The sequence below is a fragment of the Nerophis lumbriciformis genome, linkage group LG03 (assembly GCF_033978685.3).
Source record: "Nerophis lumbriciformis linkage group LG03, RoL_Nlum_v2.1, whole genome shotgun sequence".
NCBI lineage: Eukaryota > Metazoa > Chordata > Actinopteri > Syngnathiformes > Syngnathidae > Nerophis > Nerophis lumbriciformis.
In genome coordinates this window covers 11,687,813-11,759,901 of record NC_084550.2, presented here as the reverse complement: position 1 = coordinate 11,759,901, position 72,089 = coordinate 11,687,813, and the positions used below count along the sequence as shown (strand labels likewise).

The 72,089-nt window shown below is 39.8% G+C and overlaps 1 protein-coding gene across 2 annotated transcripts; it reads left to right on the top strand.

The window, feature by feature from the left end:
* The first annotated feature begins 25,076 nt into the window (after positions 1-25,076).
* Positions 25,077-70,078, top strand: opn4xb (opsin 4xb). Of its 2 annotated transcripts, none has more exons than XM_061933496.1 (9): positions 25,077-25,387; positions 49,024-49,157; positions 49,228-49,431; positions 54,327-54,498; positions 54,589-54,750; positions 58,062-58,169; positions 62,163-62,334; positions 67,600-67,725; positions 67,870-70,078. In XM_061933496.1, the coding sequence occupies exons 1-9, from the start codon at positions 25,221-25,223 to the stop codon at positions 68,242-68,244; spliced, it is 1,620 nt and encodes a 539-aa protein (XP_061789480.1). In that variant the 5' UTR covers positions 25,077-25,220; the 3' UTR covers positions 68,245-70,078. The 2 variants fall into 2 exon arrangements, with proteins under 2 accessions (XP_061789480.1, XP_061789487.1); XM_061933503.1 differs by having other exon boundaries at positions 67,958-68,128.
* The last annotated feature ends 2,011 nt before the right edge of the window (positions 70,079-72,089 follow it).

Sequence of the window (72,089 nt, the reverse complement as noted above, 5' to 3'; positions counted from 1 at the left end):
TTTAGTGTCAAGGGACATCTGGAATCTGTCCTTTAAGGGGGGGGGTACTGTTACGATCCGCTGCCCGGATCATAGTTTGTTTATGTTTGAGTCACGTGTTTTCAGCACCTTGATTTTGTTTGTTTTCAGTTGCCATGTCAACCGATTACATGCACCTGCCTCTGGTTAGTGTTCGGGACGCGCACCTGTTGCCCGGGCACTAATCAGAGGGCTATTTAGTCTTTGCCCTGGCTTCACTCGGTCTGGCTTCCTAGTTTGTTCCCATACAACTGTTAACGATGACTTAGATTTCATGCTATGCTATTTTTTCCTGCTAGCTCCCACGCTAGTCCTTTTGTTTTGCCTTTTGTGCTACATGCGTGTCTTTTGTTTATTCATCATATGATTTATATTTAAAATAAATCATTTTTCCTACCTGCAAGCTGTGTCCGAAGCCGTCTGCATCCTTGGGAGAACCACACCCGCATCACTATGCGACCACGTCGTTTCAAGTTTGTCCTTAAATAAAATAGTCATACTTGCCAACCCTCCCGAATTTTCCCGGAGACTCCCGAAATTCAGCGCCTCACCCGAAAACCTCCCGGGACAAATATTCTCCCGAAAATCTCCTGATTTTCAGCCGGAGCTGGAGGCCACGCCCCCTCCAGCTCCGTGTGGACCTGAGTGAGGACAGCCTTTTTTCATGACGGGATATTTAAAAATAAATATATTTATTAATTAAAAAAATTAAAAAATAAATACATTTTTACTATATTTTGCTAAAAACATCAAAATTAATTGTATTTTTATTTGTATTTTTTCTGACTCCTTATTACATCCAGCCATAGAATTATACATTAAAATAAACATTTTTGAAATAATTAATTTTAAATTATCATAATAATTCATTTAAAAATGACCATATTTAATTACCAATATGATTGCTTGTTTATCAACAACTTCAGCATTTTATTCATTACATTTTGAAGCTCTCAGAAGCCAAGTTATGTTATATTCCTTAATATTTATTTATGCAAGTTTGAAGTATCAATTATCTAAACACAGTTTTGTTTGCATATTTTCAGGATATATATGTATATATGTATGTATTTGAGTCTTTCTTATTTCTACAATGAATGGTGGTGTTTATCGTCAATGACTGGCGGGAGAAGTGATTATACTAATTCAATGAATTGCATGGTGCATGAGTGAGCGTAGCATGGGTATTTTGACTTTTTAGCGAATTATTTTGAACATTTCCATTTATTTCCTATTATTATACAAGGTGGTGACTATCATTACTAACTGGCGGGAGGAGTGTGCACAATTGATATGACACATACATACGTTGCACTTATGAGTAACCATGCTATGGCATTTGACTTTGATTGTTTTGAGTCTTTCTTATTTCTACAATGCATGGTGGTGCTTATCATCAATGACTGGCGGGAGAAGCGATTATACTAATTCAATGAATTGCATGGTGCATGAGTGAGCGTAGCATGGGTATTTTCACTTTTGCGAATTATTTTGAAAGTTTCTATTTCTTTCCTAGTACACAAGGTGGTGACTATCATTACAAACTGGCGGCAGGAATGTTGGCACAATTGACACGACACATTCGTACGTTGCACTTATGCCTGTGCTCGTGTATGAGTAACCATGCTATGGCATTTGACTTTGTTGATTGTTTTGAGTCTTTCTTATTTCTACCATGCACGGTGGTGCTTATCATTAACTACTGGCGGGACAAGCAGTCATACTAATTGTATGATGCATACTGTACATACTTTGTGTGCATGTGTAAGCCTTCACATTCATTCGTAGCTGCAATTTAATCTGTATCTCAGTGGAATATTTTATTGAGTCATGTTCGATTCTGATCGAGGCGGACACACACACACACACACACACACACACACACACACACACACACACACACACACACACACACACACACACACACACACTACACCCATTAAATGAGAAGGACAGGTTTATTATACATGAAATTCCATACCATGCAAGAGTGGCACGTATTTACCCTCAAAGTGCTTCTTGCATTTAATATTTTTTGTTTATCTCAAATAAGAGATTAGGGTTTTTTTTAGGGCACAATGTAAAAAAATAAAAAATAAAATACTTAAGTCGGCTTTACAATTGTGACGCTAATCCATTATGCACAAAGATTAGAACACTCTGAACTTCCAAGAAAACATTTTCCTCATGGAAATAGAAGATTAGACACAGAGGAGGGATTTTTTTTTTCTTTTTTTTTTGGTGGTGCGGGAGAGGGGCTGTAAAGCTTTTTTGAGAACATTCTGTCACTTAATATTTGATGTTATTATTTTGTTTAGTCGGGGGGAGATTATTTTAATAGGATATGCATCACTTTACCTTTATTTTTTATTTTATATTAACATATTTCAAGCGCCTAACTTGAACTACATAGAGTTTGTAAGTACTTTACATCAATATTACATTTTGATAGATGATTAGGTGAGCGAGAATGAGGACTTTTATGGAGGCAAAATACCCAAACATTTATAATCCAAAATGTGTACATATTACAATAACCCCACACATTTCACAAATTAATTTTCTCATTTAAAATGTCATATTTATGTTACAAAATGTACTCATGTCATATTTTCCCCTAAATATTTATTATTCAACACATTTCATTTTATTTTTATTTGGCATTTCACATTTATAATCCAAAATGTGATAGTATCTAATTGCACCCCAAATATTTATTTTACAAATTTTTTGATTTGATATTTCACATTTTTAATCCAAAACGTGCGCTTATCACATTTACTGCCAAAATATTTATTATTTTACAATTTGCAATTTATTTTTTCAAATTTGATATTGTACATTTATAAGCCAAATATATACTGGCAACTGATGCAAGTGTCGGTTTAGCTGATGGCAGACATCCAGTTGTCTATGCTGCTCATTCTGCACGCATTACACCGAACACTAACACACTAAGCTTCACTTCACATTAACACATTCATTGACTTTCTACAGCAACATGTCAATGATTGAAGGGCCAAAAAAGACCAAATAAATAAATTAATTAATACATCTTTAAATACTTATTTAAATGTGTCATTAATGTATTGTAATTGGAATTAAATGTACATGTTTTTATCAAATATGTCATTCATTTATTTAATGTAAATAACATTTAATTACCGTATTTTCCATACCATAGGGCACTGCAGATGAGCGGGTTTAGTCAGGTCTATTTTCATACAAAACGTGCATAGGGCGCATTAAAGGGGTCATATTATTATTCTTTTTTTTTTTTTTTAAACCTTGTGGTCTACATAACATGTAATGGTGGTTCTTTGGTCAAAATGTTGCATGGATTATTTTTTACAGATCATCTTAAAGTCGCTGTCTGACAGTCGCCTCAGGATGCGCTGTTTTGTGGGCGGTCTTATTTACGTGGCTCACCTTCGGCAGCGTCTTCTCCCCGTCATCTTTGTTGTAGCGGTGTAGCGTGCAAGGACGGGGGTGGAAGAAGTGTCAAAAGATGGAGCTAACTGTTTTAATGACATTCAGACTTCACTTAAATCAATAACCATCTCCTCATCCGGAAACAACAACACAGGAAATGTGTCCCGTGAAAAACCGTCCGACCGGAACTCTCTATTAACTAAAGTTCCTTGAGTGAATAATGTAAACTCACGACACCGGTATGTTTTAGCGCTTTCATGGCGAGTTTACTGACAGATATATAAGTAAGAACTTTACACTACTTTATATTAGAAATGGCAACAGCGGAGGATGAATGTCCCATAACAAGAAGATAATGAAAAAGAAGAAGCTTATCGATAATGATGTTGGCACAGACTACAAGGGCAGACGCGCGCGCATTTTCAGGACTAATGCAGATCCCAAATACACATCAACAGGTAACAGAAGGTAATAAAAGTTGCTTTTGCATAATATTGCGAAACGAAACGCCAGATAATATGTCTTACATTAGACACACACCATAATAATACTCGTATGTTGACACAGTACAATCCATCAAGCGGTGCGGCTTGTCGGAGGCAGATATTTACATATATCCGTATTTAAGTGTTACTTCTTTAATTTCATAATCATATTACAAAACAGCTAGTGTTCTTCTTCCAATTGTGGTCTTTTGGTTGTCTGCAAATACTGTGTGCTAACCTTGAGTGTGGAATGTAAGAAAGAGAGATACTCCTTCCTCTTATCTATTCTTATGTCCAGGTGCGGAGGACAATGGGCATGTGTTTGGGCTGGAGGGACAAGACTGCGACGGTGGGAGGGAGAGAGACTTGATAGAGGAGAGGGTTTTTCATTGGAGGGGGGGCAGACCATTTTAGCTGCGCGATTGAATGTTCTATGCTGGACTGGTCTCATTTATATTTACAAAATTTTGCAAATATATTACAAAATACCTATTCTGTCTCTGGTGGTTCTTTTACTCAGCTTTAAGTGTCGTAAAGAGCTTGGGAGCGACGGCCAGGAACTTGAATTCCCTGGGAGGAACAACTGGTCCAAACGCAACAGGCTTCAAAGCTTACCAAAGTCGTACTAAAATATTTTGATCGATTTTTGAGCGCCGTGTGTAATGTTCTATATTTTCAATGGAACATATAACATTTTGGTATTGTTTACTTGAGTGATATTGCAGTCTACACGTATCTCTTATGTGTGACTGCCATCTACTGGTCACACTTGTAATTTCATCATGTACCAAATAAAATTGCTTCGAGGTCGGTAAGCACAACCAAAATCATCCCGTACATTAGGCGCACTGTCGAGTTTTGAAAAAATGAAAGGATTTTAAGTGGGCCTTATAGTCCAAAAAATACGGTATTGATTTCTTTCTTCATGGTTTGATAATTATTTTATGATTTAATTTAGTATAGATTTCATTATTCATGATTTAATTAATTAAGAATACATTTAAGAAATTATTTAGAAATATATGTTTTTATTTAATCGGTCCCATCTGGCACTTGTCAGCACTTTATGAATTATTTGAAATGAAACAAAAGAGGAGGCGTACAATCTTTCGCCAGAGCGTGCTGGGAGACTGTACAAGAGTACAGTCCAGGCGTCTCTCCTCAATTGAGCCAAATTTAATTCTGTCTCTGTCTAGTTCTTTGCTTCTTGTCTTGTTTAATAGATGTCATCAGTGTTTGAACCTGACGCTATTAATCAAAACAACATTTTTTTACCTGTTGGTACATTTTTTTGTGTATTTGGGATCTGCATAAGTCCCCCCCAAAAACTGAAATAAAACCATGGAGGCATTGCAGAGATATTTATAAAACAATCTTGCCTTCCTTCATACTTCCTCCAAACGAGCCGTTTGGAAATTTCCCCAATGGTGACATCAGCAGATTATCCATATATGGTAAAAATTTACCCGAAGTGCTTTGCACGAGTCCGCTATTATAGTCCGACGCTGGAGTCAATAAGCTCCTTTTTTTCTCTCTCTGTCCTCTTGCTGTGGGGTAGGCTGGCTCGTACATGCACATGCATCCTCCCCTGTTACCATTTCTAATACGGGGTGAAGACGCAGTCGAAGTGGAGGCACGTTAATAAGACCGCCCACAAAACGTCACAACCCGAAGAGACGGCCAGAAAGCGGCTTTACGATGATCCGTAAACCATAATCTATGCAACATTTTGACCAAAGAAGCACCATTACATGTTATGTAGACCACAAGGAAGTGTTTAAATGTAGACAAAAACCTTATATAATGACTCATTTAACAAAAGTCATGATTACACCTTTATTCTATGATTATTCATGTGACAACAAGTCTGATATTGCGCTTGCTGTCATGATCCGTGGTCCGGATCATGTTTTTGTTATGTTCTGTTAGTTTTGGACTCCAGTAGTTCCTGTTTTTTGTGCACTCTAGTTTGTTTTGGTTGCCGTGATTGCGTATTAGTTTCACCTGCCTCTTGTGTTCGGGACGCTCTCCTAGCTCTAATCATGACACATTATTTAAGCCTGCCTTTGCGAGTTAGTCGGCCTGGCGTCATGCCATAGTTTATGTGTTATGTTAAGTGTTTACCTCATGCCTTGCCAAGTAAGTCGCGTTTGTTTCATGCCACAGTTTCGTGTTTGTTTTGCGCCATAGTTTAGGCTGTTTGTTTCATGCCACAGTTTCGTGTTTGTTCCACGCCATAGTTTAGGCTGTTTGTTTCATGCCACAGTTTCGTGTTTGTTCCACGCCATAGTTTAGGCTGTTTGTTTCATGCCACAGTTTCGTGTTTGTTCCGCGCCATAGTTTATGCTGTTTGTTTACCTCATGCCTTGCCAAGTAAGTCGCGTTTGTTTCATGCCACAGTTTTGTGTTTGTTCCGCGCCATAGTTTAGGCTGTTTGTTTCATGCCACAGTTTCGTGTTTGTTCCGCGCCATAGTTTATGCTGTTTGTTTCATGCCACAGTTTCGTGTTTGTTCCACGCCATAGTTTAGGCTGTTTGTTTCATGCCACAGTTTCGTGTTTGTTCCGCGCCATAGTTTATGCTGTTTGTTTCATGCCACAGTTTCGTGTTTGTTCCGCGCCATAGTTTATGCTGTTTGTTTCATGCCACAGTTTCGTGTTTGTTCCACGCCATAGTTTAGGCTGTTTGTTTCATGCCACAGTTTCGTGTTTGTTCCGCGCCATAGTTTATGCTGTTTGTTTCATGCCACAGTTTCGTGTTTGTTCCGCGCCATAGTTTATGCTGTTTGTTTCATGCCACAGTTTCGTGTTTGTTCCACGCCATAGTTTAGGCTGTTTGTTTCATGCCACAGTTTCGTGTTTGTTCCGCGACATAGTTTATGCTGTTTGTTTCATGCCACAGTTTCGTGTTTGTTCCGCGCCATAGTTTATGCTGTTTGTTTCATGCCACAGTTTCGTGTTTGTTCCACGCCATAGTTTAGGCTGTTTGTTTCATGCCACAGTTTCGTGTTTGTTCCGCGCCATAGTTTATGCTGTTTGTTTCATGCCACAGTTTCGTGTTTGTTCCGCGCCATAGTTTATGCTGTTTGTTTCATGCCACAGTTTCGTGTTTGTTCCACGCCATAGTTTAGGCTGTTTGTTTCATGCCACAGTTTCGTGTTTGTTCCGTGCCATAGTTTATGCTGTTTGTTTCATGCCACAGTTTCGTGTTTGTTCCGCGCCATAGTTTATGCTGTTTGTTTCATGCCACAGTTTCGTGTTTGTTCCACGCCATAGTTTAGGCTGTTTGTTTCATGCCACAGTTTCGTGTTTGTTCCGCGACATAGTTTGTTTACCTCATGCCCTGCCAAGATTTCTTGAGAAGATTAAAATATGTTCCTACCTGCAAGTCCTGTCCGGAGTGATCCGTTTGCATCGCGGGGAAACGTTGTGACACTTGCAGTGCAAAAAAAAAAAAGTTTCTCACATCTGATCTCTTTTGAATGTGAATTACAACAATGCCTTTCAGACGACATTTGTAAGGTTACGAAGGACTTAAAGTTGGTTTTATTTGCAGACGACACAACTGCTTTCTGTTCAGGAGAGAGCACACAGAAGATAATACAAATAATAACAGAAGAAATGAACAAATTAAAAAGATGGTTTGACAAAAACAGACTTTGAATCTCAGTAAAACTAAAATAATGCTATTTGGTAATAGTAGAAAAGAGCATCATACACAAATACAAATAGACGAAGTAGACATAGAAAGGGTAAAAGAAACTAGATTTTTGGGAGTATTAATAGATGATCAAATGAACTGGAAATCTCATATACAAAACATACAACAAGGTGGCAAAAAACATTTCAATAATGAATAAAGCAAAATATGTCCTGGGCCAAAAATCACTACATATTCTCTACTGCTCGCTAGTGTTACCATATCTGAGTTATTGTGCAGAAATATGGGGAAATAACTACAAATGTGCGCTACATTCGCTAACCGTGTTAGAATAATACATAATGTTGGATATAGAGAACACACAAACCCTTTATTTATTAAGTCAGAAATATTAAAGTTTGGTGATTTGGTAAAATTGCAAACAGCTAAAATGATGTACAAAGCAAACTATAACCTGCTACCAAAGAATGTACAACAATTCTTCTCAACTAAAGAGGAGAAATATAACCTTAGAGGAAAAAATAATTTAAAACATTTATATGCACGTACAACACTTAGAACTTTTAGCATATCAGTATGTGGAATTAAATTATGGAATGGATTAAGTAAAGAAGTAAAAAATTGTACTGATATGATCCAGTTTAAGAGGTTGTTCAAAATAATAGTGCTTACAGAGTACAAAAAAGAAGAATTATGAGAAATACTTTCAACCTTATTGAAAATAAGGTTGAAAGTATCTCAGTATGTTAATAATGACTGAATTAATTAATTAATTACATATTACAAAACTGTTGTATACTAATTCATAGATGTTATTTTATTATATAAAAAGGTCAGTAAATGATTCTATATATTTGTAAACGCTTGAAGTGAGAAAGGGGTAGGATTAAATAAGCTTTGCTTCTTCCTACTCCTTTTCGGGCATGATGTAAAATGAAATGATATGAAATTGTGTGATGTATTATGATGTAAGTGTGTTCATGTTCGAAATAAACTAAAGAAAGAAAGAAAAGTGATAAAGCACATTTAATTTTTTATTTGGACTGTTTTGCTTTCATTCTCGCATTCTCAAGCGTGAATAATGGAATGCTATAAGAGCTGAGGCAGTGTGTGTGTGTGTGTGTGTGTGTGTGTGTGTGTGTGTGTGTGTGTGTGTGTGTGTGTGTGTGTGTGTGTGTGTGTGTGTGTGTGTGTGTGTGTGTGTCAGGGCGTTCTGCCCTGGCGTGGTGTTCTGCTATTGACTGAAAATCCTTCCATTTATCAAAGAGAGTATGCTTTGACCTGCATTTTCCAAAACTGTGGTTCTATAACCTACATTCTCTCTGCGTTGGATAACACAACATCAACAATAACACAGCAATAACAACTCAACAGACTCAAGACTCAGTGTACGTTTGCATGCTGAGCGCTAAAGCGCCACGCAATTGATCATTTCCGGTTTGACTACAACCTATAGATAGATAGATAGTACTTTATTGATTCCTTCAGGAGAGTTCCCTCAGGAAAATTACAATTCTAGCAGCAGTGTACAGAATTGAGATCGAATTTAATAAGTAAAACGTAAATAATGGGGGTATAAATGGAAAAATATTACAATAAGAATACAAATAAAAAGCAATAATAAGAATAACAATATGACAGTGAAAATAAGAATATAAGAAGAGAAACTAGGCAGTAGTAACCATGTTATGAACATGTATTGCACTAAACCACAACAATATAGTTTAACATCCAACAATACAATTTGTAACAAATACTGCTTATTAGACAACAATAATAAAGCTTACAGTACCGATGGGAAAAGTTGTTTTTTTTTTGTTTTTTTTTAACAGATGTGCTTGTATATTTATGCATAAAGTGCTTTGAAAGAAAGGAAGCCAGGGGTGTCCAACTCATTTTTAGCTCAGGGGCCGCGTGGAGGAAAATCTGTGCACACGCGGGCCGGACTATGAAAATCATGGCATTAAAACTAAAAAAATAAAGATAACTTCAGATTGTTTTCTTTGTCTTACTTTGGCCAAAAATAGAGCAAACACATTCTGAAAATATTGCAATAAAAATATATTAAAAAAAAGAAGAAAGAGAATGAATTTTTATAACTAAATACATTTACATATGCATAAAAAAGTGTTTTCTTTTGTATAATTTTTATTTATAAATTAATTAGGTAATGTTTATGACAACCTTTTTTCAAAACACAATATAGAATGTGAGATATAATGTTATGTACCGTATTTTCCGCACTATAAGGCGCACCGGATTGTAAGGCGCACCTTCAATGAATGGCCTATTTTAAAACATAGTTCATATATAAGGCGCACCGCATTATAAGGCGCATAGAATAGACGCTACAGTAGAGGCTGGGGTTGCGAGACCTGTTGTGGCTCAATATTGGTCCATATATAAGGCGCACCGGATTATAAGGCGCACTGTCAGCTTTTGAGAAAATTGGAGGTTTTTAGGTGCGCTTTATAGTGCGGAAAATACGGTACGTGAGGGGTGGAAGGAGACGACACCACGAAGAAACTCAGGTTACCAGGTTTATTGTGTGGGTTTATACGTGTTGGTTGCAGGACTAAGTGTGGAATTAACCGTGTAAATAATACCAGAGGATGTTGTACGTGCGTGATGGATGAATTCTTCGTCAGTCCAAGAGGGCGAGGCGCAAAGGAAGTCCGGGGACAGGCGGGAGGTCGAGGGCAGGAGAGAAGCGACAAGGTCCGTGTCCAGGTAAGGGTCGTAGATCGAGGGAGGCAGTCCAAAATCTGGATGGAGGTCGAGGCACAGAGCTCGAGCACACGGAACAAGGCGTGTTCTGCGAGGGAGACAAGGGGCATAAGTCAAAAAGACAAAAGGACACGGAGAACAAGGGCAAGGACAACAAGAGGGAAGCAAGAGACGTAATGCTTACTACTGAGAGTTAACGACGTTCCGGCGTAGGTTCCGAGGAGTGACTGGTCTTTATGCTGTCCTCCTGATTGCTGCCAGGTGCGCATATTGCTAACAGTCTGCAGCTGCGGCGAAGCGTGGGCCTGAAAGGGGGCGTGTCCTGGCATGCTGCCAGACAGAGTGTTGGATCTTGCTGCGGGAGAATTGTGGGTTCGAGACCGCGCCGTGACATATAACAGGATAATGCATACATTTGTCATTTGTTTTCAAAATGGTTACAAAAAAGTAACCATTTGGTTGAATAATTTAATTTGATCAAGCCTCTTCTTGTGTTCCACTCTACAAAAATAATACCGCTATGTATGATTCGTGCTGATATCGAATTGCCTCAAAATCAGCATTGGCCAATATTCAAGGCTGCAATTCCGGTATCATATCAGAAGTGGAAAGCTAGTATCGGGACACTCCTTGTTACAACTTTGTGCAGTTTAGCACAGTATTGGCAGATTAGCATGAAAAAAAGAGCTCAGAACATTTAGAGAGAAATTCTGCCATTGCACATTGTTATAGCCTATGTATTTTGGTATTGTTACAGGTGGTATGTATATAAGTAGTTCTCAATGACAACAAAACAACATACATAACATAACAAAAACAAAAATATATATATATATATATATATATATATATATATATATATATATATATATATATATATATATATATATATATATATACCGGTATATATATATATATATATTTATATATATATATATATATATATATATATATATATATATATAATGTGTGTGTGTGTGTATGTGCGTATATTTCCAGATTTCCAGTACTACTGCAACTACTACTATTAATATTAATAAAGAAATATAAAACATATTTAAATAAAACATTTAAATTAAATAAGTGAAACATTTTATCATTAAAAAATATTTATAAATAAAGCAATCTATTTATAACAATTATCGTTGTTTGTATTTTTTTGTATTATTGTGGCAGTGGAGTTATCTATTACTGTAAACTGAAGCTAAAATAATATATTTATAGATCAATTCAAAATATCATATAATACTACTAATAAGAATACTACTAATACAAATACAAATATCATATAATATTACTAATAAGAATACTATTAATACAAATACAAATATCATATAATATTACTAATAAGCATACTACTAATACAAATACAAATATCATATAATATTACTAATAAGAATACTACTAATACAAATCCAAATATCATACAATATTACTAATAAGAATACTACTAATACAAATACAAACATCATATAATATTACTAATAAGAATACTACTAATACAAATACAAATATCATACAATATTACTCATAAGAATACTACTAATACAAATCTGTCAGGTTCAAACACTGATGACATCTATTAAACAAGACAAGAGGCAAAGAACTAAACAGAGACAGAATTCAATTTGGACTCAATATATTGAGGAGAGTCGCCCGGACATTGTATCCTTCTAAAATCTCCAGCACGCTCTGCCACAAGATTGCACTCCTCATCCTTTATTTGACTTTCTCCCCCCACCTGACCACAGCTGCTTCCAGAGGGAAGTGGGTCGTAAACAGCCTTGCCTTAGGTTACCAAACAGTTCAAAAGGAGAGGTCGTAAAATAGTTCAAAAAGAGTTCCATAAAATAGTTCAAAAAGAGTTCGTAAAATACTTCAGAAAGAGTTCGTCTGGAAATTGGGCAGATCCTGTCATCTCTCCGCTTTGAAGTCCTTGGGCCAGAACAACATCCTTCTGTTGATTACCATATGTGAAAGAACACAGGAACAACCCCCCCCTCCCCCCCCACCCACCTCCCCAGTGGAGTTTTACGAGCCTTACTCTTGGTAGGTTTCAAAAGACAGCCTTTTGTCTCCTTGTCAGGAACACAATGTAACACAACGTTTTTGTGATAATTTAGGAACAATTATTCTAACAAAATCCTAATATCATATAATATTACTAATAAGAATACTACTAATACAAATAATGATGTGTGCTTTGTCTTATTTTCTAAACATTATTTTGTACGTTTCTATAGCTACTGTATGTCTTAAGTTTATAGGATTAAGGAATTCTTGAATTTAGATGTATGTATTTGTCTTTTGTATACAAACCCCGTTTCCATATGAGTTGGGAAATTGTGTTAGATGTAAATATAAACGGAATACAATGATTTGCAAATCCTTTTCAACCCATATTCAATTGAATGCACTACAAAGACAAGATATTTGATGTTCAAAATCATAAACTTTATTTTTTTTTGCAAATAATAATTAACTTAGAATTTCATGGCTGCAACACGTGCCAAAGTAGTTGGGAAAGGGCATGTTCACCACTGTGTTACATGGCCTTTCCTTTTAACAACACTCAGTAAACGTTTGGGAACTGAGGAGACACATTTTTTAAGCTTCTCAGCTTGAATTCTTTCCCATTCTTGCTTGATGTACAGCTTAAGTTGTTCAACAGTCCGGGGGTCTCCGTTGTGGTATTTTAGGCTTCATAATGCGCCACACATTTTCAATGGGAGACAGGTCTGGACTACGGACAGGCCAGTCTAGTACCCGCACTCTTTTACTATGAAGCCACGTTGATGTAACACGTGGCTTGGCATTGTCTTGCTGAAATAAGCAGGGGCGTCCATGGTAACGTTGCTTGGATGGCTACATATGTTGCTCCAAAACCTGTATGTACTTTTCAGCATTAATGGCGCCTTCACAGATGTGTAAGTTACCCATGTCTTGGGCACTAATACACCCCCATACCATCACAGATGCTGGCTTTTCAACTTTGCGCCTATAACAATCCGGATGGTTCTTTTCCTCTTTGGTCCGGAGGACACGACGTCCACAGTTTCCAAAAACAATTTGAAATGTGGACTCATCAGACCACAGAACACTTTTCCACTTTGTATCAGTCCATCTTAGATGAGCTCAGGCCCAGCGAAGCCGACGGCGTTTCTGGGTGTTGTTGATAAACGGTTTTCGCCTTGCATTGGAGAGTTTTAACTTGCACTTACAGATGTAGCGACCAACTGTAGTTACTGACAGTGGGTTTCTGAAGTGTTCCTGAGCCCATGTGGTGATATCCTTTACACACTGATGTCGCTTGTTGATGCAGTACAGCCTGAGGGATCGAAGGTCACGGGCTTAGCTGCTTACGTGCAGTGATTTCTCCAGATTCTCTGAACCCTTTGATGATATTACAGACCGTAGATGGTGAAATCCCTAAATTCCTTGCAATAGCTGGTTGAGAAAGGTTGTTCCTAAACTGTTCAACAATTTGCTCACGCATGTGTTGACAAAATGGTGACCCTCGCCCCATCCTTGTTTGTGAATGACTGAGCATTTCATGGAATCTACTTTTATACCCAATCATGGCACCCACCTGTTCCCAATGTGCCTGTTCACCTGTGGGATGTTCCAAATAAGTGTTTGATGAGCATTCCTCAACTTTATCAGTATTTATTGCCACCTTTCCCAACTTCTTTGTCACGTGTTGCTGGCATCAAATTCTAAAGTTAAATGATTATTTGCAAAAAAAAAAAGAAGAAGTTTATCAGTTTGAACATCAAATATGTTGTCTTTGTAGCATATTCAACTGAATATGGGTTGAAAATGATTTGCAAATCATTGTATTCCGTTTATATTTACATCTAACACAATTTCCCAACTCATATGGAAATCTTCGGAATTTCTCCACATTATGAAAAGAAAAGAGATTTAAAAAAAAAAAAAAAGGTTTTCCCATGCAATCAAATATGTTGACGTTTCCAAACATGTGACGTGACTGCAGCTCCTCTCTGGTGAAGTATTGATCGTGTAAGGGTGGTGTGATGGTGGTGGAGCGCTCAATAGTAATTAGTGTCCTGTCAGGGTGGGACAGGAGGGCAGCTGTGTGTGTGTGTACACCAGAGAGTGACACCAGCAGACATGTTGAAATTTTGTTCTCATCCTAATTGACTCATTGACAAGTGCAATCCTGACCTCTATTGTCCACACTTTGACACCATTGATGATTTAGTCTTTCCATTGACACACACAAAGGTCATGGAGGAGTCAGGTGATCAAAGCGGTCCGTTCCCATATGGTGATGTAAGCCGACTTTTTTATAGCTCGTCATATCTTATGCCGACAATGTTCTTTAACTAACTCCTACGTCAACACATGAGGGATATTTAAAATACACATATAAAAGGATTACATGCAAGAAATGGCATTGAGTGTTGATCTTTATGTGTATGGTGTGCCACGATCATGTCGGCGCTGCACACCCCACACTGCAAAAAGTCAGTGTTCAAAAACAAGAAAAAAAAAAAAAAAAAATGAGGGGTATTTTATTTGAACTCAGCAAAATTATCTGCCAATAGAACAAGAAAATTTGGCTTGTCAAGACTTTCCAAAACAAGTAAAATGAGCTAACCTCAATGAACCCAAAAATACCTTAAAATAAGTATATTCTCACTAATAACAAGTGCACTTTTCTTGGTAGAAAAAAAAAAAAGAGACCTTTTTTCTCAATATGTTGAAACATATTAAACAGAGAAAATGCTCGGCAAAACAAATGAAGAACAAATGGACGTAAACCGGAGTTACCGTCTGTGACCGAACTGGAACAAAGCACCTGAAGGGAAAAATTGAAGATCACTGAGCTAGATCACTAGGAAGTGTGTTAAATGTAGATGGGAATCATCATTTAAATACAAAATATGAAATACTGTCTAACCCAGGCCTGGGCAGTTATTTTGCCCCGGGGGCCAAATTTAGAGGGGGCCGGTATATCTATTTTTAGGAACACTAATACAAAACCGCACAATAATGTCTGATTGAATGCTAAAAACGTTGTGACAGACCACCTTATAAAACACAATAGAATTTTACCATTTTTACTGAGTTATACACCCAGAATGTATATGAAAATAAAGAATGTGGGATTTACAATATTAACTATGATCGATAAAACACTGAATATTAACAACATATGAACATCACACCCCCTCTCCATCGACAGATCTTACAATCAAGCGAAACGCAACAAAAATGCAACAAACACAGCAAAATATGAACGCGAAGGGTAAAAAAAAACTCACCTACAATCTGATATATCTGATACATCACTAAGCTTTAGAACATAGGTGTCAAACTCTGGCCCGCGGGCCAAATTTGGCCCGCCGTGTAATCTCACGTGGCCTGTGAGGTGATATCAAATTAACACTAGAGCTGGCCCGCTGATCATATACAGCGGCGGTGCCGCGGTACACCGCTAATTCTCATACTTGCCAACCCTCCCGGGACTAATAAGAAGCCAAAAGTGCAAAAACAATAATGTTTGTGTTGGAGGAGTTGTGAATGAATGAAATATGAAATCCGTGCTGCAGTCTGCAGGTGTACCTAATGTTGTGGCCCAGCAGCAACTGCAGCACAGATTTCATATTTCATTCATTCACAACTCCTCCAACACGAACATTATTGTTTTTGCACTTTTGGCTTCTTATTAAATAACTTTTTCAAATAGATTCAATCTTGCACGTGGAAACTTTAAGTGTGGGCTTTAGTCGATACAACACTCCCGTCAGGGGGTGCATTCTACCCCGGGGTGCATTATCCGGCACAACACCTAGTGCTGCAAAGGGTTCTGGGTATTTGTTCTGTTGTGTTTATGTTGTGTTACTGTGCGGATGTTCTCCCGAAATGTGTTTGTCATTCTTGTTTGGTGTGGATTCACAGTGTGGTGTATATTTCTAACAGTGTTAAAGTTGCTTATAGGGTCACTCTCAGTGTAAACTGTATCGCTGTTGATGAATTATGCGTTGCATTCACGTGTGGGTGCGTACAGAAGCCGCTCATATCTTGTAACTAGGCGGGCACAATGTTAGAAAGGATGAAAAGCGGACGGGACGTCAGCTCGTAGAGGACGTCAAAAGCAGTGCCTGTAAGGCACGCCCCCAAGACTGTGGAATACGAGATATAATGACTGATAAACCCCTTCGTTCGATAATGAGGGTTGCCTCAGCTCAAAGCCTGAGCCCCGACATGAATGAACTAGCATCCAACAAAAGATGGCAGGTATCTGGCTTGGGTACATCAGATTAGATCAGTGTGTTGCAAACTGAGCAGTTTAAAATCCTGAATGGTTGGTTTATTAATTATTTTATTTTCAAATGTATTAGCCTGTGGAAAAAGTTAATGTTGATATTTACCTCAGAAGGCTGCAAATAGAAAAAAGGCATTCAAATTTTATTTAAATAGTATTTGATATGCCATTGATATTTTTGAACTATTATTATTCTTATTTGAAACTCGATTTTGCATGTCACTATAAAGTTATATAAGCCTTGCTTGTTCAATATTCAATGCAAAACTTGTTTGGGTCCCTATTAAAAGGTTAATTTGTTCAACCTTGGCCCGCGGCTTTGTTCAGTTTTACATTTTGGCCCACTCTGTATTTGAGTTTGACACCCCTGCTTTAAAACTTTGTTGTAAAAATCTCCTCCCGCGTCTGTCCCGGACACCCGCATTTCAGGCTGGCCTCTGTGGAAACGCTCCCCACCCACTCCGCTTAGTGCCTCGTCTGAGCTGCTGTGATTTAGATTACCATTGTAACTAATTAGATTACCATAGTAACTAGTATATCATGCAAAAGCGCAGATTCCAACCATTGAAATACTTTGTATAGTTCAAGACTTACGGTCATTAGAAATCATCACTGCACATCATAATGGCAGCTACACTTTCCATTTTAAAGATCTAAAAAAATGATTTGGGAATGTCCGGCTGGCCAGATTGAAGAGCTTAACAGGTCGCATGTGGCCCCCGGGCCTTAATATGCCCGGGTCTGGTCTAACCCCTAAATGAAATAAAATCCAATCATACAAACAGTTTGAACCAGATTTTCTCAATTGGTCTCACTCACATTTTCCGATCATCATAAAGTCATAACCAACAAACTTTGCAAAGGAGCTGTATAATTAACTCCACACATTTTACAACAGGGGTCTCAAACATGCAACCCGCGGGCCAATTGCCGCCCGTGAAACGTTATTTTGCGGCCCCCACCTTAATAAGAAAGTTTAATGTTGGTGCGGCTAACGAGTTTTAAATGATTGGCGCTTGACAGCGTTTTGTGCGGAGCTGAAGGAATCTACCAATCACAGTGTGGTATAAGGCTCTCAACAATATCGAGGGCATCTGTGACAAACACATTTCGGGAGAACATCAGCACCGTAACACAACATAAACACAACAGAACAAATACCCAGAAACCTTTGCAGCCCTAACTCTTCCGGGCTACAAAAACATATAAGAAGGAGCAGGATGAAGAAAAATCTTATATTTTCCTGCCCCCTTCAACATAATACGTAGTCTTACTTAATGATATCATATAAACCAATAATTACATCCAAATATAACGAAAACAAACAAAAAAAACACACAAAAAAACACAAGAAGTGCAAACCGAACAAAAAAAACAAAAGAAGTAATATACACCTCACGGGATGATACAAAACAAATACAAAACCAGGCAAAAAATAAGTAAAATAATAAATATAAAGCAAAATCGAAACACTTATGGCTGTCCATATGATCTTATTGTTCTGTCCTTATATATATTTTTTTCAATTGGAATATATTTTTACAATCTTTTATCTCATTGTAAAGAGAATTCCATAGTTTAACCCCCACCACTGATATGCACATTTGTTTTCTTTCTTTCTTTCTTTCTTTAGTTTATTTCGAACATGAACACACTTACATCATAATACATCACACAATTTCATATAATTTCATTTTACATCATGCCCGAAAAGGAGTAGGAAGAAGCAAAGCTTATTTAATCCTACCCCTTTCCCACTTCAAGCGTTTACAAATATATAGAATCATTTACTGACCTTTTTATATAATAAAATAACATATATGAATTAGTATACAACAGTTTTGTAATATGTAATTAATTAATTAATTCAGTCATTATTAACATACTGAGATGAAGAATATCTTATTTTCAATAAGGTTGAAAGTATTTCTCATAATTCTTCTTTTTTGTACTCTGTAAGCACTATTAACTACTTTTAAAGTTGTCCTTGAATACTGATGTTGGAAATGACCTTTTCTTCTATGCTCTTCATTCTCAGAAGTGATGACAAACATTTTTTGTAAATTTGCTGGTAATGTTTTACTTTTAGCCTTAAACATGACACATAATGTCTGTAACTTTACTAGCTCCTGTAATTTCAATAAACCCGAATTAATAAATAATATGTTAGTGTGTTCTAAGTAATCTACTTTATGAATAATCCTTATAGCCCTTTTTGTAGTTGATACAGAGAAAGTTACGGTGCACAAGGAATACAATTTGAAACGTCATTATACAACTAACATGCTGAGGAGTATGCAAAATACCAGGGAGATGAGAGAGTGAACCGGGTTGCAAATTTTAAAACCAGTCTACTGAGGCAACAAGTTTCGTCAAGAAAGCAAGCGAAAAGAGTGATGCAGCAGTCAAAGCTAGCTACATGGTGAGTGAGATGGTTGCTAGGGCAGGAAAGCCATTCAAAGAAGGTGAATTCATTAAAAAGTACATTTTTTTAAAGAAATCTTTTCTTGCGGCCCAGCCTCACCCAGTTTCTGCATCCAGTGGCCCCCAGGTAAATTGAGTTTGAGATCCCTGTTTTACAACAACACACATTTTTATGCCAATGCCTTGGAGCTTTAAATGACTCGATGCTTTTACCTGGATGTAATCCCTCGTAGACTGTCAACATGACATCACTCATTGACAGACTCCTCATTCTCTCGTATTTTTACCAGATTTTTCAAAGAATCATAATTTTACTGGCATTCAGGGTCCAGTTTGAACAAGCACACATGTAACTAAATATGGTTCCTGGGCCTAAATGGACTATTATTGCACATGCTATCATCTGAACCAGTGCAGGGACATTAATCTTATAGTTCGTAGCAATAGATTGTCAAATATGTGTAATGTAAACATCAATATAAGAAGGTTATCAAGGCCTGCAGAAAATAATCTCTGGAAACATCTGTCAAGTGTAGAGTGTTGTAGTGCATACATGAACGTGTAGACTGATGTGTGTGTGTTTGTTTGTGTGTGTGTGTGTTTGCACATGTAAAGAGTGATGTCATCTTCTTATTGCAGCAGTGCATGCTCAGTGTTGCAGATTAAGGCTATCCCTGACTGCACAGGCTTAGTTTACATGTCTGTCACTCTTAAGCTCTGCATTCTGCGCCCCCCTTCTTCTCCCCTTCATCCTCTTTATCAACGTTTCCAGCACCATAAAAAGCAAAGACCTGTCAGTGCGGCATGTTGGACTCCTCCAAAACGCTTGCGGAACATTTTAGTGCCTTCTGGAACACGCCAGCCACCAGTGGTTGGTGAGGCATAAACATGCCCTCATGCTGATAATTATGCATTGTTGTGAAAACAACCTGTGTGAATGTTTTCATGCTGTCAAAAATATCTTTAAGGGGAGCTATATAGATATATAAAGTCAAACATATACAAACCCCGTTTCCATATGAGTTGGGAAATTGTGTTAGATGTAAATATAAACGTAATACAATGATTTGCAAATCCTTTTCAACCCATATTCAATTGAATGCACTACAAAGACAAGATATTTGATGTTCAAACTCATAAACTTTATTTTTTTTTTGCAAATAATAATTCACTTGGAATTTCATGGCTGTAACACGTGCCAAAGTAGTTGGGAAAGGGCATTTTCACCACTGTGTTATATCACCTTTTCTTTTAACAACACTCAGTAAACGATTGGGAACTGAGGAGACACATTGTTTAAGCTTCTAAGGTGGAATTCTTTCCCATTCTTGCTTGATGTACAGCTTAAGTTGTTCAACAGTCCGGGGGTCTCCGTTGTGGTATTTTAGGCTTCATAATGCACCACACATTTTCAATGGGAGACAGGTCTGGACTACAGGCAGGCCAGTCTAGTACCCGCACTCTTTTACTATGAAGCCACGTTGATGTAACACGTGGTTTGGCATTGTCTTGCTGAAATAAGCAGGGGCGTCCATGGTAACGTTGCTTGGATGGCAACATATGTTGCTCCAAAACCTGTATGTACCTTTCAGCATTAATGGCGCCTTCACAGATGTGTAAGTTACCCATGTCTTGGCCACTAATACACCCCCATACAATCACAGATGCTGGCTTTTCAACTTTGCGCCTATAACAATCCGGATGGTTCTTTTCCTCTTTGGTCCGGAGGACACGACGTCCACAGTTTCCAAAAACAATTTGAAATGTGGACTCGTCAGACCACAGAACACTTTTCCACTTTGTATCAGTCCATCTTAGATGAGCTCAGGCCCAGTGAAGCCGACGGCGTTTCTGGGTGTTGTTGATAAACGGTTTTCGCCTTGCATAGGAGAGTTTTAACTTGCACTTACAGATGTAGCGACCAACTGTAGTTACTGACAGTGGGTTTCTGAAGTGTTCCTGAGCCCATGTGGTGATATCCTTTACACACTGATGTCGCTTGTTGATGCAGTACAGCCTGAGGGATCGAAGGTCACGGGCTTAGCTGCTTACGTGCAGTGATTTCTCCAGATTCTCTGAACCCTTTGATGATTTTACGGACCGTAGATGGTGAAATCCCTAAATTCCTTGCAATAGTTGGTTGAGAAAGGTTGTTCTTAAACTGTTCAACAATTTGCTCACGCATTTGTTGACAAAGTGGTGACCCTCGCCCCATCCTTGTTTGTGAATGACTGAGCATTTCATGGAATCTACTTTTATACCCAATAATGGCACCCACCTGTTCCCAATTTGCCTGTTCACCTGTGGTATGTTCCAAATAAGTGTTTGATGAGCATTCCTCAACTTTGTCAGTATTTATTGCCACCTTTCCCAACTTCTTTGTCACGTGTTGCTGGCATCAAATTCTAAAATTAATGATTATTTGCAACAACAACAAAAAAGTTTATCAGTTTGAGCATCAAATATGTTGTCTTTGTAGCATATTCAACTGAATATGGGTTGAAAATGATTTGCAAATCATTGTATTCCGTTTATATTTACATCTCACACAATTTCCCAACTCATATGGAAACGGGGTTTGTATATACATATATATATATATATATATATATATATATATATATTAATATATATATATATATTAATAATAATAATTAATTGCATTTATAACGCACTTTTATAAAAAATAAAAATAGAAAGTAATAATATATAATAACAAATTTAAATAGAAATGAAATCATGACACAGAAACAGAAACATAGATAAAATAGAAATAAAAAGCATGAAAGCACTGGATAAAACAGATAAGCAAGCAGTGCATTTAAAAGCAAGAAGGCAGAGAAATGAGGTAAAAGCTGTGCTAAAAAGGTGGGTTTTTAGTCCCTTCTTAAAACGGTCGACCGACTGTGGTGCTCTAAGATGGTCGGGGAGAGCGTTCCAAAGTTCGGGAGCGGTCGAGCAGAAAGCCCGGCGGCCCATAGATTGTAGCTTTGTCCTGATGGGTTTGAGCAGGTTAGTGTTTGAGGAGCGGAGGTTGCGGGCAGGAGGTTGAGGGGAAACTAGGTCCCTGAGGTAGGAGGGGGCGTTGCCGGGCGTACAAGGTACTGGCACTGTGCGTTGCACCACGGGTTTCCTTAGGCCGCCATTCTTGGTCTGATGTATCTTCAGGGTTTTTCGTAGCGTTGTATGGGTGCTCCCTTGCGAGAGCTTCAGCTTGGGCAGCTGTCTCTCCAGTTGTCACCACACTTTCGGGGTTGTCATCCAGCCTCTTCCTGCAAGTCAATGGCGATGCCATACTAGATTAGTTCTACAATACGCCTCATGGTGCAACCTGGACACATCATCTGTGATTCTCCCGAGGTCATAGGGTGTTTCGGGTCTTAATCAAACACCCTCACCCGGGCGACCCACCTGAGGGTGATCAGTCCCTCGACTTGTGTCCAAATAGCGCTCTACGCCACGCGTCCCCCCTCTGACGGTCTGCTTTGGGGTTGCGCCTTAATATAATGAAAATAGTATAGCATATACAGGAAATATGTATATATATATATATATATATATATATATATATATATATATTTACTGTATATATATATATATATATATACATATATATATGTCATATAAATATATATATATATATATATATATATATATATATATGTATGTGTGGGAAAAAAAAATCACAAGACTACTTCATCTCTACAGGCCTGTTTCATGAGGGGGTTCCCTCAATCATCAGGAGATTTTAATGGGAGCATTCACATACCATAGTTTGTATAGGGCACAGAGTGGGTGGGTACAGGCTGGCGTAGGGGCGTGGTGATTGGCTCATGTGTTACCATGATTAACACAATCACACTCATGTGATTGAGGGAACCCCTCATGAAACAGGCCTGTAGAGATGAAGTAGTCTTGTGATTTCTTTTTCCCACACATACATATATTGCGCTCTACTACGGTATCGAGCACTATTTTTTGGATAACCTTATTAAGACATATATATATATATATGTCATATAAATATATATATATATATATATATATATATATATATATATATATATATATATATATATATATATATATATATATATATATATATATATATATATATATATATATATATATATATGTCATATAAATATATATATTTATATATATATATATATATATATATATATATATATATATATATATATATATATATATATATATATATATATATATTTACTGTGTATGCTATACTATTTTCATTATATTAAATTAATTATATTAAATATATGTATATATTGTGTGTTGTGTGCGTGTGCGTGTGTGTGTGAACACAGAGACTATATCATCCCTACAAGCCTGTTTCGCAGGTTTCCCCTGCCCTTCAGGGGATTTTATTCTATTTTATCCTATTATTATTATATAAAATCCCCTGAAGAGCAGGCTATATATATATATATATATATATATATATATATATATATATATGTATATATATATATATATATATATATATATATATATATATATATATATATATATATATATATATATATATATTAACTGTATATATATATATATATATATATATATATATATATATATATATATATATATATATATATATATATATATATATATATATATTAACTGTATATATATATATATATATATATATATATATATATATATATATATAAATATATATGTCATATAAATAAATATATATATACATATATATATATATATATATATATATATATATTTATATATATATATATATATATATATATATATATATATATATATATACATATATATATTTACTGTATATGCTATACTCTTTTCATTATATTAAATTGATTATATTAAATATATGTATATATTGTGTGTGTTGTGTGCGGGTGCGTGTGTGTGTGAACACAGAGACTATATCATCCCTACAAGCCTGTTTCACCGGTTTCCCCTCATTTTATTCTATTTTATCCTATTATTATTATATAAAATCCCCTGAAGAGCAGGCTATAAATATATATATATATATATATATATATATATATATATATATATATATATATATATATATATATATATATATATATATATATATATACGTCCATCTTACGTCAAACATACATCGATCTTACGTCCATCTTACGGCAAACATTAAGCAAAGAAATCAAACAATGTACTAATATGATCCACTTCAAGAACCTCTGCAAACCAAAAGTGTTTACAAAGTACAAAGAAGAAGAACCATGATAAACAATCTGAATTTATTTCATCCATCCATTCATTTTCAATATAGTCTCACTCATCTCGCCATATGAAATATAACTTACTTCACTAATTATTATTTATTTATTTGTTATTGTTATTACCTATGGAGTATATTGTGAACAATTTGAGAACAGGAAGCGAACACAAGTTTTAGCAACTGTTATGTAAAAGAAAAGGGGTAGGATCAAATAAGCTCTGCTTCTTCCTACTCCTTTTCGAACATGTTGAATAGAGGAACTGGAACTTGTGTTGTATCATGTTGTATGCTTGCATGTTCCAAATAAACTCAAACTCAACTCAACGTTGCCATAAAATCACATTCCGCAACATCCCGTCGGATTTCGCGTATGTCACCCACAAATGCAACTCACGGCCACCAGGGGGCACACGCGGTGACATTTCTCTTTGACGCTTGTGTTCCTTGTGTTCGCGTTACAAGCGCGGGAAGTAGTGAGGCTGAATAATTGGGCGCCAATTACCCGTGGCTGATGTTTGCATGCCGTGATGTCACCGAGCGTGCACGCCACACGACTCTGGAGTGGAAGCCATGCCCGGCGTCTTGCACGCTGATATTAATCGCGACGCTGCGTTATGTAAGCATCTGCTAAGAGAAGAGCTCAGAGCTGGGCCTGCTGACATGGAGGCGAGGAGGGCAGAGAGAGAGAGAGAGAGAGAGAGAGAGAGAGATGATGGGAGAGGAGGGAGGAGGAGAGATGATCAGTGTGATGCACAGCTGCTGTGAGAAGCTGCTTCCAAAGAGTGTTTGCCGCTGCTGTGTTATCCTCCTCCATCTTCCTTTGGGGTCTGCTGAAGTTCCCCCCACACACAACTAGTCTGGACAAAGTATGGAGGCCAAACCCCAGGAGGTGGGACCCCTGAGCCTGCTGCCCCCGGCCGTCCGCCCGCATGCGGTCCACTGAGAGCATGGAGCCCGAGAAAGCTCACACCCAGAGCAGCTTCTTCAACAAGGTGGACGTACCCGACCACGCTCACTACATCGTGGCCGCGTGCATCCTGGTGATCGGCACGCTGGGCGTTGCGGGCAACGCGTTGGTGATGTTCGCGTTCTACAGGTGAGGTGGGACTTTTTGTGCCGAAAGATTTTCGGTTTTGAATTTTGAATGTTTTTTTTGTGTTTTGTTTTTGTTTTTTTGCTGTTGTTTTTCTGTTTAGTTGCTATTTAATTGCAAACCAGTCGTGACCCCCAGGCCACACTTTGGACACCCTTTAGTGTCAAATGTTCTCCTAAGAACCAGCGTCCTCTGCGATGGACATTTGTGTTCTGCAAACAAGGCTATTATTTTGCTGTTGTTTTGTGTTTAATTGCTATTTAATTGTGGACCAGTTGTGACCCCCAGGCCGCACTTTGGACACCCTTTAGTGTCAAATATTCTCCTGAGAACCAGCGTCCTCTGCAATGGACATCTGTGTTCTGCAAACTGGGCTATTTTTTTGCTGTTTTTTGTTGTGTTTAATTGCTATTTTTTGGAAATGGCGGTCCAGTCGTGACCCCCAGGCCGCACTTTGGACACCCTTTAGTGTCAAATATTCTCCTGAGAACCAGCGTCCTCTGCAATGGACATTTGTGTTCTGCAAACGGGACTATTTTTTTGCTGTTTTTTTTGTGTTTAATTGCTATTTTTGTTTAAATTGCGGACCACTCGTGACACACAGGCCGCACTTTGGACACCCTTTAGTGTCAAATATTCTCCTGAGAACCAGCGTCCTCTGCAATGGACATTTGTGTTCTGCAAACTGGGCTTTTTTTTTGCTGGCTTTTTTGTGTTTAATTGCTATTTTTTGGAAATGGTGGACCAGTCGTGACCCCCAGGCCGCACTTTGGACACCCTTTAGTGTCAAATATTCTCCTGAGAACCAGCGTCCTCTGCAATGGACATTTGTGTTCTGCAAACGGAGCTATTTTTTGCTGTTGTTTTGTGTTTAATTGCTATTTAATTGTGGACCACTCGTGACCCCCAGGCCGCACTTTGGACACCTTTCAGTGTCAAATATTCTCCTGAGAACCAGCGTCCTCTGCAATGGACATTTGGGTTCTGCAAATGGGGCTATTTTTTTGCTGTTGTTTTTGTGTTTAATTGCTTTTTTTTTTTTTTGTTGTGGACCAGTCGTGACCCCCAGGCCACACTTTGGACACCCTTTAGTGTCAAATATTCTCCTGAGAACCAGCGTCCTCTGCAATGAAAATTTGTGTTTTGCAAACTGGGCTATTTTTTTGCTGTTGTTTTTGTGTTTAATTGCTATTTTTTGGAAATTGCGGACCACTCGTGACCCCCAGGCCGCACTTTGGACACCATTTAGTGTCAAATGTTCTCCTAAGAACCAGCGTCCTCTGCGATGGACATTTGTGTTCTGCAAACAAGGCTATTATTTTGCTGTTGTTTTGTGTTTAATTGCTATTTAATTGTGGACCAGTTGTGACCCCCAGGCCGCACTTTGGACATCATTTAGTGTCAAATATTCTCCTGAGAACCAGCGTCCTCTGCAATGGACATTTGTGTTCTGCAAACAAGGCTATTTTTTTGCTGTTTTTTTTATTTTAATTGCTATCTAATTGTGGACCACTCGTAACCCCCAGGCCGCACTTTGGACATCCTTTAGTGTAAAATATTCTCCTGAGAACCAGCGTCCTCTGCAATGGACATTTGTGTTCTGCAAACGGGGCTATTTTTTTGCTGTTGTTTTTGTGTTTAATTGCTATTTTTGTTTAAAATGCAGACCACTCGTAACCCCCAGGTCGCACTTTGGACACCCTTTAGTGTCAAATATTGTCCTAAGAACCAGCGTCCTCTGCAATGGACATTTGTGTTCTGCAAACGGGGCTATTTTTTTGCTGTTTTTTTTTTTTGTATTTAATTGCTATTTTTTGGAAATGGCGGACCAGTCGTGACCCCCAGGCCGCATTTTGGACACCCTTTAGTCTCTAATATTCTCCTGAGAACCAGCGTCCTCTGCAATGGACATTTGTGTTCTGCAAACGGGACTATTTTTTTGCTGTTTTTTTTGTGTTTAATTGCTATTTTTGTTTAAATTGCGGACCACTCGTGACACACAGGCCGCACTTTGGACACCCTTTAGTGTCAAATATTCTCCTGAGAACCAGCGTCCTCTGCAATGGACATTTGTGTTCTGCAAACTGGGCTATTTTTTTGCTGTTTTTTTTGTGTTTAATTGCTATTTTTTGGAAATGGTGGACCAGTCGTGACCCCCAGGCCACACTTTGGACACCCTTTAGTGTCAAATATTCTCCTGAGAACCAGCGTCCTCTGCAATGGACATTTGTGTTCTGCAAACGGGGCTATTTTTTTGCTGTTGTTTTTGTGTTTAATTGCTATTTAATTGTGGACCACTCGTGACCCCCAGGCCGCACTTTGGACACCCTTTGGTGTCAAATATTCTCCTGAGAATCAGCGTCCTGTGCAATGGACATTTGTGCTCTGCAAACTGGGCTATTTTTTTGCTGTTTTTTTGTGTTCAATTGCTATTTTTTTGGAAATGGCGGACCAGTCGTGACCCCCAGGCCGCATTTTGGACACCCTTTAGTGTCAAATATTCTCCTGAGAACCAGCGTCCTCTGCAATGGACATTTGTGTTCTGCAAACAGGGCTATTTTTTTGCAGTTTTTTTGTGTTTCATTTCTTTTTTTTCTTTTTTTTATTGCGGACCAGTCGTGACCCCCAGGCCGCACTTTGGACACCCTTTAGTGTCAAATATTCTCCTGAGAACCAGAATAATATTTGGACAATAATGGACTTTTGTGTTCTGCAAACAAGGCTATTTTTTTGCTGTTGTTTTTGTGTTGAATTTATTTTTCTTTTTTTTAATTGCGGTTAAGTTGTGACCCCCAGGCCGCACTTTGGACACCCTTTAGTCTCAAATATTCTCCTGACAACCAGCGTCCTCTGCAATGGACATTTGTGTTCTGCAAACGGGGCTATTTTTTGGCAGTTTTTTTTGTGTTTAATTGCTATTTAATTGTGGACCACTCGTGACCCCAGGCCGCACTTTGGACACCCTTTAATGTCAAATATTCCCCTGAGAACCAGAATAATATTTGGACAATAATGGACTTTTGTGTTCTGCAAACAAGGCTATTTTTTTGCTGTTGTTTTTGTGTTGAATTTATTTTAATTTTTTTTATTGCGGGCCAGTCGTGACCCCCAGGCCGCACTTTGGACACCCTTTAGTCTCTAATATTCTCCCAAGAATCAGCGTCCTCTGCAATGGACATTTGTGTTCTGCAAACTGGGCTATTTGTTGGCAGTTTTTTTTGTGTTTAATTGCTATTTAATTGTGGACCACTCGTGACCCCCAGGCCGCACTTTGGACACCCTTTAAATGATAAATGATAAATGGGTTGTACTTGTATAGCGCTTTTCTACCTTCAAGGTACTCAAAGCGCTTTGACACTACTTCCACATTTACCCATTCACACACACATTCACACACTGATGGAGGGAGCTGCCATGCAAGGCGCTAACCAGCACCCATCAGGAGCAAGGGTGAAGTGTCTTGCTCAGGACACAACGGACATGACGAGGTTGGTACTAGGTGGGGATTGAACCAGGGACCCTCGGGTCGCGCACGGCCATTCTTCCACTGCGCCACGCCGTCCCTTTAGTGTCAAATATTTTCCTGAGAACCAGGAGAATATTTGGACAATAATGGACTATTGTTTTCTGCAAACAAGGCTATTTTTTTGCTGTTGTTTTTGTGTTGAATTTATTTTTCTTTTTTTTAATTGCGGTTAAGTCGTGACCCCCAGGCCACACTTTGGACACCCTTTAGTCTCTAATATTCTCCTGAGAACCAGCGTCCTCTGCAATGGACATTTGTGTTCTGCAAACAGGGCTTTTTTGCTGTTGTTTTTGTGTTTAATTGCTATTTAATTGCAAACCAGTGGTGACCCCCCAGACCGCACTTTGGACACCCTTTAGTCTCTAATATTCTCCTGAGAACCAGCGTCCTCTGCAATGGACATGTGTGTTCTGCAAACAGGGCTATTTTGTTGCTGTTGTTTTTGTGTTTAATTGCAATTTTTTTTTAAATTGCGGACAACCTGTGACCCCCAGGCCGCACTTTGGACACCCTTTAGTGTCAAATATTCTCCTGAGAACCAGAATAATATTTGGACAATAATGGACGTTTGTGTTCTGCAAACAAGGCTATTTTTTTGCAGTTCTTTTGTGTTTAATTTTTGTTTTTCTTTTTTTTTATTGTGGACCACTCGTGACCCTCAGGCCGCACTTTGGACACCATTTAGTGTCAAATATTCTTCTGAGAACCAGCGTCCTCTGCAATGGACATTTGTGTTCTGCAAACGGGGCTATTTTTTTGCTGTTGTTTTGTGTTTAATTGCTATTTAATTGCAAACCAGTTGTGACCCCCAGGCTGCACTTTGGACACCCTTTAGTGTCAAATATTCTCCTGAGAACCAGCGTCCTCTGCAATGGACATTTATGTTCTGCAAACAGGGCTATTTTTTGCTGTTGTTTTTGTGTTTAATTGCTATTTTTTGGAAATTGCGGACCACTCGTGACATATGTTGCCATCCAAGCAACGTTACCATGGACGCCCCTTCTTATTTCAGCAAGACAATGCCTAGCCACGTGTTACAACAGCGTGCCTTCATAGTAAAAGAGTGCAGGTACTAGACTGGCCTGCCTGTAGTCCAGACCTGTCTCCCATTGAAAATGTGTGGCGCATTATGAAGCCTAAAATAGCACAACGGAGACCCCCGGACTGTTGAACAACTTAAGCTGTACATCAAGCAAGAATGGGAAAGAATTCCACCTGAGAAGCTTAAAAAATGTGTCTCCTCGGTTCCCAAACTGAGTGTTGTTAAAAGGAAAGGCCATGTAACACAGTGGTAAAAATGCCCCTGTGCCAACTTTTTTGCAATGTGTTGCTGCCATTAAATTCTAAGTTAATGATTATTTGCAAAAAAAAAAAAATTCTCAGTTCGAACAAAACATATCTTGTCTTTGCAGTCTATTCAATTGAATATAAGTTGAAAAGGATTTGCAAATCATTGTATTCTGTTTTTATTTACCATTTACAGAATGTGCCAACTTCACTGGTTTGGGGTTTTGTACGATATAAAGTGTGACTCATTCGATGGACAGTTGTCTGTTTGGTCCAGCTGGCCGGAGATATTGTTTCCAACGTGTTTTGGGTAATCACGCCTCCTCCCCTTTCAGGCGGTATGGCGTAGTGGGTAGAGCGGCCGTGCCAGAAACCTGAGGGTTGCAGGTTCACTCCCCGCCTCTTACCATCTAAATCGCTGCCGTTGTGTCATTGGGCAGGACACTTCACCCTTGCCGCTCACACCGGTGAATGAATGAGTTGTAAAAATGAAGTGAAGCACTTTGAGTGCCTAGAAAAGCGCTATATAAATCTAATCCATTATTATTATTATTATTATTGATGTCAAAATAACTCGGCTTCAAATTCCACATTTACAGTGTCAAAGTCACGCCGACCTCACTCTATCGGCTTCCGTCTGCTCCAACGTCTCACCCTTCCTTCGTGCTCGCTTCTGAGAGCAGTAGTTCATTGTGGAAGTCGTTTCCTAGCAGTTTCACTGAAGACACGGCAAACATTATCATTAAAAACAAGGTTTTTTAATGATAATGTTTTTTCAATAATCAGTTTCTGTCCCAGAACATGACTTTTCAGTCATGTCCGTATCCTCCTCCCTACTGTTAAAGACAGCAGATGATTAGATTAACACGTACCGCCTGTGAAATCGAATCACCTGCCAGCTGTGTCTCGCCGTCAGCACATGCCCCGCCCCTGCCCGATGGTGCTCGTCCTCAGTACCATGGACAGCGGCGGTGACTTTTCCTCCTGCAAGCAGCGCTGATCACCCCCCCCCCCCTCGCCCCCCCCCCCCCCAACATGCATCCTCAGTATGTTCAGCTTCAAAAAGATAAGGTTGTGAATCCTCATTTGTCCAAAAATAGTCGTCTTTGTTGTCTGTTACCTAGTCTGTCATTATTAGAAAACGCTCGTGTTTACGGAAGTCTGACACACGTTGTTGCCAGAAGTGGGAAGTGCGTCGGTACGGAAACGGTAATAAATGAGCCGAAGAACTAGTTCAAGAAATTATTAAAATGACCAAAATATTGTCAATATTGTACACATAATATATTGTTATGAACATAGCTGTTACTACATGAGGAGATGCTGCTCCGTTATTGATTTAAGTAAAAGTCTGAATTAGAGATGTCCGATAATATCGGCCGATAAATGCTTTAAAATGTAATATCGGAAATTATCGGTATCGGTTTCAAAAAGTTAAATTTATGACTTTTTAAAACGCCGCTGTGTACACGGACGTAGGAAGAAGTACGGAGCGCCAATAAACCTTCAAGGCACTGCCTTTGCGTGCCGGCCCAATCACATAATATCTACGGCTTTTCTTACACACAAGTGAATGCAATGCATACTTGGTCAACAGCCATACAGGTCACACTGAGGGTGGCCGTACAAACAACTTTAACACTGTTACAAATATGCGCCACACTGTGAACCCACACCAAACAAGAATGACAAACACATTTCAGGAGAACATCCGCACCGTAACACAACATAAACACAACAGAACAAATACCCAGAACCCCTTGCAGCACTAACTCTTCCGGGACGCTACAATATACACCACCCGCTACCCCCTACCCCCAACCCCGCCCACCTCAACCTCCTCATGCTCTCTCAGGGAGAGCATGTCCCAAATTCTAAGCTGCTGTTTTGAGGCATGTTAAAAAAAAATAATGCACTTTATGATTTTAATAATAAATATGGCAGTGCCATGTTGGCATTTTTTTCCATAACTTGAGTTGATTTATTTTGGAAAACCTTTTTACATTGTTTAATGCATCCAGCGGGGCATCACAACAAAATTAGGCATAATAATGTGTTAATTCCACGACTGTATATATCGGTATCGGTTGATATCGGAATCGGTAATTAAGAGTTGGACAATATCAGAATATTGGATATCGGCAAAAAAGCCGTTATCGGACATCTCTAGTTCTTACTTATATCTGTCAGTAAACTCGCCATGACAGCGCTAAAACATACCGGTGTAGTGAGTTTACATTATTCACCCAAGGAACTTTAGTTACATTTCCGGCGTTGTTGTTGCACTAGTGAGCCACGGATGAGGAGATGCTGCTCCGTTATTGATTTAAGTAAAAGTCTGAATGTCATTAAAACAGCTAGCTCCATCTTTTCACACTTCTTCCACTCCCGTCCTGTCGAAGGTGAGCCCATATTTGCCAAACTTGAGACCTCCGAATTCGGGAGATTGGGGGTGGGCGGGGTCGGGTGGCGGGGTGGACCGGGTGGCGTGGCTAAGGGGGCAGGAGTATATTTATAGCTAGAATTCACTGAATTTCAAGTATTTTATATATATATATATATATATATATATATATATATATATATATATATATATATATATATATATATATATATATAAAATAAATACTTGAATTTCAGTGTTCATTTATTTACACCTATACACACACATAACACTCCTCTACTCATTGTTGTATTTGAAAGTGCAATGCTTTGCTGCCAGTAGCACAGCCTTTGAAGGAGCATAGGTATGGGCAGCATCTGTGAAATGTAATTTGCATGAAAGGAGTGAGTTTAGGGTTGAATTGTCCACCCTCGTTCTATTCTCTCTCACTATCTTTCTAACCATGCTGAACACCCTCTCTGATGATGCATTGCTGTGTGGCACGCACAAAAGTGCCTTCATCAAATGCACCAGAGTCTGGAATCTTCCATCTCTCCCTAGCATACCCCGTCCCCTTCGAGCTGTCCTGGATGAACTGAAATTCTTGTTTCCAATCATTTTGGAACTTGCAAGCGTACTTCTTCCTCTTACTCGTCGTCGCCATGACTGTCTCTTCTTCGTTCTTCCGCTTCGTCTCTGTTATGTTTTTTGGACATTACTACTTGCTGTAGTTTTGAAGCAATGCATGATGGGAATCCGGATGTTGTGTGTCAGTGTATTAACGTGCCAGCTGGAATAAACACACGCTGAGAAATAGCTCCGTGCCTGCCTACTTTAAAGGGGAACATTATCACCAGACCTATGTAAGCGTCAATATATACCTTGATGTTGCAGAAAAAAGACCATATATTTTTTTAACCGATTTCCGAACTCTAAATGGGTGAATTTTGGCAAATTAAACGCCTTTCTATTATTCGCTCTCGGAGCGATGACGTCCCAACGCAGGCCCGGCCCTAACCAATCTGGCGCCCTAGGCAAGATTTTAGGTGGCGCCCCCCCCACATCGGCAGTGAAGTGTATATGTAACCGGTGATTTTTTTCCTCTCTGCGTTGTGTGGCTTTTGTGAAAAACGACCGACACCATGGATTGCTCAGCTGCACTTTACTGATAAAACAGAACACAATTGTTGTCAATAAGTTTTTGACGTCGTCAAGTCCCTCTCCCGTTATGGTGGACAAAAGGGATACAACAGTGAAATAAACATACCTGATAAAACAGAACACAATTGTTGTCAATAAGTTTTTGACGTCGTCGAGTCCCTACACAAAATACAATACAGAACAAGAAAATGAACAGAAGTTCTTAACATGACATTATCTGTCGTCGCATGGACGCCTACCTCTCCCGTTATGGTGGACAAAAGGGAAGTTGGAAGGCGTGTCCAACGCATATATAAAGACAGGTGTCACCGTAATTATTGCAGTAGGAGGGACAACGAGACAATGGTTCCACATTGACAAAACATCAAACAATATTCAGGTATTTACATGTAACTTACACATTTTGTGTAATTATAACAATAATAAAGCATTATAAAATACATTATTTACAAGACATAATGGACCCTGTTACATATATACTCACAAGAAACCGAATAGCTTTGTCTTTGACCTTTTTTTTTTTACTTACAACTATACCTAATATATAAAGGGGTGGAAAAGTGACTATTACCGTATTTTCCGCACTATAAGGCGCACCTAAAAACCACAATTTTTCTCAAAAGCTGACAGTGCGCCTAATAACCCGGTGCGCTTTATTACGATTCATTTTCATAAAGTTTCGGTCTCGCAACTTCGGTAAACAGCCGCCATCTTTTTTCCCGGTAGAACAGGAAGCGCTTCTTCTTCTACGCAAGCAACCGCCAAGGAAAGCACTCGCCCCCATAGAACAGGAAGCGCTTCACCCGCCCCCATAGAACAGGAAGCGCTTCACCCGCCCCCGGAAGAAGAAGAAAAAACGCGCGGATATCACCGTACGTTTCATTTCCTGTTTACATCTGTAAAGACCACAAAATGGCTCCTACAAAACGATCCGGTTCATAAAAAGACGCAATCTCTCCATCCGCACACGGATTACTACCGTATTTCACAGCAACTGAACCGCACTGTGGAACGGGAGCACGTACGGTGAATATTCGCTCCACAGGGAATGAGAAGTCATCCTTCACTGTGGTTCTAGCTTGCCATGCTAACTTCCACCCATCCAAAAGAGACCTTTCCAGCCGGCGTCATCATAAAAGCTAACTCGAAGGGATGGATGGATGAAGAAAAGATGAGCGAGTGGTTAAGGGAAGTTTACGCGAAGAGGCCGGGTGGCTTTTTTCACACAGCTCCGAAGGCGAACACACCTTCACTAAGACGGGCAGATAGCGCCGGTCGACATACGCCAACATCTGCCAGTGGATCGTAAATGCCTGGGCAGATAGTTTCGGTCACAACTGTGGTCCGACCTTTCCGGAAAGCAGGATTCACAGAACTGCTGGACAACAGTGACACTGACTCCGGTGACTTCGACGAGACGGAACCGGCCATTTTGGATCCCGTATTCGCCCAACTTTTCAATTCGGACACCGAAGACGAAGAATTCGAAGGATTTACGAATGAAGAATAACTTCAGAAGGTGAGCGCTATGTTTATTTTGTGTGTTGTGACATTAACGTTCGAGCAACATTATGTTGCTATTGTTCTACACCATTTTGAATTTTACTATGTTTGTGATTGCACATTTGCGTACATTTTGGGACAGAGTTGTTAGAACGCTGGTTTTCAATATATTATTAAAGTTTGACTGAACTATCTGACTGTTTTTTTGACATTCACTTTAGCGCAGCGTTTTTTTGACATTCACTTTAGCGCAGCGTAGGCGCGGCTTTTAGTCCGGGGCGGCTTATTGGTGGACAAAATTATGAAATATGTAATTCATAGAAGGTGCGGCTAATAATCCGGTGCGCCTTATAGTGCGGAAAATACGGTACCTGCAGGGCAAACATTAGCAATAACAATGTAAACAAAAAACACCTGCTTAAAATATCTAATACAAATGTCCCTGAGGAATGTAAGGTGGGAGTACAGTAATTACCTAACGTTACATTATTATTTTCCATAACAATTTAGCCCCCCCCACAATATTAACCCGACGTTAAAACAGAACTCGCTATTTATTGATTAGCAATCGCCGAATCATGTAACATTAGCTTAATGCTAAAAAGCCAGGTTACTATCACATTCTGTAACAGACAAATAATTTCATGTAGGCTAACGTTACCTACCTGCTACCTCTGTCTTTTCTCGTTTCTCCTCCTTTTCTTTTCTCTTTTTTCTTCCCTGGGCACCTGATAGTTTTGGTCGTTTTGACATCTTGTGTTGATTTTTTGATGTGGTGACGTCCAAAAAGAGTCATGATACAGGAAGGGAGGGGGCGCACCGTGCGGGGGGGAGGGGGGCATAATGTTGTAACAAATAATATTTCTATTAAATAGGCTTTACTTTGCATTTTAATTAACGTGGGATTATTTTTTGTATTTAAAAATAATAGTACCATCTTTTTTTCTTTTTTTTTTTTCTCCAACATTTGTGGCACTGGCGTGGCGCCCCCTGATGGACGGCGCCCTTAGCATTTGCCTATACGGCCTATGCCACGGGCCGGCCCTGTCCCAACGTGACGTCACATCGGGAAGCAATCCGCCATTTTCTCAAACACCGAGTCAAATCAGCTCTGTTATTTTCCGTTTTTTCGACTGTTTTCTGTACCTTGGAGACATCATGCCTCGTCGGTGTGTTGTCGGAGGGTGTAACAACACGAACAGGGACGGATTCAAGTTGCACCAGTGGCCCAAAGATGCGAAAGTGGCAAGAAATTGGACGTTTGTTCCGCACACTTTACCGACGAAAGCTATGCTACGACAGAGATGGCAAGAATGTGTGGATATCCTGCGACACTCAAAGCAGATGCATTTCCAACGATAAAGTCAAAGAAATCTGCCGCCAGACCCCCATTGAATCTGCCGGAGTGTGTGAGCAATTCAGGGACAAAGGACCTCGGTAGCACGGCAAGCAATGGCGGCAGTTTGTTCCCGCAGACGAGCGAGCTAAACCCCCTGGATGTCTTGGCTCACACCGTCCCTTATGCCACCGAAGATGATCAAGAGAAGAATATCGACCCTAGCTTCCCTGGCCTGCTGACATCAACTCCAAAACTGGACAGATCAGCTTTCAGGAAAAGCGAGCGGATGAGGGTATGTCTACAGAATATATTAATTGATGAAAACTGGGCTGTCTGCACTCTCAAAGTGCATGTTGTTGCCAAATGTATTTCATATGCTGTAAACCTAGTTCATAGTTGTTAGTTTCCTTTAATGCCAAACAAACACATACCAATCGTTGGTTAGAAGGCGATCGCCGAATTCGTCCTCGCTTTCTCCCGTGCCGCTGGCTGTCGTGTCGTTTTTCGTCGGTTTCGCTTGCATACGGTTCAAACCGATATGGCTCAATAGCTTCAGTTTCTTCTTCAATTTCGTTTTCGCTACCTGCCTCCACACTACAACCATCCGTTTCAATACATGCGTAATCTGTTGAATCGCTTAAGCCGCTGAAATCCGAGTCTGGATCCGAGCTAATGTCGCTATAGCTTGCTGTTCTTTCCGCCATGTTTGTTTGTGTTGGCTTCACTATGTGACGTCACAGGAAAATGGACGGGTGTATATAACGATGGTTAAAATCAGGCACTTTGAAGCTTTTTTTAGGGATATTGCGTGATAGGTAACATTTTGAAAAAAACTTCAAAAAATATAATAAGCCACTGGGAATTGATTTTTAATGGTTTTAACCATTCTGAAATTGTGATAATGTTCCCCTTTAAGGGTTATAGATTCGGGAGTCTCCCGGAAAATTCGGGAGGGTTGGCAAGTATGGGTGAGGCACGTAAATAAGACCCCCCACAACACGGAGTATCCTGAAACGACTGTCAGAAAGCGGCTTGAAGATGATCTGTAAAACACAATCTATGCAACATTTTGACTAAAGAACCACCATTACATGTTATGTAGACCATACTTGCCAACCTTGAGACCTCCAATTTCGGGAGGTGGGGGGCGGGTGCGGGGGGCGTGGTTGGGGCGGGGGCGTGGTTGGGGGCGTGGTTAAGAGGGGAGGAGTATATTTACAGCTAGAATTCACCAAGTCAAGTATTTCATATATATATATATATATATATATATATATATAGGAAATAATTGACTTTCAGTGAATTATAGCTATATATATATATATATATATATATATATATATATATATATATATATATATATATATATATATATATATATATATATATATATATATATATATATACATTATATATATATATATATATATATAAATAAAAGAAATACTTGAATTTCAGTGTTCATTTATTTACACATATACACACACATAACACTCATCTACTCATTGTTGAGTTAAGGGTTGAATTGTCCATCCTTGTTCTATTCTCTGTCACTATCTTTCTAACCATGCTGAACACCCTCTCTCATGATGCATTGCTGAGTGGCACGCACAAAAGTGCTTTCATCAAATGCACTAGATGGCAGTATTGTCCTGTTTAAGAGTGTCACAACATTGCTGTCTACTGCTTTACTGTAGACGTTCTTTATATTGTGGGAAAGCGGACTCAGGTCCGCATGGAGCTGGAGGGGGCGTGGCCTCCAGCTCCGCCTGAATTTCGGGAGATTTTCGGGAGAAAATTTGTCCCGGGATGTTTTCGGGAGAGGCGCTGAATTTCGGGAGTCTCCCGGAATATCCGGGAGGGTTGGCAAGTATGATGTAGACCACAAGGAAGTGTTTTACATTTAGAAAAAGTATATATATATTTGACTCCTTTAATGCGCCCTATAATCCGCCTTTTGTATATACTTAAAAAAAATCACCTTATTTTTTATGGGGAATTTGAAAGAGACGACTAACAAAAAGTGCATAAATGTTCATTGTAGCAATTGTAATATGTATCACAATCTTGTGTTGCATAATCTAGACTTCAAGTGACCTCTTATTTCCAGTATGTTCTAGGTCAGAGGGGTTGAGTGGGTGTGTGTCGGGATGTGGTCAGGAGCTTTAATACCTCATCTCCCCATCACAACAGTGGAGAGATTTAATGGCATTGTGCAGCGTTGATCATTTGTGTCATAATAAGTCACTTGACACACACACACACAATTGTCATGCACATGCATTGTCATAAAGTGAATGAATTCTCCGAAGAGATGAATGGTTGAAGTGAGACATAGTGCAGAATGACTAAGAGAATGAATTGAATAATGCAATGGAAATGCACGAACGTACACTTAAACATGCATGAGAACGTCCACGGTGATATAATGTGTTCTCTTTGGACCATTACATTGATTTACTCGACCTAAATACGACTTATGATGTCATTCTCTTACCTAAGCGAGTGCTTCACACAAGTACAACATTGTACAATTTGGAGGTCAAATTGGGAAAAATGTCAGAAAAACAAGTCCGCCACTTTATTCTTAAATCCAAATAAAGTGAAAGTACAGCAGTGCATCGCTTGTTGTTAGTAATAGGTTCCGAAATTGGACGAAAACCAAATACATTTTTTCCCGTAGGAAATCATGTGAATCCAATCAAGTCATTGCAGTCAAAGACGTGAACACGACACATTTTATCGAGAATAATTCTGCTTTCACGTGCAGGAAAACAATCTGAAATGAATAAAGTGGCTAAATGATCATTAAACATCACTTTTACCTTTATTGAATAGTGTTGCTCGCATGGAGCTGCACACTTAGTCACAGTCTCGCCCTGCGCTCTAAGGTAGAGCTCCCGTGTCCCTCTATTTATTCAGGAGTTCCCCAGTCAAAAAGGAGTGGTCACATATATCATGCAAAGCAGGTCCAGTACGCACAATACGTGACGGAATGTGCTGGGGGGCCTTGTGATTTCGCCTTGTCTCGGCTTCGTCTGCGTGCTGTCGTCTTATCTTCGTTGAGGTCCTTGAAGTCCTTGGCCGTTAGCGGGCTAAAACAAAGATAATATCTGCGGCTGAGGCCACCCCTTAAACAAGAAGTTTTGTCCTTGCACATATAGAAAAAGTATAGCTTGAGCACAATAGCTAATAACTACAGCAACGGACTTTAAGCATACTAAAGTTGTGTGATAATATATATACATACAAGTGCTGGCTGTCCAGAGTCGGGACCCGGGGTGGACCTGTGCATTGGTTGGGGACATATCTGCGCTCAGGATGGTTTCCTGCTGGCTCCACTATGGACTGGACTCTCACTAATATGTTAGATCCACTATGGACTGGACTTTCACAATATTATGTCAGACCCACTCGACATCTATTGCTTTCGGTCTCCCCTAGAGTGGAGGGGGGTTACCCACATATGCGGTCCTCTCCAAGGTTTCTCATAGTCATTCACATCGACGTCCAACTGGGGTGAGTTTTTCCTTGCCCTTATGTGGGCTCCGTACAGCGGATGTCGTTGTGGCTTTTGCAGCCCTTTGAGACACTTGTGATTTAGGGCTATATAAATAAACATTGATTGATTATTCTAACACCCACACCATAATTCCTCCTCCACCAAATTTTACACTCGGCACAATGCAGTCCGAAATGTAGCGTTCTCCTGGCAAACTCCAAACTTAGACTGGTCCGTCAAATTGCCAGATGGAAAAGCGTGATTCATCAGTCTAGAGAAGGCGTCTCCACTGCTCTAGAGTGCAGTGGCGACGTGCTTTACACCACTGCATCCCACGCTTTGCATTGGATTTGGTGATGTATGGTTTAGATGCAGCTGCTCGGCCATGGAAACCCATTCCATGAAGCTCTCTGCGTACTGTACGTGGGCTAATTGGAAGGTCACATGAAGTTTGGAGCTCTGTAGCAACTGACTGTACAGAAAGTCTTTGCACTATGCGCTTCAGCATCCGCCGACCCCTCTTTGTCAGTTTACGTGGCGTAGTAGTTAGAGTGTCCACCCTGAGATCGGTAGGTTGTGAGTTCAAACCCCGGCCGAGCCATACCAAAGACTATAAAAATGGGACCCATTACCTCCCTGCTTGGTACTCAGCATCAAGGGTTGGAATTGGGTGTTAAATCACCAAAATGATTCCCGGGCGCGGCCACAGCTGCTGCTCACTGCTCTCCTCACCTCCCGGGGGTGGAACAAGGGGATGGGTCAAATGCAGAGGACACATTTCACAACACCGAGGGTGTGTGTGACAATCATTGGTACTTTAACTTTAACTTTAACTACCACTTGGTGGCTGACTTGCTGTTGTTCCCAAACTCTTCACTTCTTTTATAATAAAGTTGACTTTGGAGTATTTAGGAGCAAGCAAATTTCACGACTTGAAAAAATTTTTTTACCTTAAAAATTTTTTTACCTTGAAAATCATTGTTTACCTTGAAAAATTTTTTTTACCTTGAAATATTTTTTTTACCTTGAAAATCATTTTTTTCTTTGAAAATAATTTTTTACCTTGAAAATCGTTTTTAACCTTGAAAAAAAATTTTTACCTTGAAAAATTTTTTTTTACCTTAAAAAATTTTTTTACCTAAAAAATCATTTTTTACCTTGAAAATCATTTTTTACCTTGAAAAAAAATGTTACCTTGAAAAAAAATTTTTACCTTGAAAATTATTTTTTACCTTGAAAATCATTTTTTACCTTGAAAATCATTGTTTACCTTGAAAACATTTTTTTACCTTGAAATATTTTTTTTACCTTGAAAATCATTTTTTTCTTTCAAAATCATTTTTTACCTTGAAAATCGTTTTTAACCTTGAAAAAAAATTTTTACCTTGAAAATTTTTTTTTTACCTTAAAAAATTTTTTTTACCTAGAAATCATTTTTTACTTTGAAAATCATTTTTTACCTTGAAAAAAAAATGTTACCTTCAAAAAAAAATTTTACCTTGAAAAAGAAATGTTACCTTGAAAATTATTTTTTACCTTGAAAATCATTTTTTACCTTGAAAATCATTTTTTACCTTGAAAAAAAAAATTTACCTTGAAAAAAAAAATTTACCTTGAAATTTTTTTTTACCTTGAAAATAATTTTTTACCTTGTTACATAGGTGGCATCCTATGACAGTTCCAAGATGAAAATCACAAATGTTTGTAGAAACAGTCTCCATGCCCAAGTGCTTGATTTTATACACCAGGCCAAGTGATTAGGACACCTGATTCTCATCATTTGGATGAGTGGCCAAATACTTTTGGCTATATAGTGTATAAGGGTATATAAAAAAAATAAAAATAAATAAAATAAAAAAATTTAATAAATTGACTCTGTCTCATTACCTTGTCCATACATAAAAAAACGGTTACCCCCCAAAATATGTCTCGCAACTGCGAATTGGTTAAGAGCCGTTCAAAATATTAGATTATTTCGCAAACGTCACGTTTTGAAATCATCTATTTTACAGGTCGATGTCGTGCATTTACACACTTTATTTCCTGGGGACGCGAATGGCACAGACTAAAAAAAACGTGCGCGCCAGCAAGATCCTCTGATATAACGATGAAGCACGTTGAGGAGAGACGAGAGCCGAGCTGACAGTTGTGCTGCCATAACTTTCAAGTGTTACATTAAGAGACAAGAACAACCAGTCGGAGCTCTTTCAGGCGTACAATTTAATCCCACAAATTATACCGGTAACCATCAGCGACTGATCCCAAACCTCAAATGACACTAATCCAATTCTGATCTGAACCATTCGGTTTTTTCTCCTTTAAAGGTGGGCTTTCTTCACGTTCCCAAAATAGGCAGCGCTTGCACAAACACACACTTTGCATACTGTTTGGCTGGGCGCTTGCAAACACACGCTTTAATTAGAAGAGCTGCGGGGAAACAACAACACAAATCTTATTAAAGCTTGTTTTTGCACGGCGTTTACATTTGTTTGATTTGCAAACATAATCCCAGTTCGTACGTGGTATTTGAGATCAGATCAGATAGGTCTTTATTGTCATTGCACAAGTACAACGAAACTATGTTTTCAACACAAACCCGTTCAAGATTAGACAAACAAACAGTGTACAGGGTTACAGAACAGGAACGCTGATGGGTCGCCACAAGGCGCCCAGTAAAAGATGTGAAAAAGGGGAAGAAGATGAGTAAAAAACTACAATCTAGACTGGGCTCCTAAGGGGGCCTAGTCTGGAGTGGGAAAAAACCTCCATGCAATGCACACATAAACACGTTACATTTAATCATGACAAACTCGCAACAGAGGGTGGGGCGTTGGGGCCCTGGAAGGCGACCGCTGCTATGAAGCGCTGCCATCCGACCATCACCCCGAGGGGAAACAAGCGGTGGTGAAGGCATGGGGTGGAGGGATGTGTGCGTGTGTGCCCAATTGTCTTGGGTGTGATGATGTAATGTTGTTTATAGACTGAGGCCGATCTGCAAAAGTTCGACTCCAGGCGTCCATCATTGAGGTGTCCTCGGGGGTGTTTTTCAGAACAGCCTGGTCCTGTTTTCACAGCGTCAAGGCCATTCGAGGGAGTCGAATCGTAGATTAGGATGTTTGTTTTCCGCGAGCAGACAAAACAATGACTTGTCTGTTCTATTCGTCCATGCTGGGTGCTCTCAAATTCAGTAAAATGTTCCTTTTCAGCAAGCTTCTCCATGATGTGATCCATCTTGCAGAATCAGAATCAGAATCAGAATCAGCTTTATTGTCATTACGCAGGGTAACGAGATTGAAGCCATTCCATACAGTGCGATGTGTGCATGCAAGAAAACAATGTGTAAATATATAAAAATATAAAAAATATAGAAGTGCAAAGAAAGGTGTGGCCCACAAATGTGACCCTGTACACTCTATACAGTGGGTGAAATGAATATATACATGAAAAAAACAGGGTGGTTGGTGGAATGGGTTATTGCACCGAAGAGAAGGCAGTTATGAGGGACAATGGGGCAGTCCGTTCAGGGTGGTTATGGCCCTGGGGAAGAAGCTGTTCTTTAGCCTGTTTGTCTTGGTTTTTATGCACCTGTAGCGCTTCCCAGAGGGCAGGAGGTGGAACAGGTCAGAGCCAGATTGGGTGCTGTCCTTGATGATGGCACTGGCTCTGTTGAGGCAGCGGGAGGTGTAGATGTCCATCAGAGAGGAGAGAGGGCGGCCGATGATCTTCTGAGCCGTCTTGACCACTCTTTGCAGCCTCTCCATGTCTGCTGCAGTGCAGCTGCCGTACCATACTGTAATACAGTAGGTCAGCAGGCTCTCGATGGACGAGCGGTAGAAGGTCAGCAGCAGGTCAGGCTTCAGGTTGTACTTCCCGAGGACTCTCAGGAAGTGTAGCCGCTGCTGAGCCTTCTTGATGATTGATGTTGCGATTCAGTTCAGAAATCGCCACAGTCTGTGTTTCCACAGCCCTGCCCAAACCATCCATTGCGACGAACAGCCTTTGGGCTCCCTGAGTGGCTGCCATTGTCTTACGAATTTGACGATACACCAGAGCAATGCCCAGCCCAATCAGCAGGTGCCCCGCGATCACGGTTCCAAATAGATAGATGTCTTCCACGTCCTCGATGGAAAGGACTGAGAGGCACATGATTCTCCATTCATCTCAGGAATCTCTCACGTACCCCGCAGCAATAGTTCCATCAGGGCAGCCAGGCTACCCCGAACCTCTTTTCCTCGTCAAAAAGATTTTGTCAATTGCGTCGAGAGTCCAGCTGATCATTTCCATGTCTGATGTTTAGATTTGAGGACAGCGCAAAGAAAGAGGCCTCAAAAAAGTTCAGACAAGACAAAAACAACATTTTATCAAGATTTACTTGATAAAATAAGACCGATTGTGCAGCTGGCGAGTGTAATGTGTAATCATCATGTAAACACAAAAGATGTGCGTTAGAGGTCGTGTTCAACAAATTCTTACATTATAATACGCTTTTAAATAAACAGTGTGCAGTGTATACCAGGGCTGTCAAACGTACGGCCCGCGGACAGGTTTTATTACAGTATTGCAGTTTTTTTCCACTTGCTTACACACAATTTTACTAACCGTGTGTCTTTTTTCTAAAGGATTTACACACGTTTCCAAACACAACATTCCATTTTCTAAATTCCTAGATTATTTCCAAAATGACACACTTGGGTCAAAACATATGCCCATTCATCAAAATGAAGCAAGCATTTGTAAAAAATAGAGATGTCCGATAATGGCTTTTTTTGCCGATATCCGATATTCCGATATTGTCCAACTCTTAATTACCGATTCCGATCTCAACCGATACCGATATATACAGTCGTGGAATTAACACATTATTATGCCTAACTTTGTTGTGATGCCTTGCTGGATGCATTAAACAATGTAACAAGGTTTTCCAAAATGAATCAACTCAAGTCATGGAAAAAAATGCCAACATGGCACAGACATATTTATTATTGAAGTCACAAAGTGCATTATTTTTTTTAACATGCTCTCATGAGGAGGTTGAGGTGGGCGGGGTTTAGTTGGGTGTGGGGGGTAGGGGGTAGCAGGGGTGTATATTGTAGCGTCCCGGAAAAGTTATTGCTGCAAGGGATTCTGGGTATTTGTTCTGTTGTGTTTATGTTGTGTTACGGTGCGGATGTTCTCCCGAAATGGGTTTGTCATTCTTGTTTGGTGTGGGTTCACAGTGTGGCGCATATTTGTAACAGTTTTAAAGTTGTTTATACGGCCACCCTCAGTGTGACCTGTATGGCTATTGACCAAGTATGGCTTGCATTCACTTGTGTGTGTGAAAAGCCGTAGATATTATGTGTTTGGGCCGGCATGCAAAGACAGCGCCTTTAAGGTTTATTGGCACTTTGTATTTCTCCCTACGTCCGTGTACAGCGGCGTTTTAAAAAGTAAAAAATGTTACTTTTTGAAACCGATACCAATAATTTTTAAAGCATTTATCGGCCGATAATATCGGCAGCCTGATATTATCGGATATCTCTAGTAAAAATGCAGTTTTATTGTCATCTCACTCACACAGAATTCAAATAATAAGACACTATTGGAGTGAGTTACCCAGAACAGTGATGAATACAAAACACATTTGTAAAAAAAAAAACTATTTTACTTTAAGAAATCACATGTTTGGGGCACTGCGATGAGGTGGCGACTTGTCCAGGGTGTACCCCGCCTTCCGCCCGATTGTAGCTGAGATAGGCTCCAGCGCCCCCCGCGACCCCAAAAGGGAATAAGCGGTAGAAAATGGATGGATGGATGGATGTTTGGGGCATTTTGCCCGACCTTTTTAGCATATGTGATGAATGATTACTGTAACTTGACAACATATATTGGCAAATCCGTAGCAATCGTCATTGTTTACTTTGAAGTGGGCCTATATCAGGGGTTGGCAACCCGCGGCTCTAGAGCCGCATGCGGCTCTTTAGCGCCGCCCTAGTGGCTCTCTGGAGCTTTTTTAAAAATGTATGAAAAATGGAAAAAGATGAGGGGAAAAAAAAAAAATGTTGTTTTAATATGGTTTCTGTAGGAGGACAAACATGACACAAACCTCCCTAATTGCTATAAAGCACACTGTTTATATTAAACATGCTTCACTGATTCGAGTATTTGGCGAGCGCCGTTTTGTCCTACTAATTTTTGCAGTCCTTGAACTCACCTTAGTTTGTTTACATGTATATCTTTCTGCGACTTTCTAGGACGTGTTTTATGCCACTTCTTTTTCTGTCTCATGTTGACCACCAAACTTTTAACGTTGTGCATGAATCCACAAAGGTGAGTTTTGTTGATGTTATTGACTTGTGTGGAGTGCTAATCAGACATATTTGGTCACTGCATGACTGCGAGCTAATCGATGCTAACATGCTATTTAGGCTAGCTATATGTACATATTTCATAATTATGCCTCATTTGTAGCTATATTTGAGGTCATTTAGTTTCATTTAAGTCATATTAATTCAATTTATATCTCATGACACACTATCTGTATGTAATATGGCTTTTAATTTTTTGCGGCTCCAGACAGATTTGTTTTTGTATTTTTGGTCCAATAAGGCTCTTTCAACATTTTGGGTTGCCGACCCCTGGCCTATATGTAAGGACTATGGATGTCCGATAATGGCTTTTTTGCCGATATCCGATATTACGATATTGTCCAACTCTTAATTACCGATACCTATATCAACCAATACCGATATATACAGTCGTGGAATTAACACATTATTATGCCTAATTTGGACAAATAGGTATAGTGAAGATAAGGTCCTTTTTAAAAAAATTAATAAAATAAAATAAGATAAATAAATTAATAACATTTTCTTGAATAAAAAAGAAAGTAAAACAATATAAAAACAGTTACATAGAAACTAGTAATTAATGAAAATGAGTAAAATTAACTGTTAAAGGTACTATTAGTGGACCAGCAGCACGCACAATCATGTGTGCTTACGGACTGTATCCCTTGCAGACTGTATTGATATATATTGATATATAATGTAGGAACCAGAATATTAATAACAGAAAGAAACAACCCTTTTGTGTGAATGAGTGTAAATGGGGGAGGGAGGTTTTTTGGGTTGGTGCACTAATTGTAAGTGTATCTAGTGTTTTTTATGTTGATTTAATAAAAAAAATAAAATAAATAAAAAATAAAAACGATACTGATAATAAAAAAAACAATACCGATAATACATTTTAATGCATTTATCGGCCGATAATATCGGCAGGCCGATATTATTGGACATATCTAGTAAGGACCTAAAGAGAAAGTAAAAATATCCTGTAATCTTTTCAAGAACTGCTCAACAATGATGCTGCAAACTGCAAATATGTATTTTTGCCACAGTCAGGTAAAGTAACATATCACAGTCGTTAACAATGACATGCACTACAAATTAGAATCTGAGACAAATAAAAAGGTTTGAAAAAAAATCTGGAGATAAAGATGCGTGTATCACAATCCTGGTGTTGTGTGTAAATTGTGAAAATGTGTGTATCGCAATCGTTATCTGTGTGCAAGATACAGTCCGTCAATCAATCAATGTTTATTTATATAGCCCTAAATCCACAAGTGTCTCAAAGGGCTGCACAAGCCACAACGACATCCTCGGTTCAGAGCCCACATAAGGGCAAGGAAAAACTCACAACCCAGTGGGACGTCGATGTGAATGACTATGAGAAACCTTGGAGAGGACCGCAGATGTGGGTGACCCCCCCCCCCTCGCCCTCCCACCCCCTTCGAGGGGAGACCGGATGCAATAGACGTCGAGTGGGTCCATACTTGCCAACCTTGAGACCTCCGATTTCGGGAGGTGGGGGGGGGGTGGTTAGGGGTTTGGAGGGGGCGTGGTTGGGGGCGTGGTTAAGAGGGGAGGAGTATATTTGAGGCTAGAATTCACCAAGTCAAGTATTTCATATATATATATATATATATATATATATATATATATATATATATATATATATATATATACTCAAGTATTTCATATATATATATATATATATATATATATATATATATATATATATATATATATATATATATATATATATATATGTATATATATATGAAAAACTTGACTTTCAGTGAATTCTAGCTATATATATATATTTATTTTATTTTATATATATATATATATATATATATATATATATTTATATATATATATATATATATATGAAATACTTTACTTTCAGTGAATTCTAGCTATATATATATATATTTATTTTATTATATATATATATATATATATATATATATATATATATATATATATATATATATATATATATATATATATATACACATATACATATATATATATATATATATATATATATATATATATATATATATATATATATATATATAGTATAGCAGTTGTGCACTGCACTCTCTAAAAGCCCTAGATGTTATTGTCACATATGCATGTACAGTAGATGGCAGTATTGTCCTGTTTAAGAGTGTCACAACATTGCTGTTTACGGCAGACGAACTGCTTTACGGTAGACAAAAACGTGACTGCTGTTGTTGTGTGTTGTTACCGCGCTGGGAGAACGTTAATGAAACTGCCTAACAATAAACCCACATAAGAAACCAAGAACTCGCCCTCGATCATTCTACAGTTATAATGTGATTGGGCAGGCACGCTGTTTATATTGTGGGAAAGCAGACATGAGAACAGGCTGTCGACACGTCACTCAGGTCCGCATGGAGCTGGAGGGTGCGTGGCCTCCAGCTCTGCCTGAATTTCGGGAGATTTTGGGAGAAAATTTGTCCCGGGAGGTTTTCGGGAGAGGCGCTGAATTTCGGGAGTCTCCCGGAAAATCCGGGAGGGTTGGCAAGTATGAGTGGATCTAGCATAATATTGCATTGCACTAAACCTTCCCTTGTGTTTGTGCCTAGCAACAAAAAGCTTCGTAACCTGCCCAACTACTTCATCATGAACCTGGCTGTCAGTGACTTCCTCATGGCCTTCACGCAGTCGCCCATCTTCTTCATCAACTGCCTCTACAAAGAATGGGTCTTTGGAGAAATGGGTAAATCTTTTCTCCATGAAGTCAAATGTTCGACACGTTCAATTTCCTTTTGTTTTTTTTTTCCATACAGGCTGTAAGATGTATGCGTTCTGCGGCGCCTTGTTCGGCATCACATCCATGATAAACCTCCTCGCCATCTCCATCGACCGCTACCTGGTGATCACCAAGCCGCTGCGGGCCATCCATTGGAGCTCCAAGCGAAGGACCACGCTGGCCATCATCACCGTCTGGCTGTACTCGCTGGCCTGGAGTCTGGCTCCTCTTGTGGGATGGAGTAAGTTGTAAGGAATGTTGGGCCCCATTCAGCGACCGTTCTTGAGAACACATTTTGTTCTTAGGCCCACTTACGAAGTTTTTAAGGAGATTTTGGTATTCACCAATGTTTTCTTAGCTGGGATTTGTGCGTAGGTAAGAAGAAAATCACATCCAGAGCACTCTTAGGGTGGCCTATTTGTTCTTAAAGGGGAACATTATCACCAGACCTATGTAAGCGTCAATATATACCTTGATGTTGCAGAAAAAAGACCATATATTTTTTTAACCAATTTCCAAACTCTAAATGGGTGAATTTTGGCGAATTAAACACCTTTCTATTATTCGCTCTCGGAGCGATGACGTCACAACGTGACGTCACACCGGGAAGCAATCCGCCATTTTCTCAAACACATTACAAACACCGAGTCAAATCAGCTCTGTTATTTTCTGTTTTTTCGACTGTTTTCCGTACCTTGGAGACATCATGCCTCGTCGGTGTGTTGTCGGAGGGTGTAACAACACGAACAGGGACGGATTCAAGTTGCACCAGTGGCCCAAAGATGCGAAAGTGGCAAGAAATTGGACGTTTGTTCCGCACACTTTACCGACGAAAGCTATGCTACGACAGAGATGGCAAGAATGTGTGGATATCCTGCGACACTCAAAGCAGATGCATTTCCAACTGGACTGGACAGATCAGCTTTCAGGAAAAGAGAGCGGATGAGGGTATGTCTACAGAATATATTAATTGATGAAAACTGGGCTGTCTGCACTCTCAAAGTGCATGTTGTTGCCAAATGTATTTCATATGCTGTAAACCTAGTTCATAGTTGTTAGTTTCCTTTAATGCCAAACAAACACATACCAATCGTTGGTTAGAAGGCGATCGCCGAATTCGTCCTCGCTTTCTCCCGTGTCGCTGGCTGTCGTGTCGTTTTCGTTGGTTTCGCTTGCATACGGTTCAAACTGATATGGCTCAATAGCTTCAGTTTCTTCTTCAATTTCGTTTTCGCTACCTGCCTCCACATTACAACCATCCGTTTCAATACATGCGTAATCTGTTGAATCGCTTAAGCCGCTGAAATCCGAGTCTGAATCCGAGCTAATGTCGCTATTCCTTGCTGTTCTATGCGCCATGTTTGTTTGTATTGGCATCACTGTGTGACGTCCCTTTGTGTGCTTTTCAGCCATAGGATCTTGTTGTTGTTGTTGTTGTCTCTCTCTCTCGCTCTCGCTCTCGCTTGTGCTCCACTCCAACCACCTTTCTCCTTCCCGGCTGCTGCCTTTAACAGAGCGACAGGTGATTAGATAAACGCGCCCAGATGGGCCATCTACGCACCTGTCGCTGATTTTGAAGCCGGTCCTGGCACACCCCGCTTCGCTGCAGGTCCGCAGGCCACGCCCCCCCCATATATATATATATATATATATATATATATATATATATATATATGTGTATATATATATATATATATATATATATATATATATATATATATATATATATATATATATATATATATATATATATATATATATATGTATATATATATATATATATATATATATATATATATATATATATGTATGTATATATATATATATATATATATATATATATATATATATATATATATATATATATATATATATATATATATATATATATATATATATGTATATATATAGAGATAGATAGATATAAATAATAGGGATGTCCGATAATGGCTTTTTGCCGATATCCTATATTCCGATAATGTCCAACTCTTTAATTACCAATACCGATATCAACCGATACCGATGTCAACCGATATATGCAGTCGTGGAATTAACACATTATTATGCCTAATTTGGACAACCAGGCATGGTGAAGATAAGGTACTTTTTAAAAAAAATTATAAAATAAGATAAATAAATTAAAAACATTTTCTTGAATAAAAAAGAAAGTAAAACAATATAAAAACAGTTACATAGAAACTAGTAATTAATGAAAATGAGTAAAATTAACTGTTAAAGGTTAGTACTATTAGTGGACCAGCAGCACGCACAATCATGTGTGCTTACGGACTGTATCCCTTGCAGACTGTATTGATATATATTGATATATAATGTAGGAACCAGAATATTAATAACAGAAAGAAACAACCCTTTTGTGTGAATAAGTGTGAATGATGGGTGAGGGAGGTTTTTTGGGTTCGTGCACTAATTGTAGGTATATCTTGTGTTTTTTATGTTGATTTAACAAAAGAAAAAAAAACACACAAAAAAACCGATACCGATAATTTAAAAAAAACGATACCGATAATTTACGATATTACATCGGCAGGCCGATATTATCGGACATCTCCAATAAATAAGACAGACAGACAGACATATAGCAAAATGAGCAATATATAGACATTTTATAATACACACACGCGCACACACACACACACACACACACACACGCACACACACACACCATTTCTTTTTAACGTCCTCAACTGTACGGACCTCGCCGCTTGACACCGTGTTTACTGCATCGGTTATAGTGCCCCAGGTCTCAGCTTTATATGTGCCCTTAAACCCCGAGTTTGCACTGCTGAGGATCACTACTTTGTTTTTCCTCCACTTCCTGCAGTAGAACCTCCATTTCTGAACTCGACCAGTTTTTCTTCCGCTTCGGGGCTACCTCAGCTGTCCCCCCTTTCTTAAACTTACGTTTTGACATTGTGTATCCCCCCCCCCGCAGGATAATACGAATTTCTCTTCTGTAATCTGTTTGGGTTTTCGTCATGTGTCTGATGTTTGGCTTTTCCGCCGGAATTGTGCCCTTATATGGGTAATTAAGGGCGTTTACCTATGCAAATTACGGAATTAAGGGTGTTTACTAGAGATGTCCGATAATATCGGCCTGCCAATATTATCGGCCAATAAATGCTTTAAAATGTAATATCGGTATTGGTTTCAACCTCCCGATTTTCCTGGGAGACTCCCGAATTTCACTGCGCCTCCCGAAAATATCCCGGGGCAACCATTCTCCCGAATTTCTCCCGATTTCCACCCGGACAACATTATTGGGGGCGTGCCTTAAAGGCACTGCCTTTAGCTGTCGTCACGTTCGCTTTACCTCCATACAAACAGCGTGCCGGCCCAGTCACATAATATATGCGGCTTTTACACACACACAAGTGAATGCCATGCATACTTGGTCAACAGCCATACAGGTCACACTGAGGGTGGCCGTATAAACAACTTTAACACTGTTACAAATATGCGCCACACTGTGAACCCACACCAAACAAATTTCAGGAGAACATCCACACCGTAACACAACATCAATCAATGTTCCAATCAATGTTTATTTATATAGCCCTAAATCACAAGTGTCTCAAAGGGCTGCACAAGCCACAACGACATCCTCGGTACAAAGCCCACATAAGGGCAAGGAAAATCAGAAGCCATCGTTAGCAGTAGATCATTAGTCATTTTTGCGAGGGCTGTCTCCGTAGAGTGATTTGCCCTGAAACCGGATTGAAAAGGTTCACAGAGATTGTTAGACATTAAGTGTTCATTTAGCTGCTGTGCGACAATTTTTTCGAGGATTTTCGAAATAAAGGGAAGGTGGGACACCGGTCGGTAGTTTACCATGAGGTCAGGATCGAGGTTAGGTCTTTTGAGCAGAGGATGAATAACCGCTTTCTTGAATGCTAGGGGAACAGTGCCAGAGGAAAGTGATAAGTTTATAATATTTAGCACTGATGGACCTAATAATACAAAAAGCTCCTTGATAAGTTTCCCAGGAAGTGGGTCAAGTACACATGTTTGTTTTATCCCACTTACACGCCGTAATAGTTCCTCTAATGTTATTTCATCAAAAAGAGAGAGACTATTTTGTATTGCAGTATCCGTCGTAGATACAGTTGTATCTGTGTTAATAGAACCCAGTTGTAGCTGGGATGCGTTGTCTTTAATCTCCTTTCTAATGAGTTCAATTTTCTTATTAAAGAAATTCATAAAGTCATCTGCCGAGTGGGTGGAGCTATTGGGAGGAGTCCCTTGCAGCGTAAACACAACAGAACAAATACCCAGAATCCCTTGCAGCACTAACTCTTCCGGGACGCTACAATATACACCCCCCGCTACCACCAAACCCTCACCCCCTCATCTCCCAAATTCGGAGGTCTCAAGGTTGGTAAGTATGCTCTAGTATACTCTGGACTGAAGCTGTGTGCTTTCATTGTTTTTGTAGCTGTTGTTTTGAGGCATGTTTAAAAAAAATAAAAAAAATAATGCACTTTGTGAAAGTCAAAGTATAGTATTTCCCATAGTTGTAGTGGGTATTAGGATTATCTCAGGGAGAGCATGTCCCAAATTCCAAGCTGCTGTTTTGAGGCATGTTAGAAAAAATAATGCACTTTGTGACTTCAATAATAAATATGGCAGTGCCATGTTGGCATTTTTTTTCCCCATAACTTGAGTTGATTTATTTTGGAAAACCTTGTTACATTGTTTAATGCATCCAGCGGGGCATCACAACAAAATTAGGCATAATAATGTGTTCATTCCACGAGTGTATATATCGGTATCGGTTGATATCGGAATCGGTAATTAAGAGTTGGACAATATCGGATATGGGCAAAAAAGCCATTATCGGACATCTCTAGTGTTTACATATGCATATTGGGGAAATAAGGGCTTGTTTATATGCAAATTATGATAGGCACGCACGCGCTAACCATTTGGCGTTCAGCAATTTAAGAACAGCAGGTGGGAACAATCTGGCCGTTTAAGAACACGTCATGAATTTGAATGGACTCCTCTTAGGAAATCACTTAGGAAGAAAGATAAGAGGAAAAATTAGGAACTTATTGCTGAATGGGGCCCATTTACATTCTGTATATAACGTTATATTATTCTATCATTTTATTTTAGGCTCTTACATCCCCGAGGGCCTGATGACATCGTGCACATGGGACTACGTCACGTACACGTTGGCCAACAGAAGCTACACCATGATGCTGTGCTGGTTTGTCTTCTTCATCCCGCTCTTGATCATTTTCTACTGCTACCTCTTCATGTTTCTTGCGGTCAGGAAAACTAGCAGGTGAGGAGGAAGAGTAAGGAGCACCTGATTTGGTGTTTTTTTTTTATTTTATTAACAACAGCTTTAACTTTCTTCTTGCACCGTTGTCAGGGAGGTCGAGAGACTGGGGACCCAAGTGAGGAAATCCACGTTAATCCAGCAGAAATCCATCAGGAGCGAGTGGAAGCTGGCCAAAATCGCCTTTGTGGTCATTGTGGTTTATGTCCTCTCTTGGTCGCCGTACGCCTGCGTCACGCTGATTTCCTGGTCTGGGTAAGATTTGGTTCTATACTGTTCTTGGAGTAAGTATAATACGTTTTATCATCATTTTAAAACATTGTTTTTCAACCTTGAGATGCGTACAAGTTGCTTTTTTTCCACACAGCAAAATGTTTTATTTACATACAATGTGTTATGTTACGGTTGGAATAATGGAGCTCCTATTGGCAAACTTTTATTTACGTTTATTTACAAACCCCAAAACCAGTGAAGTTGGCACATTGTGTTAATCATAAATAAAAACAGAATACAATGATTTGCTAATCCTTTTCAATCTATATTCAATTGAATAAACTGCAAAAACAAGATACTTAACGTTCGAACTGGAAAACGTTGTTATTTTTTTTTGCAAATATTAGCTCATTTGGAATTTGATGCCTGCAATATGTTTCAAAAAAGCTGGCACAAGTGGCAAAAAAGACTGAGAAAGTTGAGGTATGCTCATAAAACACTTATTTGGAAGATCCCACAGGTGAACAGGGTAATTGGGAACAGGTGGGTGCCATGATTGGGTATAAAAGCAGCTTCCATGAAAATGCAACATTTGTCAACGAGCTATTGCAAGGAATTTAGGGATTTCACCATTTAAGGTCCTGTCGGAGGCAGCGACCAGAAACTTGAATTGTTGCGTTCGGACCAGTTGTTCCTCCCAGGGAATTCAAGTTTCTGGTCGCTCCCAAGCTCTTTATGACACTGAAAGCCACCAGAGACAGAATAGGTATTTTGTAATTTTATCTCCAAAGCTTTGGAAATATAATGAGACCAGTCCAGCATAGAACATTCAATCGCACAGCTAAGTTGGTCTGATCTAAAATATGGAAACCTTCTCTTCTATCAAGTCTCTCTCCCTCCCACCCTCGTTGTCTTGTCTTTCCAGCCCAAACACATGCCCATTGTCCTCCGTAGCTGGACACAAGAACAGATAAAGAAAAAGGAGTATCTCTCCTCCTTACATTCCAAAGTCAAGGTTACCACACAGTATTTGCAGACAACCAAAAGACCACAATTGGAAGAAAAACACTAGCTGTTTTGTAATATGATTATGAAAATAAAGAAGTAACACTTAAATACGGATATATGTAAATATCTGCCTCCGACAGTCCCTAATATCATCAAATGGTTCAGAGAATCTGGAGAAATCACTGCATGTAACATTGAATGCCCATGACCTTGGATCCCTCAGGCGGTACTGCATCAAAAAGCGACATCAGTATGTAAAGGGTATCACCACATGGGTTCAGGAACACTTCAGAAAACCAGTGTCAGTAACTACAGTTTGTCGCTACGTCTGAAAGTGCAAGTTAAAACTCTACTATGCAAAGCGAAAGCCATTTATCAACAACACCCGGAAAAGCCACCGGCTTCGCTCGGCCCGAGCTCATCTAAAATGGACTGATGCAAAGTGGAAAAGTGTTCTGTGGTCTGACAAGTCCACATTTGAAATTGTTTTTGGAAACTGAGGACGTCGTGAGGAAAAGAAACATCTGGATTGTTCTAGGTGCAAAGTTCAAAAGTTCTGTGTTGGTATGGGGGTGTATTAGTGCCCAAGGCATAGGTAACTTACACATCTGTGAAGGCACCATTAATGCTGAACGGTACATACAGCTTTTGGAGCAACATATGTTGCCATCCAAGCAACGTTATCATGGACGCCCCTGCTTATTTCAGCAAGACAATGCCAAGCCAAGTGTTACAACAGCGTGGCTTCATAGTAAAAGAGTGCGGGTACTAGACTGGCCTGCCTGAAGTCCAGACCTGTCTACCATTGAAAATGTGTGGCGCATTATGAAGCGTAAAATACCACAACGGAGACCCCCGGACTGTTGAACAACTTAAGCTGTACATCAAGCAAGAATGGGAAAAAATTCCACCTGAGAAGCTTCAAAAATTGGTCTCTTCAGTTCCCAAACGTTTACTGAGTGTTGTTAAAAGGAAAGGCCATGTAACACAGTGGTAAAAATGCTCCTGTGCCAACTTTTTTGCAATGTGTTACTGCCATTGAATTCTAAGTTAATGATTATTTGCACAAAAAAAAATCACGTTTCTCAGTTTGAACATTAAATATCTTGTCTTTGCAGTCTATTCAATTGAATGTCATGTCTGTGTGATCATGTTTTGTTTTAGTCATGTTCGGTTTTGTTTTTTGGACTTTTTGTGCACTTTTGTTTTGTTTTGTCACCATAGCAACCACTAGTTTTCACCTGTCACGTCACGCACCTGTTTCACGTTTTGAGTCACGCACCTGTTTTTGTTAATCATGTCTGTAGTATTTAAGTTCATTGTTTTCAGTTTGTCTTTCTGGTGACATCCCGCATTCATACCCGTCACAATCTGTTTACCTCTGCGCACTTCATGCCACGTCCAAGTAAGTTTTTGTTTATTAATGCCACAGTTAGTGTTTTTGTTTCATTGTTCATAGTTTTTTGCCCACGTGCAAGTCTTTTTGTTTCGTTAGTCAAGTTTGTACTTCTGCCCTGAGCGCGCTTTTTGTTCCTTTGAGTGTTATAAATAAATATGTATTTACCTTCACGCCATGACCAGTCCAGCTTTACTTGCATCTCGGGAAAACAAACACACCATAGTCCACGTCCTGACATTGAATATAAGTTGAAAAGGATTCGCAAAACATTGTATTCTGTTTTCATTTACACAACATGCCAACTTCACTGGTTTTGGGTTTTGCAATATTTAGAATGCATGAACAAAAAATCCATCCGTCGTCATGTCTTTCATAATGATTGTGAACCATGGCAAAATTCCCCCCAAAAATGCAGTTCCCCTTTAACCTATTGAGATACCTTTTGTAATGTAATACCTACCAGGTTTGGATCCGCTTGCAACTGTGTTTCCTTAGTGAACAGGAATTTAATGTTTGGGAAAAGCTCCAAATGATCCCAAAATATGTTGTTACGCAATATCTAGGCTGAGAATCCCGGGACAATTGACATCCAGGAGCAGATGGTGAAGTTGTTTATACAACCTTTCACAGCATGTAAACAAAATGGGTGGAAATGCGCAAACATAGGTGTTCAGATATATTTGATAGTATCTGTTTTCTGATCATTCAACGGAGGGAAGGAAGCGTCTGCACACGCGCCAACGCACAGATGCCACACTTTGGATAATCCTTGAACCCATGTGACCCCTTGATTATGTAACGAAACATCAAGAGATCAAGGCAACTTTGAGCCAGAGTCAGCTTTTGGTGGTCCGCCCCATAGGACATTTAGATGCACATAATCTTTTGCAAATCTACAATGGAAAGGACAGGATTTAATCTGATGTCATCACTCTGTCTCATCCAGGCATGCGAACATCTTATCGCCGTACTCCAAAGCTGTACCTGCAATCATCGCAAAAGCCTCCGCTATCTACAACCCATTCATCTATGCCATCATTCACAATAAATACAGGTAATCAATGCAACCACCTGTCAGTGTGTGTCCTCAATGAGTGAGGTGGAATATAACAAATCATGTGTTAAAGCAGAATGCACATGATGCACTGCAAAAAGTCAGTGTTCAAAAACAAGAAAAAATTAAAGCTGCAAGCAGCAATGGACGGGACCGACTTTGAGGGCTCATAAAATCTAAACCGGAGCAGTAATTAAAAGTCTTTAATCAGAAGGGTTCAATCTCTCTCCTGTGCTAATTTGAAGCCGACACGACAAACGCGCTCAGAAGGATAATGTTTGAAAAAAGGTGACTGTTTTTACTTAAATTTTATTTTGAAGGGGGAATTGCAAACTTCCTGTTGATTTTTGCTGGGGGTTGTGAGTGAACGAAATCTAAGTCTAAGTGAGACCTACATAGAGGTTTTTGTTTCATGTCTCTACGACATTCCTACTGGGAATTACAGGCAGTTTTGTCTGTGTTTTCTTCCTAGGGGGCGCTAGAGCGCAATTTTGGGTTTTGGGTTGTTTTTTTTTTATTATTAGATCGCAATTTTTGCCAGTCCTGATGTGTGTCCAATTTGGTGAGTTTTGAAGCATGTTAAGGGGGTCAAATTAAAGCTGCAAGCAGCGATGGACGGGACCAACTTTGAGGGCTCATAAAATCTAAACCGGAGCAGTAATTAAAAGTCTTTAATCAGAAGGGTTCAATCTCTCTCCTGTGCTAATTTGAAGCCGACACGACAAACGCGCTCAGACGGATAATGTTTGAAAAAAGGTGACTGTTTTTACTCAACTTTTGTTTTGAAGGGGGAATTGCAAACTTCCTGTTGATTTTTGCTGGGGGTTGTGAGTAAATGAAATCTAGGTCTAAGTGAGACCTACATAGAGGTTTTTGTTTCATGTCTCTACGACATTCCTACTGGGAGTTACAGGCAGTTTTGTCTGTGTTTTCTTCCTAGGGGGTGCTAAAGCGCAATTTTGAGTTTATTTTTTATTTTTTATTTTTATTAGATCGCAATTTTTGCCAGTCCTGATGTGTGTCCAATTTGGTGAGTTTTGAAGCATGTTAAGGGGGTCAAATTAAAGCTGCAAGCAGCGATAGACGGGACCAACTTTGAGGGCTCATAAAATCTAAACCGGAGCAGTAATTAAAAGTCTTTAATCAGAAGGGTCCAATCTCTCTCCTGTGCTAATTTGAAGCCGACACGACAAACGCGCTCAGACGGATAATGTTTGAAAAAAGGTGACTGTTTTTACTCAACTTTTGTTTTGAAGGGGGAATTGCAAACTTCCTGTTGATTTTTGCTGGGGGATGTGAGTAAATGAAATCTAGTTCTAAGTGAGACCTACATAGAGGTTTTTGTTTCATGTCTCTACGACATTCCTACTGGGAGTTACAGGCCGTTTTGTCTGTGTTTTCTTCCTAGGGGGCGCTAGAGCGCAATTTTGAGTTTTGTTTTGTTTTTTTTGTTTTTTTATTGGATCGCAATTTTTGCCAGTCCTGATGTGTGTCCAATTTGGTGAGTTTTGAAGCATGTTAAGGGGGTCAAATTCAAGCTGCAAGCAGCGATGGACGGGACCAACTTTGAGGGCTCATAAAATCTAAACCGGAGCAGTAATTAAAAGTCTTTAATCAGAAGGGTTCAATCTCTCTCCTGTGCTAATTTGAAGCCGACACGACAAACGCGCTCAGAAGGATAATGTTTGAAAAAAGGTGACTGTTTTTACTCAACGTTTGCTTTGAAGGGGGAATTGCAAACTTCCTGTTGATTTTTGCTGGGGGATGTGAGTAAATGAAATCTAGGTCTAAGTGAGACCTGCATAGAGGTTTTTGTTTCATGTCTCTACGACATTCCTGCTGAGAGTTACAGGCAGTTTTGTCTGTGTTTTCTTCCTAGGGGGCGCTAGAGCGCAATTTTGAGTTTTTTTTTGTTTGTTTTTTTATTAGATTGCAATTTTTGCCAGTCCTGATGTGTGTCCAATTTGGTGAGTTTTGAAGCATGTTAAGGGGGTCAAATTAAAGCTGCAAGCAGCGATGGACGGGACCAACTTTGAGGGCTCATAAAATCTAAACCGGAGCAGTAATTAAAAGTCTTTAATCAGAAGGGTTCAATCTCTCTCCTGTGCTAATTTGAAGCCGACACGACAAACGCGCTCAGAAGGATAATGTTTCAAAAAAGGTGGCTGTTTTTACTCAACTTTTGTTTTGAAGGGGGAATTGCAAACTTCCTGTTGATTTTTGCTGGGGGTTGTGAGTGAATGAAATCTAGGTCTAAGTGAGACCTACATAGAGGTTTTTGTTTCATGTCTCTACGACATTCCTAGTGGGAGTTACAGGCAGTTTTGTCTGTGTTTTCTTCCTAGGGGGCGCTAGAGCGCAATTTAGAGTTTTGGAATTTGTTTTTTTTGATTAGATCGCAATTTTTGCCAGTCCTGATTAGTGTCCAATTTGGTGAGTTTTGAAGCATGTTAAGGGGGTCAAATTACAGCTCAAAGAGGCGGCGGAATAATAATAATAAAACGCTAGAAATACAATAGGGTCCTCTGTCCCAAAGGGACTCGGTCCCTAAAAATACAAAAATGACGTATTTGCTGATGTTGCTCTATTTTTGTTGTTGTTGTTTGCTGTTGTTGTTTTTGTCTCTCTGTCTAATCCCCCTCTTGTCCCCACAATTTCCCCCTCTGTCTTCTTTTTTTTCTCTTTCTATCCCCTCCTGCTCCGGCCCGGCTGCACTAAATGATAATATAAATACATTTAATAAAGTCAAATACAAATAAGGCAACAAGAGAAGTATCCTACACTTCTCTTTTGTAAAGTAAATCTGAACAGCCGACATGGTCATCTACATCAACTACCGGTATATGATTTGCCTGAGAAGCTGGACAGGACACAAAAAAAAAAAAAAATACAAAAAAAAATACAAAAATGAGGGGTATTTTACTTGAACTATGCAAAATTATCTGCCAATAGAACAAGAAAATTTGGCTTGTCAAGACTTTCCAAAATAAGTAAAATTAGCTAGCCTCAATGAACCCAAAAATACCTTAAAATAAGTATATTCTCACTAATAACAAGTGCACTTTTCTTGGTAGAAAAAAAAAAAGAGAATTTTTTGCTCGATTTGTTGAAAAATATTCTTAAATTAATTAAATGCTAGTGCCATTATCTTGACATAATGATATTCGCTCGGCATTACATTTACTTATACTAAAAACTAATTCATTGTTCTTAATGGAAATTCAACAAGGCAACCGCTTGTTACTCTCGGGGTCTCCTCGCCGCTCAGGCAAATCATATTGTCTAAAAATGCATTTTTCCATCGATAACATGACATCATCGCGCCAAGTGCGTGCTCTTTCAGTCAATTAGTGCGCATATATACAGCCCGGAACCCTGGCCAAAATTGTTTTAATTGTAATTTTGAAGAATTTATCTGAATGTGCATGAACTATTTCTGTTCAAAATTGTTACAAATGTCACATGTTAAATGTTTGAATATTAACTGTCAGTTTACCGTACTGTGCCAACTGTACTACTATATGAGTACGTATTTTCTATTGTTTCATTCAATTCCATTTGGCTGTCATCCGTTTTAATTATGAGACACAATTGTGTCAAAGTCATGATTTTTTTTTTCATGCTTGAAATAAGAAATGATTACTTTAAAAAAGTTGTTTTATACTTGTGAGTGTTGATGACACAGCTTTGCAACAGTTGATATTCTAGTTTCAAGCATGTTTTACTCAATATAGGTCATCAAATCTCAGCAACAAGCTGTAATATCTTACTGAGATCATTTAGGACCAAAACCCTTAAAACAAGTAAAACACTCTAACATAAAATCTACTTAGTGAGAAGAATTATCTTGTCAGACAGAAAATAAGCAAATATCACCCTTATTTGAGATATTTAATCTTACTTAGATTTCAGTTTTTGCAGTGTGGTTTTATTATACCACAATTTGTCGTCTTACATACTGTAATTTGCTCATGGTGGTTTTGTTGTGTTCAGGATGACGCTGGCAGAAAAGTTTCCCTGCTTGTGGTTTCTGTCCCCCGTCCCTCGGAAGGATTGCGCCTCCTCCTCCATCAGCGAGTCCTCCTTCAGGGACTCTATCATCAGTCGCCAGTCCACAGCGTCCAGGACTCACTTTATTAGCAGGTCCTCTAAACTCACTGACAGGGTAAATAAACACAGCAAATACGCAAATTAAATCTTTTTCCGAAAGTCCGGTAAGGGAGTTTTCAGTTTACGCTCAGAGAAGCAAGGGAGTGTTGGGCCGCCCCACAGTGTTGTGCCCCCGCAAATTTCTGTTCTTTTCTACATGGACCAAAGTCCAAAGCCTTGACATTTGCGATGTGCACAGAAGGATCCTTGTAATATTTTTTTTTATATAGGATGGCAGGAAGGATACTTTATCGTCATTGCACGAGTACATACACTATATTGCCAAAAGTATTTGGCCACCCATCCAAATGATCAGAATCAGGTGTCCTAATCACTTGGCCCGGCCACAGGTGTATAAAATCAAGCACTTAGGCATGGAGACTGTTTCTAACCTTGTTCCCAACCTTGTGGGAACAGTTTTTTCCCCCTCTTCCAACATAACTGTGCACCAGTGCACAAAGCAAAGTCCATAAAGACATGTATGACAGAGTCTGGTGTGGATGAACTTGACTGGCCTGCACAGAGTCCTGACCCGAACCCGATAGAACACCTTTGGGATTCGAACGGAGACTGAGAGCCAGGCCTTCTCGACCAACATCAGTGTGTGACCTCACCAATGCACTTTTGGAAGAACGGTGGAAAATTCCTATAAACACACTCCGCAACCTTGTGGACAGCCTTCCCAGAAGAGTTGAAGCTGTAATAGCTGCAAAAGGTGGACCCACATCATGTTGAACCCTATGGGTTAGGAATGGGATGGCATATGTGAGTCAATGCAGGTGGCCAAATACTTTTGGCAATATAGTGTACATTCATTGTAAACAACCTAAATACAAAAGGTTAGATGTTTAAAGATTAATTGTTATTGTTGTTATTTCTTTTCAAAAACGACTATTAAGAATTTTGGACAGCTTATACAGACATTTGAATGGTTTAAAATTGTTTTGTCAGTAAAAGTGAAGCTCTCCACCTAGAGCCATGGTGCTCAGAAGCCCATTTAGATTTTGTCCAAGAATAATATCCATGCATTTTGTACCATTTGTCCCTCTCGGGCTCGCGGGGGATGCTGGAGCCTATCCCAGCTGCATTCGGGGGGAAGGCGGGGTACACCCTGGACAAGTCGGCACCTCATCGCAGGGCCAACACAGATCGACAGACACCATTCACACTCACATTCACACACTAGGGCCAATTTAGTGTTGCCAATCAACCTATCCTCAGGTGCATGTCTTTGGAGGTGGGAGGAATACCGGAGTACCCGGTGGGAACCCACCCAGTCACGGGGAGAACATGCAAACTCCACACAGAAAGACCCCGAGCCCGGGGGTCGAACCCAGGACCTTCGTATTGTGAGGCACACGCACTAACCCCTTTTTATAATAGTTAGTTCATTCTAAATTAAACATAACATTTAATGTTTACAATATGTATAAAAGAAGAATAAACCTTTAGGTTCTGCTGCACCAGAATCAGCAGTGGCTGCTTCATCTGAGTTTAAACCCCACGGCAAACACTCACTCCCAGCAGTCCAATGATGCCTTTGATGGTGAGTGAGTGATATAGACACTGCTTGGCTGTTTTGGTTCATTAGTAAACTGCTTGTGTATTTAATAAATGCATTTAAAATAGTGAAAAATAGAAAAAAAATATTCAAAAATGTAAAGTCATGTCGTCTAATTTCATAACCCTCCTGTAGTACCTCTGCTTACCCCGGTTGAAGAACATTGTTCTCGGAAGATTTTGTTAAAACAAGCTTGTGAAAAAAAATTCCCCTCCACAGGAAGTTGAATTGGAATTACAGGAAAGGGAGTTGAATCATTTGCATTTCAGATCAATTATTTCCAGCCAGGTAACACAAAGAATGTGTCACTTAACAAAGGTTTTGAATTGTTGAAAATAGTAAAGCATTCTGAAAAATTAAGCATTTTTTCACCGTTTTCTACAATTCAAAAGTTGCACACTAATCCCTTGTTTGTCGCATTAAATTAATTTCTGTTATTTTAAAATGATTAGTTATAAATCTAATATTTTTACAATTAGAGCATAGAAAACATGTTAACTACCTTCTAAATATGTTGTTCAACATTATAAGTTAAAGTTAATGTATCAATGATTGTCACACACACACTAGGTGCATAGTCTGCATTTGACCCATCACCCTTGATCACCCCCTGGGAGGTGAGGGGAGCAGTGAGCAGCAGCGGTGGCCGCGCCCGGGAATAATTTTTGGTGATTTAACCCCCAATTCCAACCCTTGATGCTGAGTGTCAAGCAGGGAGGTAATGGGTCCCATTTTTATAGTCTTTATGAGGGACCTCTAGACAGTAAATACCCGTCTACAGGTATTTACTCATTTAACTGAATATAGTACTATTGGCTGAGGCTGAGCCAATCAGTGGCCATGCTACTGAACAGCGTGCTCTGATTGAGTTGGTCTCTTCTCGTGGCTAACACTACCGTAATATTGATATTTTATAGTTTGATAGTTTATTCAGCCATGGTTATGCTTAAAAATGCTTAATTGTGGACTAAATTTTTTTTATACTATGCTTGAAAATATATATATCCCCCCAAAAATATGCGATGTAATGATGTGTAATATTTGAAGAGCAAAGTGGCGAGGGATCACTGTGCATGTGGTCTATGAAATATGTAAAACAGTCACATTTGGATGCTGTAAAGCACGGATTCTCAAACTGTAGACCCAGCTCCATCTAGTGGTACGCCAAAGAATCACTTAATTAAATCTTCAAACACAGTGTTACTGTTCAAACTGTGTGTAACGTTCATACTTGCCAAACCTCCCGATTTTCCCGAGAGACTCCTGAATTTCAGTGCACCTCCCGAAAATCTCCCGGGACAACCATTCTCCCAAATTTCTCCCGATTTCCACCCGTACAACAATATTGGGGGCGTGCCTTAAAGGCACTGCCTATAGCGTCCGCTTTTCCTACATACAAACAGCGTGCCGGCCAAGTCACATAATATATGCGGGTTTTTAACACACATAAGTGATTGCAAGGCATACTTGGTCAACAGCCATACAGGTCACACTGAGGGTGGCCGTATAAACAACCTCAACACTGTTACAAATATGCGCCACTCTTTGTGAACCCACACCAAACAAGAATGACAAACACGTTTCGGGAGAACATCCGCGCCGTAACACAACATAAACACAACAGAACAAATACCCAGAATCCCTTGTAGCACTAACTTTTGCGGGACGCTACAATATACACCCCCCCAGACCCCCACCCCCCATCTCCCGAATTCGGAGGGCTCAAGGTTGGCAAGTGTGGTAATGTTACAGTGGCCAAAAATAGTAAATATACTTGTTAAATAAAACATCTGTCTTTTTTTAATGAATACTTGGGTCTACCACGATACTGTATTTTAATATGGTGTTTTATCTGGTGGTACTTGTTGGAAAAAAGTTTGACAACCACTACTGTATAGCATGACTCTGTCACGTGTGGGGCGCATGCATACTTGCCAACCCTCCCGGATTTTCCGGGAGACTCCCGAAATTCAGCGCCTCTCCCGAAAACCTCCCGGGACAAATTTTCTCCCGAAAATCTCCCGAAATTCAGGCGGAGCTGGAGGCCACGCCCCCTCCAGCTCCATGCGGACCTGAGTCCGCTTTCCCACAATATAAAGAACGTCTACAGTAAAGCAGTCCGTCTGCCGTAAACAGCAATGTTGTGACACTCTTAAACAGGACAATACTGCCATCTGGTGCATTTGATGAAAGCACTTTTGTGCGTGCCACACAGCAATGCATAATCAGAGAGGGTGTTCAGCATGGTAAGAAAGATAGTGACAGAGAATAGAACAAGGATGGACAATTCAACCCTTAACTCAACAATGAGTAGATGAGTGTTATGTGTGTGTATATGTGTAAATAAATGAACACTGAAATTCAAGTATTTCTTTTATTTATAAATATATATATATATATATATATATATATATATATATATATATATATAGCTAGAATTCACTGAAAGTCAATTATTTCTTATATATATATATATATATATATATCCATCCATCCATCCATTTTCTACCGCTTATTCCCTTCGGGGTCGCGGGGATATATATATACATATATATATATGAAATACTTGACTTGGTGAATTCTAGCTGTAAATATACTCCTCCCCTCTTAACCACACCCCCAACCACGCCCCCGCCCCAACCACGCCCCCGCACCCACCCCCCACCTCCCGAAATTGGAGGTCTCAAGGTTGGCAAGTATGGGCGCATGGTGATGCGGGGTTTTGTTCTCCCAGGAAGCAAAGGACGAATCCGGATAGGACTTACAGGTGACGACATGATTTAATAGAAAAATAACACAAAACTGGTACAAAACAGAAAACAAACCGACAGGATGAGGTGCTAAGGCACAGACTATGAAACTTAGCAGGGTCTAGGAGACAAGAACGAACTTACGTGGCAGTGGCGTGATGCAAAAACAAAGAAAGCTGAACGAGTGATGAACAAAGGTGGGCTTAAATAGCGTCTCTGATGAGCAACAGGTGCGCGTGCAAGGCAGGTGAAAATCAAGTAACCATGGTGACGAAACAAACTCACAGGTGCACAAGTAATAACAAAAGGAGTCAAAAACTAACAGAAAACACAAAAACATGATCCGGACCACGGATCATGTTTTTGGGACGGCGTGGCGCAGTGGAAGAATGGCCGTGCGCGACCCGAGGGTCCCTGGTTCAATCCCCACCTAGTACCAACCTCGTCATGTCCGTTGTGTCCTGAGCAAGACACTTCACCCTTGCTCCTGATGGGTGCTGGTTAGCGCCTTGCATGGCAGCTCCCTCCATCGGTGTGTGAATGCGTGGGTAAATGTGGAAGTAGTGTCAAAGCGCTTTGAGTACCTTGAAGGTAGAAAAGCGCTATACAAGTACAACCCATTTATTTATTTATTTATCATTTATCATGACAGACTCTGGATTACACCATCAATTGGAATTTTGTGGACTTTCACTTTTACTTCCTTCAAGTTGAATTGCAATTCTACTTGATTGCAACTTAAATTCAAATTTAACCGTTAAGATTGTGCTACTGCCACCTTCGTCTTAATACCGTATGGAGAAAACATTTTCAACCTCTGACCCTTGGCAAGGAGCTATGTAAACAACTCCTGTTGTTTACATATGGAATTGAACAACCAATAAACTGGGATAGATGACCCTGATCAGGACTATCAGTTGTAGATTGGATTCCCATGCTGCCCTCACACTGCTTGTATTACCTCGTGCAGGTACTGAGGGACGTGGAAATGGAGCCTTTAGGCGGGAGGTCCGGTGATTCCTTCCGGAGCGTGTCGTCCTACCACCAGCCCAGCAGGAGGCAATCACAGCGGAGGACCACCCACAAAATGGGCAAAGTAAGAGGCCAGAGCATTAAAATGTTCATCCATGCATGTACTTGTTCACCATACATGTATTTGATGATGATTTGGGTCTCATCACCATATATTTTCTGTCTGTCCTTTGTTTTTGTGCGCTTTTGTGCTTGTTGTCACCGCCAGCATCCATGTACCGTGAGTGATTCATCCAGCAGCTGTGAGCATGAACTGGTTTCTAGCACTCTCACCAGCGCCACTCTCCCCCTACTAGTTCTTACCAGGAGGCGGAGTTGCAGTCTGACCCTTAGGAACTCAGGGAGGGACGCCGTTCCCGGCCTCAAGAGCAACTCGGCCGACTCCCTTAGCGTTGGAAGCGTCCCAGCTGCCGAGTCGCAGACGCAACACGGAGTCCCTCGCATTGTCATCATCAGCCCCACGTCTGAAAGCAGACTGGTGCAGCAGGACAGCCTCTGCCTGGACGAGGTGATGGAGAACAATGTTTTTGTCAGCCTCAACTTCTCATCAGAGGTCTTGGAGGCGGTGGAGCTGCTATCCTGACCTGTCCATGGACTCGATTTGACCCCATAAAGCTCTTTTTCCCCTCCTCATGTCACACACTTCAACACACCCCTACCCTTTCTCTAAAGACCTCTATCCAATCACAGACTCGAGCCTACTGCAGCTGACTTGGGCAACATAGACTATATCCTATGGCATGAAACTCAGCTATGTGAATCAAAACTTCAAGCCCTGATGAACCGTTTGAATGTCTCAGAGATTGTGAACTTCTAGTCGTCGCGAGGTGGCTCCGGGATCCATCCATCCATCCATCTTCCTCCGCTTATCCGAGGTCGGGTCGCGGGGGCAGCAGTTTAAGCAGGGAAGCCCAGACTTCCCTCTACCCAGCCACTTCGTCCAGCTCCTCCTGGGGGATCCCGAGGCGTTCCCAGGCCAGCCTGGAGAGATAGTCTTCCCAGCGTGTGTCCTGGGTCTTTCCCGTGGCCTCCTACCGGTCGGACGTGCCCGAAACACCTTCCTAGGGAGGCGTTCGGGTGGCATCCTGACCAGATGCCCGAACCACCTCATCTGGCTCCTCTCGATGTGGAGGAGCAGCGGCTTTACTTTGAGCTCCCCCCGAATGACAGAGCTTCTCACCCTATCTCTAAGGGAGAGCCCCGCCACTCGGCGGAGGAAACTCATTTCGGCCGCTTGTACCCGTGATCTTGTCCTTTCGGTCATGACCCAAAGCTCATGACCATAGGTGAGGATGGGAACGTAGATCGACCGGTAAATCGAGAGCTTTGCCTTCCGGCTCAGCTCCTTCTTCACCACAACGGATCGATACAGCGTCCGCATTACTGAAGACGCCGCACCGATCCGCCTGTTGATTTCACGATCCACTCTTCCCCCACTCGTGAACAAGACTCCGAGGTACTTGAACTCCTCCACTTGGGGCAAGATCTCCTCCCCAACCCGGAGATGGCACTCCACCCTTTTCCGGGAGAGAACCATGGACTCGGACTTGGAGGTGCTGATTCTAGTCGTCGCGAGGTGGCTCCGGGATGTGTTAGGAAAAAGTGGCCCGTATCTCTCGTCTGCAAAACCCCTTCAAACATGAACAAGTCCACCCAGATGTACCAATGCCATACCATCCCTACTTCAATTATGAAGCCCTTTAAAATTGATCAACAAAACCTCAAAAGCTTCACAATTTAGCGTCGACCATTGGTCCAGTTCATGCAATTCGAATTTGACATCAATGGGATCAGCGTTCAAAGAGGAATTTGTTAAAGTACGACCTGTACAAATGTGAGACAATTGCAGAGCGCCAGTGGCACGAAGCTGATTTATGTGAAGTGCTACAACTAGCAATCAAAACCTCTAGCACCGATGAACCGTTTGAAGTTCTCATTAGAGCTCCTGGAATGAAACTGTGAATGTATGATTGACTCACTTCTGGTCGTCACTAGGTAGCGCTGGGATGTATTAGACAAAGTCTCTCTTCTGCATAACACCTTCACTATGCACAAAAAGTATGGTTAAGGTCTGACCATGTGAAGCATGTGTTTTGTGTTTTTTGGCCACCCAGATGTACCAAACCATACCATACCTTATAATACCATACCATTCCATACCATACCATACCATGCAATGCCATGCAATGCCATACCACCTTACCATTCCATACCATACCATATAATACCATACCATACCTTACAATACCATACCATACCATACCATACCAACTTTATGTACAAACCCCGTTTCCATATGAGTTGGGAAATTGTGTTGGATGTAAATATAAACGGAATACAATGATTTGCAAATCCTTCTCAACCCATATTCAATTGAATGCACTACAAAGACAAGATATTTGAAGTTCAAACTCATAAACTTTACTTCTTTTTTTTGCAAATAATAATTAACTTAGAATTTTATGGCTGCAACACGTGCCAAAGTAGTTGAAAAAGGGAATGTTCACCACTGTGTTACATGGCCTTTCCTTTTAACAACACTCAGTAAACGTTTGGGAACTGAGGAGACACATTTTTAAGCTTCTCAGGTGGAATTCTTTCCCATTCTTGCTTGATGTACAGCTTAAGTTGTTCAACAGTCCGGGGGTCTCCGTTGTGGTATTTTAGGCTTCATAATGCGCCACACATTTTTAATGGGAGACAGGTCTGGATTACAGGCAGGCCAGTCTAGTACCCGCACTCTTTTACTATGAAGCCACGTTGATGTAACACGTGGCTTGGCATTGTCTTGCTGAAATAAGCAGGGGCGTCCATGGTAACGTTGCTTGGATGGCAACATATGTTGCTCCAAAACCTGTATGTACCTTTCAGCATTAATGGTGCCTTCACAGATGTGTAAGTTACCCATGTCTTGAGCACTAATACACCCCCATACCATCACAGATGCTGGCTTTTCAACTTTGCGCCTATAACAATCTGGATGGTTATTTTTCTCTTTGGTCCGGAGGACATGACGTCCAAAGTTTCCAAAAACAATTTGAAATGTGGACTCGTCAGACCACAGAACACTTTTCCACTTTGTATCAGTCCATCTTAGATGAGCTCAGGCCCAGCAAAGCCGACGGCGTTTCTGGGTGTTGTTGATAAACGGTTTTCGCCTTGCATAGGAGAGTTTTAACTTGCGCTAACAGATGTAGCGACCAACTGTAGTTACTGACCGTGGGTTTCTGAAGTGTTCCTGAGCCCATGTGGTGATATCCTTTACACACTGATGTCACTTGTTGATGCAGTACCGCCTGAGGGATCGAAGGTCACGGGCTTAGTTGCTCACGTGCAGTGATTTCTCCAGATTCTCTGAATCCTTTGATGATATTACGGACCGTAGATGGTGAAATCCCTAAATTCCTTGCAATGGCTGGTTGAGAAAGGTTTTTCTTAAACTGTTCAACAATTTTCTCACCCATTTGTTGACAAAGTGGTGACCCTCGCCCCATCCTTGTTTGTGAATGACTGAGCATTTCATGGAATCTACTTTTATACCCAATCATGGCACCCACCTGTTCCCAATTAGCCTGCTCACCTGTGGGATGTTCCAAATAAGTGTTTGATGAGCATTCCTCAACTTTATCAGTATTTATTGCCACCTTTCCCAACTTCTATGTCACGTGTTGCTGGCATCAAATTCTAAAGTTAAGGATTATTTGCAAAAAAAAAAAAAAATGTTTATCAGTTTGAACATCAAATATGTTGTCTTTGTAGCATATTCAACTGAATATGGGTTGAAAATGATTTGCAAATCATTGTATTCCGTTTATATTTACATCTAACACAATTTCCCAACTCATATGGAAACGGGGTTTGTATAAAGCACTTTAAAAATGTCACAATTAAGCTTCGACCATTGGTCCATTTCATGCAAACCAGCTCGATTCAGCACTCAAGGAGGAGTTTGTTAAAGTACAACATGTAAAAATTTCCAAAATTACATAAAAATGGTAAAAAAAAAGAAAAAGGACTAACTTTGTGTATATTTTACAGCATGGGTTCTTAAGGCGTCTTTGCGTGCCCCGTCAGGATACATACCACATTCCAGGTGAAAATGGTCAATAAACAAGTCATCAATACTGAACTTTGCAATGGATTTTCCCTGTAAAGACTTTGGCACAGCACTCTGTATAAAAGACTGGATTGCTTCGCTCTATTCTTGAGGCTTTTGACACTGATTTTCCATCGAGAGGAATTTTGATTATTTTGATCAAATGTGCTGAACATGTGAAATATACGGTATTGTTGTTATTGCTACTTTTGCCAATTTTGGAACTTTTTCCGATAGACAATCATTACTAGGTTATTGGGATTGAAATTGATTTAATTGTATTTGTGATGTCTTCTAATGTTGTGCCCGTTCTGTGAATGCTGTACACAAAC

Bases quoted from the DNA above. Each gene is read 5' to 3' on its own strand.
- opn4xb (XM_061933496.1), top strand. From the start codon at position 25,221: ATGCGGTCCACTGAGAGCATGGAGCCCGAGAAAGCTCACACCCAGAGC. The intron at 49,432-54,326 runs GTAAGTTGTAAG...ATTTTATTTTAG, and splicing joins GGCTCCTCTTGTGGGATGGA to GCTCTTACATCCCCGAGGGC. The intron at 58,170-62,162 runs GTAATCAATGCA...TGTTGTGTTCAG, and splicing joins ATCATTCACAATAAATACAG to GATGACGCTGGCAGAAAAGT.